Here is a 70189-nt window from a genome sequence, read left to right as displayed (position 1 = left end):
CAAATTATTCAATATTGACCATTTTCACCAGCGTTGGATCTAACCATATAAACCCTACAACCGTCTAACTGGGGACCAGGGAAATGCGTCACGGACTATTTTCGTTGCCGATGACCGAGCAAACATGAATACCGAATAGTTGCTGTCAGTGCGGATCCGAGAGGGGGATGGGGTGTGGGCTTTGAAAATTATAAAATTTTTGTGTGAAATGTCAGGCATACTCTATTGGATTACCTATTTTCGAAAATTTATCCTCTGTATTATTATATTTGCTAGAAAGAATATCAATATTCAATATATCTATTAAAATCAGAATCAAACAACGATTGAGACAAAGAAAAAGGGAGAAAAAAGGGACAAAATTGAAAGAATGAGATGGGGAGAGGAAGAGGGGGGGGGGGGGGAGAGAGCGGGGGGGGGGAGGGAGGAGGACCTGTGTTTGAAACGAGTTAAAGACTTTTGCATTATTAAGTGCTGTGAAATTTCTAGACAATTATGGGTACTTTTTTACCACCACGAGGGTAATTATGTGTCCAACCAATTTGGCGTAGTATTTTACCCAATGCGGGAAGCATATTATCCAGTAAGGTTAAAAAATAAGCAGCAATTACTTTAGAATGGGCAAAATTTTTACAACACTGGATAAATAGAAATGCCCAAAAGAAATGTCCAATGTTGGTTGGACACATAATTACCCTCATAGAGCACTTTCCCTTTAAGCTAAACGGATCTTGGCTCAATTTTTTTTTGCGATTGATAAAACTTGGAAGGAATAGATGGCGTACAGCCAAACTACATTGATCACTGCAACGCAAAATAAATCGCAAATCACTTTCTTTGATTCTTCCTTTAAACCACCAATCTTTTCATCCACCAATCCATCCATGTATCCATCTATCCATCCATCCATCTTTTCCTCCATCCATCCATTTACCCATCGTTCTATTCAGCAATCCATCCATCCACCGGTCATTCCATAGATCCATCAGTCCAACCATCCATTATTATATTCATCCATCTATCCATCCATTTATCTAACCATTCATCCATCCATCCATCAATTTTTCCTTCCATCCTTCCATACGTCTATCCATGCCACCGACCATTATAGAGTCACCCGTTGATCCGTTAGTCTCTTCATTTTCAATCCATTTATCAATCCATCCATCCACTAATTTATTCATTTCCAAATCTATCCATTCATCCTTCCATCCATCAACTTTAATCGACAGACCACCAATTAATCAGTTATCTAGTCAATCAATCAATCAATCCGACAATCAATCAATCTTGATGTCTAATAACTATAAATAACGTCAATTTGTTACGAATATCCCATTGTTTAAATACTCAATTTATTCAAAATTCAAAAAGATCAAAATGCAAATATATACAGCAAAATTAACAGATTAAGTTTCACAATGAGTCCGAATAAAAATGAATACAATGTTTGAGTATGTTTTGCAAGAAATAAGGACTGAGAGGACCATTAAATTACACTGTAGTGTAAATAGATCGCACTATATTTTGAAACAAAAATGTAGAAATAATGCGTTCAAATGTTATCATATTTCACTAAAAGCCATTGCTACACCAAAGTATAGACATGATAGCTGTGCATGATTTTGCCACAGGTCTTAATATCTCAATATCTTCATGAATTATAATTTTGACAGGTAAATGTTAAGGCATTTATCAATTTCACAAAGGTTCACTAAAATATGTTTTTCTACTAAGTCACACAATGAATTTATTTCTCTCCATTTATTATCGAATGCTACGCAGTCATACCGGATCTAGAACGTCCGAATCTTTTACGTAATTTAGAATGACATACCATCGACCGGTTCAAAAAAGGCTTTATCATATTACTTTTTTCGCAACACTACGCAGACTCCTTCTGGAACAAAGAAAATCTATTGTCAAATGACCTTCATGGAAAAAAAGTCTCCGTGGAAAATCGGTGAATCATAACAGCAGTGTCGTCCTGGACTCTGGACTAACGACATATATTTGGAATTGTTCGTCAGGTCCGAATCTTAGGACGATCTGCTGTCACGGTCCACCAACTATCGTCAAAAATATCTCAACTGGCCATTGTGATTTATCACGTTGCAGAAACCGTTCCCGTTGCAAAATCTCCCTTTGGTTACATAAAACATAATATTGCACTTTAGTCGTTGTACTATATGCTTTCAAAATCGAGAATACAATTTTTTCATCCTCTAGCTCAATTTTTAAGTTGAAATGACAAAGTACGTGAAGAGCATAAATTACGATTTCTCCATCATCAGTTGCTGTTCTTCATATCTTGCTAAAACGTAAGAGCGCCTTTGTCTGCGAAGAACAAAGAAAGCTCCTACGGCCACCACAGCAACCAGCCCCAAAACACCGAAAGCAATAGCAAGATTCCCGCCAACTTTTCTCCCGCTCCGGACAGGAATCGGTACTGCTGGGTTCATGAGGCCAGCGTTATTGGCAGCAGTGTCCGTATTTGTTTCGACTCCCGTTTCGACTTCGGCCATTTCGGTTAATCCGTCTGTCTCGGATGATTCAGCTGATACTTCGGATGATTCGGACGTTTCGGATGATTCGGACGTTTCGGATGATTCGACTGTTTCGGATGATTCGTCAGCCATGACTTGATTCATTGGGACATTCATGAGGGTTTGCTTCAGAGGCACATTGGCTATGTGGATTGCTACAGCCCCACGACTGGCCTCAGTCATTACACAGAAAACTGAAAATAAAATGAAAATGGGTTAGATTGAAATGAAAATGAAAGGCACAATCAGGCAATTAATAATAAAATCACACCACTGTCACCGCCACCATTTTCACAATGTCGCCCCCTATCGTCTTCATATTTCCTATCTTCTCCCCCCCCCCAAAAAAAAAAAAAAAAAATTATCCGCTTCTCCTTCTTTTTAAAGGAATAATCAACATGATCAAATGACTCATTAACGAATAATACCAAAAGTTGAAGAAGATTTCTTTGGGTAGCCTGGATATATTATTTATAAAGAACTACATTATAACTTTAAGGATAATTGGATATGTTATCTAAAAAGAACTATAACTTTAAGATGAATTATTATTATAATAATCAAACAGCCCACCTGAACTCCATGATATACTTTTAGATATTTATTATCAATATTTTAAATCAATATCTCACTAATCGAATTGATAGAACTCAATTTCGAGTTGACTCGTTTAAAAATTACACCAAATACCATTCTTTACACATAAAAAAATCCTAAAGGATAAAGCTGCAATATGCATAGAGATACATTTTTTAAAGGCGAAGACCACCAACTTAATATTAAATAAAGCAAGCGTACACTAAGCTAAGCAGGTGACATTATTAAAGAGTATCCGATCCAAGAATCTGCCGCTAATACATGTGGTTCTAGTGTTCTACCAAGTTTCAGCGTGGATGTTAATTCTATCTAAACTGTCCTAAGAATAATTTTACAATTCATATCATAGTTACGATGAAAATTAACTTACCAAGGAGAGGAGAGAGCAAACCAAAAAGTTTTCCAGAAGAACACATATTTATGGCGGGATGCTAAAATCCAAAGATTTCACGTAAAAAGAAAGGAGTTGGAGTATTCACCTGATTTTCTAGTGACTCTGCAATGAACCGGATTAAGGTATGAAAAATATGACTTTTCGCACCAATATTTATACATTTCCGATCAAACTAAAAATGACTAATAATGATTATAAAAAATATTCAGCTGGGACACATGTCAAAGTTGATATCTGTAACACAAGGGACTACTGACTATCAAAAGGTGAACTATACATTGGCACTGGTCTCCTTTAATTATTATTTTCAATTAAACATCGCTAAATTAACGAGGACATTATTAATAATGCTCGAATTCGGACGAAATTTTCCATCAAAGTTTTGTTGATTGCTTAAATAAACAAGCAATGATTATCAATGTCAAATTTTAGCACAAATTTGACCTTAAATTGATGAATCATTTTCCCGTCCCGTATGTGAATACTGGATTTCATTCTTCCACAGACAGGTATAGAACATCGAATACTATCAGTCACTTTGTTTCAATGTAGGTTCATCAAGCCATATCAATATGTCATAATTCATTAATTTGATTTTTTACCTATTGTTTTGATGTTGGCGAGTGTTTGATTAGCGGCGTTAGCTGGACTCTCAGCGACGCGGGCGAACGGCAAGCCCTTTTAAAATTTACTTTTATATTTCTTGATATCAAGAATTCAGAAATAGGAATAAATGTTAAAAAGGCTTACCATACCCCCTCGTCGCTTAAAGTCCCGTACGCCACTGAGCGAAAACTCGCTCTAATAAAGAAATAGGGAACGAAGGATATATGCATCCTCTCCGAAGGACTTTAAAACACATCGATTGGATGCCCTATTAGAAGAACATTTACTGATTTTTCTTCGCATTACATTTTTTAATGATTTTTTTATTTTGTTTTATTATATGCAAACATAATCAACCGCCAGTTTGGAAAATGTGCTGTCCCACCAAACTAGATTGAAAGTGCAAGGTAGGGTAATTATATCGTCGATGTCTAAAACTTTATATAAATAATGTTATTGGTATTGCAATTTATTCATCTATGTATCATTATGATTTCGACCTTTTTGTTCTTTCTCTTTTTTCTTTCCTGTATATATACGCATATATGAATAAGTCGACTATATTTTCTTCATTTCCAAGGGTGATCCACACTTTACAAGCTTTGCTTTTTAGTGGACCCCCCTCATTTCCATCTATGCTCAATACTGTTTTTGTTTTAAGAAGTAAGAATGCTCGTCTGTAAAATTGTACTTGATTTGCATTACTTTATATTACTTTGTATTATGTTTTGAATGGAAATGGAATAAAGAATTGAATTGAATTGAATTGAAAAATTATTATTGTTATCATATTAATTATAATCATTATTATTATTAGTAGTAGTATTATCATTATTATTATTATTATAAGTCATGTCTATCTATGCCAGTGACGCAAATAGTTTGTCTTGGTCATGATTTTTTTTTTGGTCCAGAGTTATGCAGTGCAGTTGGCTATTAGCATATTCTCAACAATTTTTCAAGGTTTTTGTTATAAGCAGGTGAATGCAATATTTAAGTAGCTTGGGCTTGGATAGGAATTCTTATATGGGAGGAACCCTAGTTAGAATTAATAGTTGTCACTTGAAGCTTAGGAATCTGAGAGGCAAGACCTCCGAGTTCTCTGTAAGAGCAGCCGCAGCGGCTATCCAGTTAGGGTTTGGTAGCATTAGCTAGCATGTTTAGGTTGTACATCTAGAAACAAGGCGTGGCAGTTTCTTATATTTTTCTAGCTATGTTGCACAAAATTTGTCTGTACTGGACATGGGCTGCCCCAGTCTTCCAAGCTTTGTCGCCAGTTAAACTATGGCGTTGACGTCGACAGTATTAAGGACGACGTTATCAGTGGCGTACCTAGGATTTTCCACAGGGGGGGGGGGGCAAAATTGGCCGCCAAAAAATTTGACAAGCAAAAAAAAAAAAAAAAAAAAGAAAAAGGTCTTCAATAAAAAAAATTAGGTTTTCGTACCCGAAAAAAATTTGACAAGCAAAAAAAAAAAAAAAAAAAAAAAAAAAGGTCTTCAGGCTCTTCAGGGGGGCATTAAAGGTCTTCAAGTTCGTCAGGGGGGGGGGGGCAAAAAAGGTCTTTTAAGCTCATCAGGGGGGGGCAGGTATATGTCTTTTGTATGGGTTGTGGCTCGTCAGGGGGGGGGGCAGAGTGCCCCCTCTGCCCCCCCCCCGTAGGTACGCTAGTGGACGTTATGATGTCCTTTGAATGAAGGCGTTTCTCGAGCATAGAGGTATAAACCCGATGTAAACTACAGTACGATGTAAAGTCTACGCTAGTCAAGTTTAGTCAGTCAAGGCGAACGTCGAAGGACTTCGACCATGTTAGACGGTCAACGAGTTGATTTCAATATTCCCAAGAACTTCTCCAGATCAGGTTCCATATTTTAAAGAAATGAAGCTATAGAAATAAAAGAACTTTTGGACTTTAAAGCAGTAATACAGTAAACTGTTTTGTTATATTTGGATACATCGATAATTCTTTCTAGTGAATTGATCAGGAATAATCAATGGTTGCAATACTGGATTGTATTGCTATGTAAGATTAATATATAAAATATTGAATATTGATCTCCGTTGATTTCGATAATTGATTTATATTGAATACTTTTCCATACTTTATGTTTTGAAGTGATGTAATTGTTCCGAGGAACACTTGAATTTGAAGATTGAAATTGAATTCAATTTCCTTTAAATATTGTCTCAATTGTTACTTTGTCTGAGTTCTGTATTTAAGAAGTTGCCACTGGACCAACAAGTCATCACACCCTCCCCATGGCTATGACAATCATCATCATCATCATTATTATTATAATTATAGGATACACCTATAATTCTTTACAGTGAATTGATCAGGAATAATTAAATGGTTGCATTACTGGATTGTATTGCAAGGTATGATTCATTTATAAAATATTGAATATTGATCTCCGTTGAATTCGATTTTAATTTGAATCAATACTTTTGGCATTTAAATCAGCGTAGATCGGTTTTGCCGTGCAAATTGTCATGAAATATTTTTTTATTTCAATATAGGATGTTTATTGAAGGTTTGTGTGTTCTTTTCATTTAATTTAGAAACGAGCCAGTTAGCATTCAAAATAGTCATTGAATATCGAAGCATCATTTCCAGCTTTTAAATTAGCGATTGGAATTCTTTTTTTTGTTGAAGGGATCATTCAAGTTAAGAATTCAGGGGAATAAATGTTACAAGTGTTTACAAATCTATTTAAATGTGCCGAAAAATGCCTGTTTGACGTTGTGATCTACTCTGTTATTTCATCTATTCGTTTTCAAGAACAAAGTATATGGGTCTATTCAGAATTCTAGCCGCTGAGAAGGAGAGTAATAAATGTACATTCTGCACAGACATGACATTGTCTATAGCATATTGAGTATAAGGTCACCTCTGTGTTACCCTCACTCAACTGCCCCCTTCGATGTACAGATTTGGAATGTAACAAGAATAATTAACATCTTAAGACCGAGATAACCTACACAGTTTCAGAATTTACAGAACACCAGTTCATTTCGACATGGCAGGACACGTAAGCTACCAGCGCATACCCAACGAAGATAGAGATATACTAATCGCTGCATTTGAAGGCCACCAAGCTGACTACCTTGAGTTAGCTGATGCACTGGGCATCAAACATTCAACAGCCACATCCAACGTAGCAACTTATCTCAGAACGGGCAGACGGCAAAAAGCTGGCGAGGGGAGGCGCCAAAAATCATAAGATCGATGAAGACATGAGAGCTCGCCGCCTTCAGGCCATAATTGATCTTAATCTGCTGGCCACTCTAGATCAGATGAAAAGAGACCTGGAAGCCAACAGTTTCCATTTCAACTATATCCAGGACTCTAGATGGAATGTTCATCACACTGAAGTTCGCTGAGGATGTGCCGGATGGAAGGAATTCACCAGTAAACGCTCGATCGTCGAATGGAGTATGCGCAATGGTTTCTCGCCGAAGGAGTTGTCGCCCACATTGACGAGACCGGCTGCAACATTTGGACCCGTCGTTCTTTTGGAAGGGCACAACGAGGTCAGCCTGTTAGGAGAGTTGTCCATGGTGACATGGTCAACGAGGCAAAAGGTGCAACGTCACTTATGTTGTTTCAGGAAAGAAAGGCTTGTTGCACCGCATGGTCTCTACCGAGACGATCACCAGAGAGATTTTCGAGGAATTCCTTGCGGAGACGGCACGACAGTGCTCCATTCGATTCCCGCAAGGAGAACCAATCAATCGTCCTGATATACGACAATGGCAGGCCACATGTAAGATCACAACTTCCACCCAATTTTCAGCAAGATATTCAGCTGAAGCTTTTGCCGCCATACTCACCTTTCCTAAATTTCTGTGAGAATGCTCATTCTGATGTCTTCAATGCTTCTGTCAAGAGGGACTTGGCACGCCCTGAGATGTAACAGGCTATAGGAGAACGAGAGGCTGCTCAACAGGGAAGGCTATGACTATGGAGCGTGGCGTGTCGACATCGTTTGTCGCATGGCCAGGAGAGACATCGACGCCAACACCCAGGAGAAGATTATGGGGTGGTATCGTACAATGCAGGCATACCTCCCACGATGTCTTGACCGACAGCAGATTGATGACTACAGACTCAGTTTAAGAGACTCTCGTCCCAAGCCCCAGTCACATTATGTAACCCCTTCCTCCCCCATGACCCACATGAATCACAAATATATATAGATCGAAGATAATTTTTGTTTCCTTTCATTTTGTATGCTGATGGAATAAATAAGATTAGATAAATTCTTAAGTTGAGCGTTATAATCTTGGTTGCTCATTGTCATGAAGGGCATTTGACAATATATTTTTTATGTTCTTGAAAGCGTTCTGCGTCTCGGCGAGAAAACTCCAAATTATTCAATATTGACCATTTTCACCAGCGTTGGATCTAACCATATAAACCCTACAACGGTCTAACTGGGGACCAGGGAAATGCGTCACGGACTATTTTCGTTGCCGATGACCGAGCAAACATGAATACCGAATAGTTGCGGTCAGTGCAGATCCGAGAGGGGGATGGGGTGTGGGCTTTGAAAATTATAAAATTTGTTGTGTGAAATGTCAGGCATACTCTATTGGATTACCTATTTTCGAAAATTTATCCTCTGTATTATTATATTTAGAAAGTCAAAAAGGGGCCTAAGCTTTCGATCCTAGCAGAATCTTCGTCGGAGGCGATTTTGCCTCCGACGAAGATTCTGCTAGGATCGAAAGCTTAGGCCCCTTTTTGACTTTCTAATTTACTCCATTGGCTCTCTTTTATTAGATAAGCAGTTTTCAGCAGCTTCTTTTTGCTATTATTATATTTGCTAGAAAGAATATCAATATTCAATATATCTACTAAAATCAGAATCAAACAACGATTGAGACAAAGAAAAGGGGAGAAAAACGAGACAAAATGAGAGAATGAGATGGGAGGGAAACATGGAGGGAGAGAAAGAGAGAGAGAGAGAAAGGGGGGGGGGGTGGTGGAGGGGGCTGTATTCGAAACGAGTTAAAGACTTTTTCATTATAAAGTGCTCTGGAAAATCTAAACAAATTATAACATGTGTTACTTTTAACCCAAACCCAAGGCTACATTGCTCCCTCCGAGGCAAAATCACATAACACCTTCTTCCTTTTAACCACCAATCTTTTTTATTCATCCACCAATCCATCCATCTAGTCATCAATCTATCCATCCCGAATCCTTCTATCCATCAATCAATCCATCCACCGGTCATTCCATCCATCAGTCCAACCATCCATCATTCTATTAATTAATCTATCCATTCATCCTTCTACTCATGAACATCATTAATCGACCAACCACCAATTAGTGAGTTATCCAATCAATCAATCAATCAATCAATCTCGATGTCTAATTACTATATAAATAACGTCAATTCGTTATTTAAATACTCAATTTATTCAAAATTCAATAAGATCAAAATGCAAATATGTACAGCAAAATTAAGTTTCACAATGAGTCAGAATAAAAATGAATACAATGTTTGAATATGTTTTGCAAGAAATAAAGACTGAGAGGATGATTAAGTTACACTGTATACTTAGTGTAAATACATCGCACTTTATTTTGAAAAAAAAAGTAGAAATAATGCGTTAAAATGTTATCATATTTTACTAAAAGCCATTGCTACACCAAAGTATAGACATAATAACTGTGCATGACTTTGCCACAGGTCTTAATATCTCAATATATTCATGAACTATAATTTCGACAGATAAATCTTGAGGCATTATCAATTTCACGAAGGTTACACATTTAAACAGTTTTGAGTATATAGTTACAGAATACAATTACTTCTCCCCCATACTATCGAATGCTATGCAGTCATACTGCTATGCCCGTGCTAACAAATTTCGACAAAGCCCTCCCAGATCTTCATGGTCATTAGACGGGTTTTTCCAATTAATGTTTTGTGCTCTTAAAAGCTTTTTGCGTCTCGGCATTTTGAAAAAAAGTAGAAATAATGCGTTAAAATGTTATCATATTTCACTAAAAGCCATTGCTACACAAGTATAGACATGATAACTGTGCATGATTTTGTCACAGGTCTTAATTTCTCAATATCTTCATGAACTATAATTTCGACAGGTAAATCTTAAGGCATTATCAATTTCACGAAGGTTACACATTTTGAGTAGTTACAAAATACAATTACTTCTCCCCCATACTATCGAATGCTATGCAGTCATACCAGATCTAAAACGTCCGAATCTTTTACGTGATTTAGAATGACATACCATCGACCGGTTTGAAGTAGGCTTCGTCGTATGACTCTTTTCGCAACCAGTACGCAGACGCCTTCTAGAACACAGAAAATATATTGTCAAAGGACCTTCATGACAAAGGAGTCTCTGTGGAAAATCGGTGAATAACAGCAGTGTCGTCCTGGACTCTGGACAAACCACAAATTTGCAATTTTTCGTCAGGTCCAAATCTAAGGACGATCTGCTGTCCCGGTCGACCAACCATTGGCAAAGACCTCTAAGCTGTTCACAGTGTTATGACGAGCATTTTCAATAGATTTACCATATTGTAGAATCCGTCCCCATTGCAATTGCAATATCCCTATGGTTACATAATACAGAGCAGTTTAGTCGTTGTACTATATGCGTTCAACATCAAGAATACATTTTTTTTCATCCTCTGACTCCATTGTTAAGTTGAGATGACCAAGTGAAGAGCATAAATTACGATTTCTCCATCATCAGTTGCTGTTCTTCATATCTTGCTAAAACGTAAGAGCGCCTTTGTCTGCGAAGAACAAAGAAAGCTCCTACGACTACCACAGCAACCAGCCCCAAAACACCGAAAACAATAGCAAGATTCCCGCCAACTTTGCTCCCGCTCCGGACAGGAATCGGTACTGCTGGGTTCATGAGGCCAGCGTTATTGGCAGCAGTGTCCGTATTTGTTTCGACTCCCGTTTCGACTTCGGCCATTTCGGTTAATCCGTCTGTCTCGGATGATTCGGCTGATACTTCGGATGATTCGGATGTTTCGGATGATTCGGACGTTTCGGATGATTCGACTGTTTCGGATGATTCGTCAGCCATGACTTGATTCATTGGGACATTCATGAGGGTTTGCTCCTGAGGCACATTGGCTATGTGGATTGCTACAGCCCCACGACTGGCCTCAGTCATTACACAGAAAACTGAAAATAAAAATGGGGTACTTTTAATGAAATGAAAATGAAAAGCATAATAAGGCAATTAATAATAAAATCACACCACCATCTTTTTTTGTTACTATGTCGCCCCTTATCGTTTTCCTATTTCCTATCTCCCCCCAAAACAAAACTGCTTCTCTTTCTTTTTACAGGAATAATCAACATGATCAAATGACTCATTAACGAATAATACCAAAAGTTAAAGAAGGCTTCTTTGGGTAACCTGTATATGTTATTTATAAAAAAATACAGTAGGCTATAACTTTAAGGTAAACTGGATATGTTATATAAAAGAACTATATTTAAGATGAATTAATATTCTCATAATCAAACAGCCCACTTGAACTCCATGATATACGTTTAGATATTTATTATCAATATTTTAAATCAATATCTCACTAATCGAATTGATAGAACTCAATTTCGAGTTGGCTCGTTTAAAAATTACACCAAATACCATTCTTTACACATACAAAATCCTAAAAGATGTAGCTGCAATATGCATAGAGATACATTTTTCTAAAGGCGAAGACCACCAACTTAATATCAAATAAAGCAAGTGTACACTAAGCTAAGCAGGTGACATTATTTCAGAGTATCTGATCCAAGATTCTGCCGCTAATACATGTGGTTCTACCAAGTTTCAGCGTGGATGTTAATTCTATCTAAACAGTCCTATGAAAAATTTTACAATTCATATCATAATTACAATGAAAATTAACTTACCAAGGAGAGGAAAGAACAAACCAAAAAGTTTTCCAGAAGAACACATATTTATGGCGGGATGCTAAAATCCGAAGATTTCACGTAAAAAGAAAGGAGTTGGAGTATTCACCTGATTTTCTAGTGACTCTGCAACGAACCGGATTAAGGTATGAAAAATATGGCTTTTCGCAGCAATATTTATACATTTCCGATCAAACTAAAACGACTAATAATGATAAAAAAATATTCAGCTAGGACAATTGTCAAAGTTGATATCTGTGACACAAGCGACTATGACTATCAAAAGGTGAACTATACATTGGCACTAGTCTCCTTTTATTATTATTTTCAATTAAACATCGCTAAATTAACGAGGACATTATTAATAATGCTCGAATTCGGACGAGATTTTCCATCAAAGTTTTTTGTTGATTGCTTAAATAAACAAGCAATGATTAGCAATGTCAAATTTTAGCACAAATTTGACCTCAAATTAATCATTTTCCTGTCCAGTATGTCGAATATTGGATTTCATTCCTTTCACAGACAGGCAAAGAACATCGAATACTATCAGTCACTTTGTTTCAATGTAGGTTCATCAAGCCATATCAATATGTCATTATTCATTAATTTGATTTTGTTTACCTATTGTTTTGATATTGGCGAGTGTTTGTTTAGCGGTGTAAGCCGGACTTGCAGCGACGCGGGTGAACGGCAAGCCCTTTTAACATTTACTTCCATATTTCTTGATATCAATAATTCAGAAATAGGAATAAATGTTAAAGGCCTTACCATACTCCCTCGGCGCTTAAAGTCCCGTACGCCACTGAGCGAAAACTCGCTCTGATAAAGAAATAAAGGGAACTAAGGATATACGCATCCTCTCCGAAGGACTTTAAAATACATCGATTAGATGCCCTATTAGAAGAACATTTACTGATTTTTCTTTGCATTACATTTTTAATGAAATTTTGATTTTCTAATTATATGCAAACATATATCTTACAACCGCATGGTTTGAAAAATCTGCTGTCCCATCAAACCAGATTGAAACCACACGGTAGGGTAATTATATCGTTAATGTCTAAATCTGTATATAAATAATTATATTGATATTGGAATTTATTCATCTATACGTCATCATCATTATTATCATCAGTATTATTATTATCATTATTACTATCATTATTAAAACTATCATTATTATTATGATTATTGATATTATTATTGCTTCTGCTGTTGTTGTAATTATTAATATTATCATGATCATTATCAATTTTATCATTAATATTATTATCCTAATTGTCATTATCGTTATTACTAGTACTATACAACTTCTACTATTAGGCCTATACTTCTTCTACTACTAGCAGAAGTAGTAATATTATAGTAGTAGTAATGGTAGTAGAAGTAGCAGTAGTAGTAGTAGTACTAGTAGTAGTAGTAGTAGTAGTAGTAGTAGTATAGTAGAAGTAGTAGTAGTAAGTAGAAGTAGAAGAAGAAGAAGTAGAAGAAGAAGAAGAAGAAGAAGAAGAAGAAGAAGAAGAAGAAAAGGAAGACGGAGACGAAGAAGCAGAATGAGAAGAATAGTAGAAGTAGGAGTAGAAGCAGTAGTAGTAGTAGTTGTACAAATAGTAGTAGTAGTAGTAGTAGGAGGAGGAGGAGTAGTAACAGTAACAGAGTAGTATCATATTTTTACCATCATTATATTAAAATCTTTCTTTCTCTCAATTCTATCAGAACGCTCTCTCCCATTGAGAAAAAAAATACAGATCACGTACGAAACGAAACCGAACAAAACCTGAACCCTTGCCAAGGTAAATTGCTCACCTCCACAAGACTGCTTTATTAGTACTGACAAGTGAATGAAATGTAATTCGTACATATGACATCACGAATGCATCATTGTTTAATGGAATATGAAAGAGATTGAAATAACTCCACTTAATCTTGTTGATTTGCCTTGAAAGAAAGAAAAAAAAAGAGTCGAATCTTGTCAAAATGTTCCTCATATTTTGTTATGACTTCAAAGCATCTAGTTCGGAAAACATTCGGCAATTATCGTTCTCTTTCATACTGAAGATTGGGTCTTGATACCTTTTCTAGGAAAAAAATATTTGTTTCGGTAAGTAAATATTACATGTAACAGTTAGTCGGTTGAAGATATATAAAAATGGTTTTGGACTAGGTTTTACTAGTTTACAGTGTTAAAGCTGAAGGAAAGTAGTTGCAGCAAACGATAAATGAAACTAGACCGAATGTGCTTAGCCCATGCGGTACGTATTAGACTGTCTATGATAGTAGGGTTGCTTAGGGTCAATTTTTTGGATTACCGTTAATGACTGGATAAAAACACAATTTTTGGCACAGAGCTTCCTTATGGACTAACATTTGAATTTAGAAGGGGAGCCACCAAAACCGAGTTCGTCTCTGGCTGTTACCATGGCAACGGATAAATATCACAAAAGTTGCATGTATGCGCTAGTAAATTGTGGACCAACCTTTGGTGGAAAGAACAGTGTCACACATAACAGTGTGATCACAGTGCGTTCACATAGTGGACTTTGTGAAAATATTATTCACACTGTTAAAATGCTCAAATTCAACAGTGTGAAGATATTTTTACACTGTGGACACCTCGACAGGGTGACTGTTCACAGCGTGTTCACATGGTCGACTATGTGAATATGTGATACACAGTGTTGAAATGCTCAAATTTAACAGTGTGAAGGTGATTTCACTTCGTGTTCCACACTGTGAACACACTGTGGGGGCACTGTGTTCTTTCTAATGTGGGGGGGGGGGGTAAATATAAACCATCCATTTTTTTCTTAAGAGTGTCCGAAACAAACATCTTCACATTCAACCGCCCACCCCCACCCCAAAAAAAAGAATAAAACAAAAAAGGTCTGCAAGAGATCACGTATTAGTTTTACAATCAAATAATGAATTTATTTAGAATTTTTTTTACACTAACGCACCAAAAAAGTGTTATTCTCATTTCGTGTATCTTACACAACAGAGTTCGGTAGAGACAACACATTCACATATTAAACTGAAAAAAAAGAATACTAATTAAATTCATCCCCTGACCAGCTCATAGAAATTGAATTCATCATGAAAAATCTGTATTCTTTATTTATAATGAATGTATCATAAAGAAAGCAAATCACAACGAAAACAATCAAAAACAACATTGATATTATACATTAACAGCGTCGTGGTTTAGCGGTTCTGACTCTCGCCTTGTAATTAGAAAGTTGTGAGTTCGAATCCCACCCGCCGCGGCCCTATAGTATCGTTTGGCAAGGCATCAATCTACTCTCCAACCCAGCTTTTCAATGGGTACCCGGCAGTACGCCAATGCCTATATGTAGTATGCCTAGCAAATAAGTCTTGGAACTCTTGTTGGAATGTTCCCCAGGGAGTGGAGAAGGATGTGCGGGTATGATTGGATCCAATGACTGGGATAATAATAATTACAATGTAAAGCGCCAAGAAACATTATAATTGTAAGCTTAATTGTTGAAATAACATATAACTGAACTGCATAAGCTTACTTTCATCGGATCACTGTGAAAAAAATACATTTAGTCTCAATATGATATTAAATTGGTCAAGATCAAAATAGTTTTTAAAAATTACAAATCTAAATTATTCCTTGATGATTGGTTTTAGGGGGGGGGTACATCTGAGAAAGGGCGCCATGAAAATATTTAACGACAACCTTAGTCCATATCACAAACGAAGCCCCCCCCCCCACAAAAATCCCCAAAACAAAAACAAGCCCGAAATCAAGATAAGATAACATAGTTATTAAGAATGAAATGAAATAAGTAAACAAGATAAATTATGAAATAAAAGGGAAAATGAATTAATGATACAAGGAGGTCAATATAGTAAAGTACACATTACATATGAATTAATGTACGTATTACATATTAATAAATTAATCAATCAATTACAAATAAATGTACATATTTCAATAATTTTCCGTAGAAACCGACTGGCTTTGGAACAATCTGTAATTGGGTCCATATTAATACCATCGATGTATTCCCATTAAATACGAACAAAGCTCGCGTTATTACTCCTTTGTTTTCTGATGATGAGGAAAGCAGCAGCTATTACCACAGTTAGCAGTCCGAGCAAACCGAGAGCGATTCCGACTCCACGAGCAGACGAACCGGTAGCCCTGCCGACGAGATGGTCGTGAACGCCAAAGAAATCACCCTCGTAGTCTCCTACGAGGTCCCCATCCTGCTCTCCTGCCATGACTCGCTGCCTAGTCCGTCCAGGAAACATTGGTCGTGTATTTCCGCTCACTCGATTCTCGTTTCCCGTAAAGACATAAGAAGGAGCACTTTGGACCTCGCCGTCATCCGTATCAGTATCGGATTCCTCCTCGGAAGAGTCGTCGTAGATGCTCGTAGACCCTCCTACGATGTTAGGCTGGATCGTACCTTGGTTGCCAGTGCTTGGTCTGGTCATCCTCGTGGTAGTTGGACTCTCAGGGCTTGGCGTGGTTTGATTATAGATACTGAACACGAAGTCGAACTGGTTTTGGGGAGGTGAAGCGGGCGGAGTTAGCTTCTTTGCAGGATCCGTACGAGTGTCGTTTTTGGCTTCGATCGTGAAGCAAAATGCTGTGCGAATGGAATAAAGAATGATAAAAGGTTAAGTTGGGAAATCTAAATTAACCCGATAGTGTCTTTAACGCATTAATTGTTCCATTCTGTCATATCTTCGATATTGAATTAAATATCTCGATTCAACATATTTAATCTATATCACAATTAGAAGTATAATCATTATGACTAGTGAAGTCACGAGTGAATAATGACTAGGTATGAGAATGCTTTGGAAGATAAGAACTTAATATAGGGGCAGCGGCACTAGGGGGCAGTGGAGGGTGTCCCTGGGGCGACGCCCCTTGACTTTTTTCAAGTAGTGGAAAAAGGGAGAAAATTTAATGAAAACGGTGGAGAGAAAGAAGAACGAAGAGAATAAAAAGGACAGGTCTGAACTCTGTAACCCTCTAAGATCTTAGTCTATTCTATTAAAAAATATATAATTATAATAATAATAATAATACTAATGATAAAGATAATGATGATGATGATAATAAAAATAACAATAAGAATAACGATAATAATAATGATAATTATAACTATTCTTAGTATTATTATCATTACAATGATTATTATTACATTATTATTATCATAATAATTATTTTATCATTATTATTATTCTTAAAGTTGTTATTTGTTTGGCGTCACCTGTTCCTGGGAGGCGAAAAGCGAGTAGAATCACTATAACGTCACCAGTAGGTCGTTGCCCCCCCCCCCATATCGAAATATCACTGAGTAGTCCCTTTTGCTAATACCATGGACCTACTACAACAGTTGTAGTAGGTCCATGCTAATACTATTTTCAAAAAAAAAGTATACTCACCAGCAAGAAGGCAAATAGCTTTTACAAAGACCGCCATCTTGTTCGTGGTCACTGTGTCTGCAGCAGCGGCGTAACAGGGGTCGGTGGCCAAGGGGGGCAAGAGCCAAAAATTTCCCGGTCATATCATGGTATGAGCAGGCGTAATGGTGTAATGAGGCGACTATTTTGAGAAGGCCAGATATTGCGTATCGGGCAGAATTTATCTTTAAAAACAGTTGCGAGCGAGCGAAGCGAGCGAGCAAAAATTTGGACCTTTTTAATACAAAAATCCAATTTTGTGATAGATTTTGACATGATATCCAGAAAATAATATATTTCACTCTTCTCTCTTTAGATTCCTTTTTTGTGGTCTGTACGCCACTGTGAACAGGATTCTTTGTGGAAGTAGCGTGAAGAGTAAAAAAAGAAGAAAAAAAACCAGGGGAGCAGTATAGCACATGTGCTAAAAAGCTGCTTACTATAAGTCCCGAGCGAGCGAAGCGAGCGAGAAAAAAATCACCTTTTCATGAGAATCTAACTTTGAGCTATTTTTTTACATTATATTCAGTAAATAAAATCATATCCTACACTTTTCCTTTGCTTTTCTTTCCTCTTTTTTATTCTTCTTGTTTGTAGAACTTTTGGGGGCCATGGCCCAACCCTTCAATACGCAGTGCTGTGTGGTTGGGGTCCGGGCGGAGCTCCCGGAACTTCTTGATATCAAAGCCATTTAAACCTCGCAGATTGCCGCTATTTTATTCAAATCGCGGTCATATACAGAATATAGCTTTTACACAACACATTTATTCAACCCGGTTGCATAGTGAACCAAATATTTTTAAGGGGCAAACCATAGCAATGTGGGAAAATTTGTAAAAAAAAGTCGCCAGCATGCAAAGCGGGCTGGAAAAAAAATTACCAATTGAAATTAAATTCTAATTATGTGATCGCTTTTTCCATTATATTCAGCAAATAACGCATTTCATTGTTTCCATTCATTTCATTATACGTTGTCTCCTACAATTTCTTTTATTTTCTCTTGGGTGTGGAACCAAGACCTCCCCCCCCCCCCGCGCGCCTGTATGCCAGTGATTGATTGTGATTGAACGGGGGCATTATAGAGCCATTTGAAGGTTATAAATGAAGAGCCCCTACTGCGTGGGGTCTGGGGCAAAGCCCCGGTAGCTTATTTGCATAAAATTTAGCAAGCTTATAGCACAATGTTGTATGCAGTCAATCTTTTTTCCCGCTCTTTATTTTCAATCATCGGCAGCCCGGTCGTGTTATTATTTTTTTTCCTTGTCCCTTTTCTTTTCCAATTTAGCTTTTGACTAACCCTCTCTAACTTCGTTTCCCGCTATTGGTTGCCATTTTGTCATCTTTTAATTCATTTCCCACCGTGCTATCGCATTACATAGGCCTATTTCGGAATGATTCGTTCTTTCTCAAATGTTCTTCTTTCGTACATTTTCCTGCTTTCCTTCCTTTTCCATTTAAAAAAAATTGTTTTTTCTTCGTTTTCTTTTCCCTTTCCTTTTCCTCCTTTCCTTTTCCTCTTTCCCTTTCTTTCTCTCTCCTTTTTTTCTTTTTCCCGTTTTTCTTTTATTTTCCCGGTGAAATCCGCCAGGGGGGGCAACTTGCCCCCCCTGCCCCCCCGCCTGTTACGCCACTGGTCTGCAGTTGTACAAGATATTCTGAAAGAAGATCTTATTGATGCTCGTGCAAACTCTCCCAGTGTCAGTGGCGAAGGTGACGAGCATTTCGATGTCATCGACTTTATATACTTTTCGATGAATGATACTCTACGACATACCCCATCCTGAAGAATTCCATCTCGTTAACAGAAGTCTTAACATTCTCCGAGACATGTCTTGGCACCGTGCATTTCATTCAGATGTCGTGTTAATAAACTTGATGGACCTATATAGTGAGATACTTTAGATGGAGTTCAATGATGTTGTGGGCTAAAGTTGGATGATAGTTTTGGTTTGTCGCATTGTAAATCAACAAGATAATCAAAGACGCGATTATTGTGACGTCTGGAATATGCATGCGTATCATTAAAATCGCTATTTTTTCTAAAAAGCTGACAAAATGATGTTGAAAGTTGAAAGGATGTTGATTTGATGTGTTTAACAACTTCTTCTTGTGTGTACTATGACTTAAATGTCGCCTATGTCGGGTCAAGTTCTCGCTTCCAAAAATTAAGATATTGTATATTACATATTGTCAATCAAGCAGAAAACAAAATGAAACAAAATATTTTACCAAATCGACACAAAATCAGACATATTTATACAAAGACAGGTCATTTGTTTGGTAGTGCTCGATTCTGACTTTTGCTTTCATATTGTACATTCATTTCATTTTGGTTTTAAATCTTACTTTCTGATTTCCATAAAAAAATAAAGTACTTTAATGGATAAATTAGCAATGGGATAGTTCCTGCATGGGATAGTTTATTGATTTTTATTTCTTTCTTTCATGAGTTTTCTTGTAAGCCGGTATCGATATAAAAAACAAGGCAAACGCCAAGCGTTGTCTCGCCTGCATATTGCAGTCATGAAGAGACTGCATGTCAAAACTACATGTATGCTATATTACTTAGATGGACCTCTGTTACGAGTTTTTGCGATCCCACCTCGAAGCTATAGAAAGTTATTGTGTGTACAACACAGCAGTGCCAGTCATGGAAAGTTCATTGACCTTTGACCTTAATCAAATTCAACTCACATTCGAACTTGACCTGCACCTTCAAGAGATGGACCTCTTGTTTGAATTTGGCAATCCTACCTCGAAGATATAAAAAGTTATTATGTGTACAACACAGCACAGTGCCAGTCATGGTAAGTTCATTGACCTTTGACCTTTGACGTTATTCAAATTCGGCTCACATTTGAATTTGACCTGCACCTTCAAGAGATGGACCTCTGTTATGAATTTGGCGATCTCACCTCGAAGCTATAGAAAGTTATTTTGTGTACAGCACAGCACAGTGCCAGTCATGGAAAGTTCATTGACCTTTGACCTTATTCAAATTCGGCTCACATTTGAAGTTGACCTGCACCTTCAAGAGATGGACCTCTGTTATGAATTTGGCGATCTCACCTCGAAGCTATAGAAAGTTATTGTGTGTACAACACAGCACAGTGCCAGCCATGGAAAGTTCATTGACCTTTGACCTTTGACCTTATTCAAATTCGACTCATATTCGAACTTGACCTGTACCTTCAGGAGATGGACCTCTGTTATGAATTTGGCGATCTCACCTCGAAGCTATAGAAAGTTACTGTATGTACAACACAGCACAGTGCCAGTCATGGAAAGTTCATTGACCTTTGACCTTATTCAAATTCGACTCATATTCGAACTTGACCTGTGCCTTTAGGAGATGGACCTCTGGTATGAATTTGGTGATCCCACCTCGAAGATATAGAAAGTTATTATGTTTACAACACAGCACAGTGCCAGTCATGGAAAGTTCATTGACCTTTGACCTTATTCAAATTCGATTCATATTCGAACTTGACCTGTGCCTTCAGGAGATGGACCTCTGGTATGAATTTGGTGATCCCACCTCGAAGCTAAAGAAAGTTATTGGGTGTACAACGTTATTATGTGTAGAACACAGCACAGTGCCAGTCATGGAAAGTTCATTGACCTTTGACCACTAGCGTACCTACGGGGGGGCAGGGGGGCACTCTGCCCCCCCTGACGAGTCAAAACCCATGCAAAAACGTATCTTTGCCCCCCCTGACGGGCTTGAAAAACCTTTTTTGCCCCCCCTGACGAGCTTTAAGACCTTCAATACCCCCCTGACGAGCTTGAAGACCTTTTTTTTTTTTTTTTTTTTTTTTTTTTTTTTTGCTTGTCAATTTTTTTCTGGTACGAAATCCTTTATTTGTGATCGAAGACCTGACTTTTTTTTTTTTTTTTTTTTTTTTTTTTTTGCTTGTCAAATTTTTTGGCGGACGGTTTTGCCCCCCCTGTGGAAAATCCTAGGTACGCCACTGCCTTTGACCTTATTCAAATTCGACTCATATTCGAACTTGACCTGTGCCTTTAGGAGATGGACCTCTGGTATGAATTTGGTGATCCCACCTCGAAGCTATAGAAAGTTATTGGGTGTACAACACAATTGTTGACGACGACGCCGACACCGGAAATAGTGATACCTATGTCTCGCTCCGCTACGCAGGCGAGACAAAAATGATGCTTTGCCGAAAATTGAATCCCTTCCTCGCCATTATTCAATGATTTAAATCATTTCTTGCATGAATTTAGCATAATTCATTAATTTAACTCTTTACCGATACTCGTTTTGTTTGTTAAGCAGAAAAGATTGAGAAACAAATATTATAATTTTATAATCAACCGACTTTGGTGTAATATCACACTCCCCTCGGTCATTATCGGGTAATAATTTGAATAAAAAAAACAAAAATTGATCTTTTATATGAAAGAAAGAATATACCTGTAAATGGCTTATCGATGGTCCTTTGCCACTTGCATGCATTATTCTACCCTTTCACAATGTACCAAAATCGTAATGAATGATGATTCCAGTGAAAAATAATTATAATGACGAATTTTAAGCACGAGTGAAAGCAAACTAGAATCACGAACGCTAATCACAATCACGAATTCAAATTCTACTCCGAAGGTGAATTTCAGTTAAGTTTCACCAAGGAGCGAAGCTCCTTGGTTTCACTCAAAATACGGTACGAATTTTACGTCTGAAAGGGTTAACCTCCTAAACATATTTTTGAGGGGCGGAGCTTACGTGACCTTTCAAGCACTTCCGTAGATAAAACGATTGTCATGCACTTATCGTAGTTTCTTTTTTGTGATGCAGTGCTTTGATTGGGTTTGACTGACACAATACCGCCTTCGCGTAGGAATTCGAATTCAAATAACAGTTTTCGAGTGAACGTGTAAATGGTGCCCAATGATTCTAAAGAGGAATTGCAATCATCATCACAATGATGATTCAAGATTCTCGTGTGAAAAGACCCCAAGTCATCTTTTGTATCCATGGCATCACAAAGAAATACAAGTGGAACGCCACTGGCAATTTCGCCTGCATTATGCGATTCAATATAGCAGCAGTGCTGACTTTGAAAACAGCTATTGCATAATCATTCACAAAAGAAAACATTCATTGACCCAAAATGACCTTTGACCATGATCATGTGACTTAAAACGTGTTCAAAGCAATCATTCATTCTCGATTACCCTTATGTGTACGTTTTATGAACTAGATTCATAAACTTTCTAAGTTATGATGCCAATTCAACAAATAGGCCTACCCCTAACACGGCCAAAGTTCATTGACCTTAAATGACGTTTGATCTTGGTCATTATTGTGTGACCTGAAACAAGCACAGGATATTTAGGGACACATGGTTGCTCTTAATGTCAAATTTTCATGAACTAGATCCATAAACTTTTAAAGTTATGATGACAATTCCATAAATACCGCCAACATTACCAAAGTTCATTGACCCTAAATGACATTTTACCTAGGTCATGTGACCTGAAACTCAGGCAGAATCTTTAGTAATACTTGATTACCATTATGTCTAAGTTTCATGAACTAGGTACACATACTTTTTAAGTTATGAGGCATTAAAAAAACTTGACCTTGGTTAAGATTTCAACGTTGACGACGCCGCAGCCGCCCGCAGCCACCTCCGTCCGAAAAGCGGCGCTTAGTGGGCCGGGGCGAAACAAAAGTGCGCCAAAAGTCATTTTGGGCATTTTCAGATTTTTAATTTTTGTCATGCCCAGCTGAAAGACAACAATTTGAAGAATACTTCAGCAAAATATTTCATTCGGGAATTTGCATAAATGTTGTTAATTTCCTACCTCAAATCGTAAAATGTGGCATTTTGCGAAATGCCGCGTATATATGACAACTTAGTTGAAATACAGGCCATTTCACATGAGGTTTTTACATGTAGGAATTTGAAATGGCTCCAACATAATCCTGCTTTATTCCTTTTTCGTGTGAAAGGGTTCAAAGTAGATAAAAGACACCTTTCAGGAGGTTTATAGTTATTCCTCGAAATAGGCTGATAATCCATGTTTTTTGCATCTACATTAGAAACGTTTGGATTTCCGTCTAAATTCTATCAGCATAATTTTCCCCGATGTCTAAGCTTTAAGTCGATACCAAATTTAGCTGTCCGTTTTCATGTGAGAATATTATTTACCTGCGTTACTGTTGTATAGCAGGTAAATGTTGTTTGTTTTGTTAATGTTCGTAAACTTTGCAGGAATGCATAGTCATTGGGGTTCGAAGCCTCCGTGGAATGTAATTACAAGTGCATTGGCATTGGAGCGCGGAAAGAACGGATAACGTGCGGTAAGGATACGTTGGGCGTATCATTCTAGCTTGTTCTCTTCGTTACGACAAATTTACAGAATTTAAAATTCGCAAAGTGAAAGTGTTCAAATTATTAAAGTTTATGATAATCTGATAAACAAATTCAGAGGGGGGGGGGTTGCAAAAGTCTTTCACAGTTTTTCCACAGTTTTTTGCTCATCGAGTTATATCTCTGGTTTTTTTTTCAACTGGTCTGACTTGTCGCATAATATAGGGTAAGATGTCGGTTCATGTGTCACTGTTACTCTACAATAAACGGTGTATGTAATGTCATTATATAGATTCCTAATATCTATCAAGAACAGAGATCTGCAAGTTTGATATTTGTTTTATCATTTATAATAAAAACGGTCGATCGGCTCCTAATCGTCGGACAAGCTATATCCATATGATATTTGCGGTTAGAAATAGTATCTTTTATGTGTTACTAAATGAATGAATGTAGGAGGTGTGAGGATTTTACAGAAATTATAGAACAGACCCGAATTTACTTGACACATCACCCCCAAAACGGTCATTTTTATACCGCGAAGTCATCGCAACGTACCGTGTGGGTGTACATCGCCGTTCATTTTTGCACGGCGAGGACGATTCCCCTTCCATGATGAAAATGACATGAATTCCGGGCATAATGTTAACAAAATGAAAGGTTGATAACGCATATAAGGGCTACCCACCCCTCTCCCAGAGATAAAAGTTACTTGAAATTTTCAGCCCAAAACCCTCCTCTTATCGTGGTGATAAAACACGGTTAATATTTTTCAGATTTCAAAAGTATTTTTTTTTTAATCCAATGATCATTTTGATGCCATAAAATTATTTCAGGATCTCATACACACTTTTAGGCATGTGAGAAGCATAAACCGACATTCACTCTGGTCAATCTTAAAGTAACACATAACACAAAAGTTTATATACTACACATTGTTTAGCGTAATTTGTCTTCTCACAGATAGGTTTTAAGTAGCCAATCAAAATTTGGTATCAAGGTGACGCCATGTCGGCTTTAAATTATGTTCAGTCGATTCTATGCCCAAAATCAACCTTAAACAACATGTTTAATTAAAATATAACTCGGAATATAATTTTGGCGCACTTTCAACTCATTCTGGCCCACTGTGAGGCGCCTATAGTCTCGCTCTGCTATGCAGGCGAGACAAACATCAGTCGCGCTTCTACATAGGGTAGGGGTCGACAGCCCCTAAAAGTTTTCAAACAGTGAAAAAGGTATAAGAAAAAAGAGGAAGAAAAGGGAAAAAAAGGGAAGAAGAACTGTCAAAAAAAGTGGAAAGGTTCGTATGACACATATTGAGTCAAACAATGGCGTCACCTCCAGGTCGTCATTTCTCTATGATCACGCTTTATTACCCCTGCTTGAATAATCATGATAATTAAAAGAAGGCAGATTGTCATTTCAGTCAAACAATCGATGATTCAAAATTATAAGGCGTGATGTTTATTTAACGAAATAAAGGTTTAATTATTATATGCATGTATAAATGGGGTCGTTTCTTTTTTTGTGGGGGGGGGGGTGGGCAAGATCATAACCTAAAGAAGAGTTTTTACGGAATTAAGATGAAGAAAATAGGGATATTGTATAGATATAATGGACAAAGCCATTTTTATTGCTTATTATCTTTACCCCCTCCTTCCTCCCCCTTTTTATATTTAATGTTATTTATTTATTTTATTCATTTTTTATTTTTTATTTTTTATTTTTTTGGGGGGAGGGGCTTTTGAAAAATCATAGAGCTCGCCTAGTACATCGATCTATTGCAGTACTTTAGACACTTTGAAGTCCGGGGATCGATTCCCGGGCAGGGCACCTATGCCCGACAGCTTGGCATTTAATCGACAGTGGCTTTTTGAGAATTCTTGGTAAATAATATGTGTGCACTCACTCAAATTGAGGCGCCCTTAAAACCAACTAATTATAATCGAGCCAATGCTCAGTTACACCAACGAAACCAACTCCAAACCGTCCTGGCGGGTGTTTCATAAAGCTTTTCGTAAGAAAGAGTGACTTTCTCGTGGTAAATGATGTCCACCATTAAATGTTCATTGGTGATTTTATTTAGCGCATAAGAAAGGATCACCAGTCGTTCTTAAAGTCGCTCTTATAACTTACGAACAGCTCTATGAAACGACCCCCTGGAATTAAAATAACGTTATATATATTATTCGATTTGGAGTCGCTTTCATTGATGTGACTTAACCAAAATGGTGGCTCAGTGACAGAGCGCCCGTCTCATGAACGGGAGGTCGCGGGTTCGATCTCCGTCCGAGCCATACCAAAGATTTAAAAATGGGACCTTCTGTCTATTTGTCAGGCGCTCGAAGTATGACAACGGAGAAGGGTGATGATAACATATTAAGTTATGCAGGGCCCATAGGAAGAACAACTTACAGCTGAGATTGGCTACCCTGGGTAAATAAGAGTTATTGTTATTATTTATTATCAATATTATCAAAGACGCGTTAAAATTTAATGATAAACTGTTACGATTCAGCACAGAGATGTTGTCAAAACATCTTTAGTGTAAAACGCAAAATTAATCATATAAAAGAAAATCAGAATGAAACTTCCCCCGAAAATCTGGTTTGATGAATATCCAACAAAAGGCAAGATAGTTTTAAATTTTTAATTTTTGTGGCGTCTTATGCGAGCACCTCCCCCATTTATATATATACAGTATTATACATTCACTAAATTCAATTTGTCATGGAACATGATGAATAAATATATATATATATTTTTCTATAAGGGGGTATGAAATGTGTCTGATGATAAATACCCCCGCACATGATGGTAAAGTTCATTTTCTGTAATTTCATTTTTTTTTTTTTGGGGGGGGGGGGGATTCTATATTACACGAAATGGCCGCTCGTCGGTGGCACCACGAAATAAAGTATGACAAAATCACAACTCCAGTATACCGTTTAACAGATTATCATCAAACTTTCAACACTTTTCTGTATCTTTTTTTAAATTTGAATCAACTTATATCGTCAGTGTATGTGGTCGCCCCTCTTTACTTTTCTCTCTGCCACACATTCTATCCCCTTCTTTATCGTTTGTGGCGTGCGCCTGTATTCCAAATTATGTGCGGGAAGTCACAAGTTGACGCAGAGGTTCGAACCCTGGTCATGACGTCTTTCGGATGGTATAACGTTTAAGGTCGGTCCCAGACGTAAATAACCATATCTGATTGATACACGCCTGAAAAAACCCTCAAATACACACAGGAACGTCAGAGCGAAGTTCCTCTTTAATCTTACTTTACAATCACAAAGATCCATGCAACCTATCCCACATTCCACTTAAACTGATAAAAATTATAAAAAATTGTTCACTTCAACATTTTCTTATACCGTCTTGTATCAATTTTATTGCACTAAATTTTCAATAAAATGACAATACAAAAATATATATCAAAGTTTGAGTTATTTATAAAACTATCTTGTAACACTTATTAGTAATAGGCCCAGTAGCCTATTCCACGCATTTGATAAGTCACGCAGCAGAATGTAATAACACAATATACACATAATATCATCTCTAACTTGTCTAGTAAGCAGAATTTTTTCTTCGACGTTCATGAACCTCAATAATCTATATTAATAGCATCATGAATTTATTCGAAGAATAACCGGCAGAATAGATAAGGTTTGATTGACGAAGAACATGGTCATTATCATGAGATTCGTTATCCTTATAACCGAGTTCAGAGATCAAACACGCACAATAACCGGGATGCTATGTCGGTATTTCCTGAGGGTGAACGCTGCAGCGGCTACGATGACGGTGAGAAGACCCAAGACAGCGAAGGCGATGCCGACACCACGGGCCGACGATCCAGACGTCCTGCTCAACAGAGAGTCCGCATTTCCGGCTTCAACTGCATCTCCGCGGTCATTGCTGAGGAAGGGCAGAAGGTTTCCATTCACCTGGTTACCGCCGACCATGACGGGTGCGTCGCCGGCGTCGACTTCATTGGCGTCGGTGTCCATATCAGCCATGTCGACGTCCATATCGAGGTCGGACTCTTCGGAAGACCCGGAATCCATGACGAAGACGCTGGACGCCCCGACGGACCCAGCACTGCCAGCGACCGGCACCGAATTGGTTTGATCGAAGGGAATGTCAAACATGGTCTGTTTCTGTGGTGCTCCTACAACGTGCCGCGTTTTCCTGATCTCGCCTGGTCTTCCAGCCTCTGTCACCACACAGAGTGCTGTTAATAGAAAGACAGAGAACACTGTAAATTATAAGGTGTTAAATCTGACACCAGTTGCTGTTATAGACTATGACCACATCCTGTGGTGTTAGAATTACTCCAATGATATTAGCGAGTGTAAAAGCAACAACCAAAGGTGTTGTAATAACAATAATAGGCGTTGAACTATCACACCAACAATCCAACACCGACTGTACACCGATCAACACAACATGATTTTCCTGATCCTGTGAACGTAGTGGAAACATATAATAGAAAAATAACACCTTTCTTTATAATGCTACAGTCACATTGTAGGTCTGGAGCATTTCTCGAGTGTTAATTTGGTGATCTCAAACCCTAGAGAATGATGAATGTTTTTGTAAATGTTTTTTATTCATTTATTTCTTTTCCATATTCGTTAGTACTATCATATAGTGTATCAAAAAGCTTGATAATTGAAATGGGAAAAGTCAAAAGAAAATCGTCGAAGGCTTAAAACCAATACATGGGTGCAGATATTTAATAGCAGAGAAGTAATTTATTTATAGATATTAAATGGGAAAGAGAAAACGTTGAGTCATCGAATTAAAAGTTCGGTAATATAGTCATGAACATGAAATATATGGGCTGAGGTTATGTCTCCAAATCCCTTTGTCTTATTCTAAGTACATGAAATCAAAGTTAGTTCATTAATTATTTTCATAAATTACAAAACCACGGCTGCTTAATCTCCTATACAGTAGTTCAATAGCCAATCCCATTGTTTACATTCTTGGAGGACAAAGTTTGAATAAACATAATTCCATACAGTAAATCAAAATAATAAGCAGGGACACATAATATCAGCTCACTCATTGCATATTCATGAGAAAATGCACAAGACTATTTCACTATACAGTTTCAAGCAAAATGTTTAATTTCCAGAACCTGATTTTTCCTGAACTCAATTTGTGATGATTGTTTTTTTTTTTAGTTAAGAGTATACTCTGATTTTACTCTTTCTGCTTGAATTACATATTTGTTAGCCTGGAGGAACTTTTTTTAATTTGTGACAAAAAATGAAAGTGCAACCATTGATAAATAACCAATAAAATAAGTTACATTACCTGCAATGAGAGCGAAGATGCAGAATAACATTCCGTTTGAAGCCATTTTTGAAGAGCTAGGTCCAATTAGGAGCAAGGGATAAAGTAATGTGAATTAGTTCTTCCACACCGGATCTGCCTTCTGAAATCTCGTCGCACTGTGCAGTGAATAATCCGACAGAAGGTCCTGTATTTATATATTTTACCCCCAGCAACAAAAAAGGTGGGCGGGGCTGTGCACCTTGCGGCTCAGTGTATCTTGATTACAGCCTACTTCATTTAAGATATTGTGACAATAAGGAGTTTGGACGCCTGTTACCTCCCATTTGGCATCGTTAAAGTTATTGAGTAATTCAACAAAGTTGAAGACTTTTTGTAGGATCCGCTGGATGACAGGCATCTGTCGGGTTTGCTTCCCTTCCATTGCAGTGTGACAATACTCGCAGGTATCACGGGATACAGGTTTGCATTTGACATGTGAATGGCTAGGTGGTGCAGGGAGCCAAGAAACTGAAGTATATCGTAATTGGGTTCGTCTTGAAAGCCAAGGAGTGACACAATCATCTGATCAGAAGAGAGAAAGAGATCTTTAACCCTTCTTTTGAAAGTTCGAGGCAACTATGTTCATGGCCGAGATTTTTATTTCATGGAAACAAAAACAAACTAAAGGGATTAGAAAATTACTAGAAAATGCAATGTACTGAACTTTGTGACACGCAAACTCATCAAGGAGTTAGTTCTATAAAATGGGATAAAAGTTGGGATTTTGATAATCATGTAGGCCTATATAATTCCGAAAAGTGAATGACATATATTTTCAAATCTAACTTAATAATCTTTATTTATCGATTGGACATATGTTTTTCTTGTTTATATCTAAAAGGATAATACTATCATCCAACATGTCAAATGGGAGGCTGGGGGGGGGGGGGGGGGGTGTCGCGGATGGAGAGAAAAACCAGACAAAGAAAAGCAGGTGCCGCGGAAGGGTTTTAAAAGTGGGGAGCTGAGCAAAAAGTGGGGGGATGAGGCAGGGGCCGGGGGGCCGGGGGGGGGGGCTTCAGCCCCCACTTTTTTCCAAAACCGTGTACAAAAACGTAAAAATGACCATACGATTGAGATTTTTAGCATGGTCAGCCCCCCCCCCCACTTTTGGCTCAGCCCCCCCACTTTGAAAACCGTTCCGCGGCCCCTGTGAGAGGCCGATCATGCTAAAAATATCAACCAGATGGTCCCTTTTTACGTTTCGTACACAGTTTCAGACCATAACTACCCCATATATAGTTGGTAAATTGATAAATTAGACCAATTTAAAGGGGGTATTCCGGGCTGAACATGATATAATTTGAAGGTATAATATCAGACAAACAAATCATTGCATGTGATCAAAATCGGACGAGGAATAACAAATTTACGACATTATAAAGATTTTCATCATTTCGGTGACACAGTTCGATCTATGCATGCCTTCATGAATATTCCCCATTGTTCTTTTATACATGGATTTTATTGTATGAAATTATTAGTTCAAATTTTGTCAAAAAATTATTAAGATTGGATTCACAACTGATTGAATGTTTTAGATATTAAATGCTGCAACTTATTTTATTTTAAGAGAGACATATCGTACAAACAAGTTTGAAGATATGAAATAGGCCTAATTATGATTTCATGTAAAAACATTAAAGACATTAAAAACAAAATTAAAGGAATAGCGGGGACACGACGTATAATCAGTTCACCAATAATGAATATTTCGATGACGTGCATATAACTGTTTTCGCAAATATTGTTAAACCTCAAATTCAATATTACTTAGTTATCAGATTATGGTGAAATTTTCAGCATTTTGCTCTGTGAATTTTAGTACATTAATTTTATTTAGAAATAACAATTTTCAGCCCTTTTCAGTTGGTTTTTAACATTTTTGAGAGTATAGCATGGTATAGGTTTACAATTTTATATCGTAATAGGTACTCGAAAATTAATATTGTTTTCTTTCTTATAAATCGTTGGTCTTCATGGGTTCATATGAAAAAACAATACTAGTATACTGTTGAGAGGTGATCGATGTCCACTTGTTTACCCTTCATTGCAAACTACCCCCCCCCCCCCAAAAAAAAAAAAAAAGTCAGGAAAGCTGAGTTTGGCCATTAATTTCTCCCAATTTTACACATTGCATATTTAATATCATTCAAAAGATTATTTAATTCTCTTTACAATGATACCATGCTTGTTATGATCATATGCCATCACGAAAAGAGCAGGATTCAAAAGCGTTGAATGAGGTCTAAATTGAAAAGCTGCAAAGCGATGTTTAGTTGTGATAAATGCAGTGATGGTTCCGTGAGATAACATGGTTTGAGTCGGGTTTTGAAACACTCATGCATGTTTGTTTATGTGTTTGCTTGCGCAGATGTGTGTTTGATTCCATGTTAATGTGCATGAAAACAAAAGAAACCGCTGAGAAACTCACTCAACAGCACGGAAATAATTAACAGTGACTTTCAATATTGTGTCATTTTGCAACTTTTGAATTTTGACCTTGCCCCACATTTCAAGTCACTGCACCCTCATGTGAACCATAATCATATCATGTAGGGTATCATTTTAAATAGAATTAAATTTTCTATTCATTGGTATCAATCACACATTAATATTCACTAAATCCGAGGAGGGATTATCGATCAAAGTCAGATTTCCAAACTTTTTTTGAGGAGTTTATATCCCTACTGGAAAGAACACAATGTCATCACAGTGTGTTCACATAGTGGACTATGTGAAATTTATTCACATTCTTGAAATACTCAAATTCAGCAGTGTGAAAATATTTTCACATTTTGGACACCTCAACAGTGTGACCGTTCACAGCATGTTCACATGGTCGACTATGTGTTGAAATACTAGGTCTGAAAATGGGGGTCTTTAATGCGGCACGTCCCTTACCACCAATATATGTAAGTGTCCCTCGCCCCCCGGTGCTACCTCTTTGCAGTTGTAGTAGGTTCATGCTCTTAGTCACGCACATTCTCTCTCTCTCTCTAAAAGTTCACCCCCTTTCCTCTTATACACTCATATTATGATTAAACTATTCAAATACTAACATTGGATACAGCTCTTCAGTGTTTTTTAAATGTCTTTTAACAATTTAATTACAGTAAACAAAGAAAACTGACATAAAGACAATTTTGTAAAAAAATACATCTTCAGAAGTTTCAACCCAAACAACTTAAAACTTCATAGTAATTATCAGCATACATGTACATATGTTATCAACTCCTGAATTTATGAAATGGCATGGAATGAACTGGTAAAAATATTACTTACATATCCAGTAGAGTTCTTGGCTTTGTCCTTCAAGATGGGGAATCTAACAACAAGTGCTCTGCAAACCTCTTTGTACTGTGAAGATGTGGGATATCTGTATGTTTTGTGTACCGATTTGACGCCTTGTCTCCGTTTGCGTGATTGGTTGATCACCGGCTAGCCACTTAGTCTATGTACGGTTACTTTCTTTACGGAGAATTATAACTTTTATGTTTCGTTTGCGTGGATTCACGTAGCAAATTAATTAATATTGATTATTTGGTAATTTAACTTCATTTTCTTTCAACAACCTTTGAATCAACTTACTTTTATAAGAGATACTGGCTGTAACATGTGAACAATATAATAATCGCTTTTCCGTAGGTTTCTGTACAGGACTAATAATCCATACAGAAAGGTTCAAAATTGAACCTTTCTGGAAATTGAACCCTGGTTCGTACAAAGTGAACCCGTACAGGTGGAATATTCAACCCTTGTCGAGATAGGGGTGCTAAACGCAAATTTGAATCCTAAACTGCACCTTTATTTCTTAGTGTGTACCCGGTAGGATGCCAATGCCTATAGGTAGTATGCCGAGCAAATAAGTCTTGGAACTCTTGTAGGAATGTTCCCAGGGAGTGGAGAAGGGCATACCTTATGTGCGGGCATGTCAGGATCCAATGACTGGGATAATAATAATTGCAATGTAAAGCCCTAAGAAACATTATGATTACTAAAATAACATTTAATTGAACTGAGCTTACTTTCATCGGATTGCTGTGAAAAAATACATTTAGTCTCAATACGACATTAAAATGGTCAAAACCAAAATAGTTTAAATGAATTACAAATCTAAATTATTCTTTGATGATTTGTGTGTGTGTGTGTGTGTGTGTGGGGGGGGGGGGGGTATATCTGAGAAAGGGCGCCATGAAAATATTTAACGACAACCTTTATCCATATCACAAACGAAGCCCCCCCCCCCAACAATAGATCCCCAAAACAAAAACAAGCCCGAAATCAAGAAAAGATAACATAGTTATTAAGAATGAAATCAAATAAATCAACAAAATATATGATGAAATAAAAGGGAAACTGGTTTAATTAATTTTTTAACAAGGAAGTCAATATAGAAATGTACATATTACATATGAATTAATAAATTAATCAATCACAAATAAATATACATATTTCAATAATGTTTCGTAGAAACCGACTGGCTGTGTAACAATCTGTAATTTGGTCCATACTAATACCATCGATGTATTCCCATTAAATACGAACAAAGCTTGCGTTATTACTCCTTTGTTTTCTGATGATGAGGAAAGCAGCAGCTATTACCACAGTTAGGAGTCCGAGCAAACCGAGAGCGATTCCGACTCCACGAGCAGACGAACCGGTAGCCCTGCCGACGAGATGGTCGTGAACGCCAAATAAACCACCCTCGTAGTCTCCTACGAGGTCCCCATCCCGCACTCCTGTCATGGCTCGCTGCCTAGTCCATCCAGCAGACATAGGTCGTGTATTTCCGCTCACTCGATTCCCGTTCTCCTTAAAGACATAAGAAGGAGCACTTTGGACCTCGCCGTCATCCGTATCAGTATCGGACTCCTCCTCGGAAGAGTCGTCGTAGATGCTCGTAGAGCCTCCTACGATGTTAGGCTGGATCGTAGCTTGGTTGCCAGTGCTTGGTCTGGTCATCCTCGTGGTAGTTTGACTCTCAGGGATTGGTGTGGTTTGGTTGTAGATACTGAACACGAAGTCGAACTGGTTTTGGGGAGGTGAAGCGGGCGGAGTTTGCTTCTTTGCAGGATCCGCACGAGTGTCGTTTTTGGCTTCGATCGTGAAGCAAAATGCTGTGAAAATGGAATAAAGAATGATCAAAGGTTGAGTTGGGAAATTTAAATTAATCCGATAGTCTCTTTAACGCATTAATTATTCCATTCTGTCATAAATTATCTTCGACATTGAAATGAACATCTCGATTCAATCTGTCACAATTACAAGTATAATCACTATGACTAGAGAAGTCACGAGTTAAACAAATGACTAGGTATGGGAATGCTTTGGAAGATATAAGCTTCATAAAGAGGCAGCGGCAAAAGGAGGCAGGGGTATTGTCCCTGGGGCGACGCCCCTTGACTTTTTTCAAGTAGTAAAAAAGGAGAAAATTAATGAAAAAGATGGAAAGATGAACAAAGTGAATAAAAAGGAGAGGACTGAACCTTGTAACCCTCTAAGATTTTAGTCTATTCTATTAATATATATAATAATGATAATAATAATGACCATTCGTACCATTTTTGTCATTATCATAATTATTATATTATTATCATTATTATCCTTATTATTATTATCATTATCATTACTATTCTTCTTCTTATTATTATTTGTTTGGCGTCACCTGTTGCTAGGAGGCGAAAAGCGAATAGAATCACTATAACGTCACCAGTACGTCAACCCCATATCGAAATATCACTGAGTAGCCCCTTCTGCTAATAAGCCTAGTATTTTCTATTTAAAAAAGTATACTCACCAGCAAGAAGGCAAATAGCTTTTACAAAGACCGCCATCTTGTTCGTGGTCACTGTGTCTGCAGTTGTACAAGATATTCTGAAGAAAAAAAAATCTTATTGATGTTTTTGCAAACTCTCCCAGTGTCAGTGGCAAAGGTGAGGAGCATTTCGATGTCATTGACTTTATATACTTTTCGATCAATGATACTCTACATCCTACCCCATCCTGAAGAATTCCATCTCGTTAAGGGAAGTAATGTCTTAACATTCTTCGAGACATGTCTTGGCACCATGCATTTCATTCAGATGTCGTGTTAATAAACTTGAAGGACCTATTATAGTGAGATAGTTTAGATGGAGTTCAATGATGTTGTGGGCTAAAGTTGGATGATAGTTTTGGTTTGTCGCATTGTAAATCAACTAGATAATCAAAGACGCGATAATTATGACGTCTGGAATATGTAGTGCATGCGTATCATTAAAAACGCTACTTTTTTTCTAAAAAGCTGGCAAAATGATTTTGAAAGTTGAAAGGATGTTGATGTGTTTAACAAATTCTTCTTTTGTGTACTATGGGACTATGACTTAAATGTCAGGTCAAGTTCTCGCTTTAAAAAATTAAGATATTGAATATTACGTATCGTCAATCAAGCATAAAACAGAATGAAACATAATATTTTACCAAATCGCCACAAAATCAGACATATTTATACAAAGACAGGTCATTTGTTTGGAAGTGCTCGAATCCGACTCTTGTTTTCATAGTGTCCATTCATTTCATTTTAGTTTTAAATCTTACTTTCTGATTTCCATACAAAATAAAGTACTTTTATGCATAAATTAGCATAGATTAGCAATGTGATAGTTCCTGCATGGGATAGTTCATTGATTTTCATCTCTTTCTTTCAAGAGTTTTCTTGTAACAAAAGCTAAATTAAGAAGGTATCGATATAAAAATGATGCTTTGGCGAAAATTGAATCCCTACCTCGCCAATATTCAATGATTTAAATAATTTCTTGCATGAATTTAGCATAAATCAGCACAATTCATTAATTTCGCTATTTACCTATACTCGTTTTGTTTGTTAAGCAGAAAAGATTGAGAAACAATATTGTGATTTTATAATCAACAGACTTTGGTGTAATATCACACTCCCCTGGGTCATTATCGGGTAATAATTTTAATTTAAAAAATGATCTTTTATATGAAAGAAAGAATATATCTGTAAATGGCTTATCGATGGTCCTCTGTCACTTGCATGCATTATTCCGCCCTTTCACACGGTACCAAAATCGTAATTTGAATGATGATTCCGGTGAAAAATATTTATAATGACGAATTTTTAGCACGTGTGAAACCAAACTAGAATCACGAACGCTAATCACAATCACGAATTCAAATTCTACTCCGGAGGTGAATTTCTTTTAAGTTTCACTCAAAATACGGTACGAATTTTACGTCTAATACCCTTTTTACACAGGATTTTCTTAGCCCCGGACTATCGCTAAACCCGTACTATTTTTTTCCCTTTTCACACATGCCAAATTGTTATTGCTAACCCCGGATAAGGAATGCTTGCTTTTCACACACGAAACTCGCTAACCCCGGACTAGTGGTAGCTCATTCACTCGTACCCTTTTTACACACGCTAACATTTCCTTAACCCCGTACTATAAATTGCCATTTAGCCCCACCTATAGTACGGGGTTAAGCTTAGCCCACTTTCGTTTTACACTAGCGATCTTAACCCTGTACTATCGCTCTTAGCACCGCAATTGCTGGGATAACCCTGCTTTTTTGCAGGGCCAAATAATCCCGTACTAAAGGTGGGGTTAGCCCACTTTGCAAAAATGCTGTGTAAAAAGAAAGTGGGCTAAGCTTAACCCCGTACTATAGGTGGGGCTAAATGGCAATTTAGCCCCACCTATAGTACGGGGTTAAGGAAATTTTAGCTTTTGTAAAAAGGGTATAAAAGGGTTAACCTCCAAAACATCTTTTGAGGGGCGGAGCTTACGTGACCTTTCAAGCACTTCCGTAGATAATACAATTGTCATGCACTGATCGTAGTTTCTTTATTTTGCGATGCAGTGCTTTGATTGGGTTTGATTGACAAGTCACCAAGGACACAATACCGCCTTCGCGCAGGAATTCGAATTCATATCACAGTTTTCAAGTGAACGTGACAATGATTCAAAGAGGAATTGCAATCATCACCACAATGATGATTCAAGATTCTCGTGTGAAAAGGCCCCAAGTCATCTTTTGTATCCATGGCATCACAAAGAAATACAAGTGGAACGCCTCGCCTCCATTACGCGATTCAATATGGCAGCAGTGCTGACTTTGAAAACAGCAATGGCATAATTATTCACAAAAGAAAACAATCATATGATAATAAAATACTATGTCCATTGACCCAAAATGACCTTTGACCATGATCATGTGACCTAAGACGTGTGCGAAACAATCATTCATTCTTGAGTACCCTTATGTCTACGTTTTATGAACTAGATTCATAAACTTTCTAAGTTATGACGCCAATTCAACATATATACGGCCAAACTTCATTGACCTTAAATGACCTTTAATCTTGGTCATGTGACCTGAAACATGCACAGGATATTCAGGGATATATGGTTGCTCATTATGTCCAGGATTCGTGAACTATAGATCCATAAACTTTCAATGTTATAATGACAATTCCATAAATACCCAAACATTTCCAAAGTTCGTTAACCCTAAATGACCTTTGAACTTGGTCATGTGACCTGTAACTCGCATAGAATGTTCAGGGATATTTGATTGCTCTTATGTCTAAGTTTTATGAACTAGATCCATACAATTTTCAAAGTTATGATGACAATTCCACAAATATCTCAGCATGGCAAAAGTTCGTAGACCCTAAGTGACCTTTGACCTTGCTCATGTGACCTGAAACTCAGGCAGGATCTTTAATGATAAACAATTATCCTTATGTTTAAGTTTCATGGACTTGGTTTATATACTTTCTAAGTTATGACGATACTTCAAAAAACTTAACCTTGGTTAAGATTTTGAAATATTGATTGCCCCAACATGGTATAAGTTAATTGACCCTAAATGACATTTGACCTCAATCATGTGACCTGAAACGCAGGCAGGATTTATATAGTAATACTTGATTACTCTTATGTCCAAGTTTCATGAACTAGGTACTTATACTTTCTAAGTTATGATACATTTTAAAAACTTGACCTTTGTTAAGATTTCAATGTTGACGACGCCGCGGCGCGCCGTCGGAAAAAAAAATCAGTTGCGATTTTACATAGGGTAGGGGTCGACAAACCCTAAAACTTTTCAAACAGTGAAAGAGTGAGAAAATTGTATTAAAAAAAAGAAGAGGAAGAAAGGGGAAAAAAAGAAGAATTGTCAAAAAGAGAGGCCAGGTTTGTATATGACCCCATATTGAGTCAAACAATGGCATCACCTACAGGTCGTCATTTCCATATCATCATTTTTAGTAAGTGTATAAGCAATAGTAGTAGTAGGCGTAGTAGGGTATATTTATATAGTGGCTGCGCTATACAAATTTATCGTATTATTATTATTATAACCTAAAGGTGAGTTGTCACGGAATTAAGATGAAGAAAATATTGTATAGATATAATGGACAAAGCCATTTTTATTGCTTATTACCGTCTACTCCCTCTCCCTCTTCTCCCCCCTTTTTTTTGGGGGGGGGGGGGGGCTCTTGAAAAATCATAGAGCTCGCCTATTGTATCGATATACTGCAGTACAGATGGTGCCTTGGCCGAGTGGTCTGACTTTCGACACTTGAAAGTCCGGGGTTCGATTCCCGGGCAGGCCACCTATGCCGGAGAGCAAGGCATATCGACGGTGCTCTTTTATCCTACATTCAAATAAATTCAAAGGCTATTGAGAATTCGTGGTATGTGTGCACTCACTAGTTAAGAAATTGAGGGGCCCTTAAAACCAAATAATTAAATCGAGGCAATGCTCAGTTACACCAACGGAACCTACTCCAAACCGTCCTGGCGGGTGTTTCATTAAGCTGTTTGTAAGATAAGAGTGACTTTATAAGAAAGACTGGTGGTAAATGATATACACCATTAAATGTTCATTGGTGATTATTTAGCGTATAAGAAATTAAGGATCACCAGTCGTTCTTAAAGTCGCTGTTAGCTTACGAACAACTTTATGAAACGGACCCCTGAAATTAAAATAACGTTATAGATATTATTCGATTTGGAGTCGCTTTCGTTGGTGTGAATTAACAAAATGATGGCTCAGTGACAAATCACAACTCAAGTATACCGTTTGACAGATTATCATCAAACTTTCATCGACACTTTTCTGTATCTGTTCTTTTATTCAAATCAACTTATCTTCAATGAATGTGTTCGCCCCTCTCTCCCACACATTCTATCTCCTTCTTTATCTCCCTCCCTCTTCCCCCCTTCTCTTTATCGTTTGTGGCGTGCGCCTGCAATCCAAATTATGTTCGGGAAGTCACAAATTGACTCAGAGGTTCGAACCCTGGTCATGACGTCTTTCGGATGGTATAACGTTTAAGGTCGGTCCCAGACGTAAATAACCATATCTGATTGATACATGTCTGAAAAAACCACACATCAAACACACGCACACACACGTACGCTAGGGCGAAGTTCCTCTTTAATCTTACTTTACAATCATTACTCTCCATCGATCATTCCTCCCACAAAGTTCCATGCAACCTATCCCACATTCCACTTAAACTGATAAAAATTATAAACAATAAATGTTCACCTCAACACTTTCGTATACCGTCTTGTATCAAATTTATTGCACAAAATTTTCAATAAATGACAATACAGAAATATATATTAAAGTTTGAGTTGTTTATAGAACTATTTTGTAACACTCATTAATAATAGGCCTATATTTGATAAGTCACGCAGCAGAATGTAATAACACAATACACACATAATATCATCTCTAACTTGAAAACAGAAGTTTTTCTTCGAAGTTCATGAACCTCAATAATCTATAGTAATAGCATCATGAATTTATTCGAAGAATAACCGGCAGAATAGATAAGGGTTTGATTGACGAAGAACGTGGTCATTATCATGAGATTCGTTATCCTTATAACCGAGTTCAGAGATCAAACACGCACAATAACCGGGATGCTATGTCGGTATTTCCTGAGGGTGAACGCTGCAGCGGCTACGATGACGGTGAGAAGACCCAAGACAGCGAAGGCGATGCCGACACCACGGGCCGACGATCCAGACGTCCTGCTCAACAGAGAGTCCGCATTTCCGGCTTCAACTGCATCTCCGCGGTCATTGCTGAGGAAGGGCAGAAGGTTTCCATTCACCTGGTTACCGCCGACCATGACGGGTGCGTCGCCGGCGTCGACTTCATTGGCGTCGGTGTCCATATCAGCCATGTCGACGTCCATATCGAGGTCGGACTCTTCGGAAGACCCGGAATCCATGACGAAGACGCTGGACGCCCCGACGGACCCAGCACTGCCAGCGACCGGCACCGAATTGGTTTGATCGAAGGGAATGTCAAACATGGTCTGTTTCTGTGGTGCTCCTACAACGTGCCGCGTTTTCCTGATCCCGCCTGGTCTTCCAGCCTCTGTCACCACACAGAGTGCTGTTAAAAGAAAGACAGAGAACACTGTAAATTTTAAGGTGTTAAATCTGACACCAGTTGCTGTTCCTAGACTATGACCACCCCCCCCCCCCCACAACATGTGGTGTTAGAATTACTCCATAGAGATTAGTGAGTGTAAAAGCAACAACCAAAGTTGTTGTAATAACAATAATAGGCGTTGAACTATTACACCAACAATCCAACACCGGCTGTACACCGATCAACACTACATGATTTCCCTGATCCTGTGAACGTAGTGGAAACATATAATAGAAAAATAACACCTTTCCTTATAATGCTACAGTCACATTGTAGGTCTGGAGCATTTCTCGAGTGTTAATTTGGTGATCTCAAACCCTAGAGAATGATAAATGTTTTTGTAAATGTTTTTTATTCATTTATTTCTTTTGCATATTCGTTAGTACTATCATATAATGTATATATCATAAAGCTTGATAATTGAAATGGGAAGTCAAAAGAAAATCGTCGAATGTTTAAAACCAATACATGGGTGCAGATATTTAATAGCAGAGAAGTAATTTATTTATAGATATTAAATGGGGGAAGAGAAAACGTTGAGTCATCGAATCAAAAGTTCGGTAATATAGTCATGAACATGAAATATATGGGCTGAGGTACGGTCTCCAAATCCCTTTGTCTTATTCTAAGTACATAGAATCAATGTTAGGTCATTAATTATTTTCATAAATTACAAAACCACGGCTTCTTAATCTCCTATACAGTAGTTCAATAGCCAATCCCATTGTTTACATTCTTGGAGGACAAAGTTTGAATAAACATAATTCCATACAGTAAAACACAAAATAATAAGCAGGGACACATAATATCAGCTCACTCATTGCATATTCATGAGGAAATGCACAAGACTATTTCACTACAGTTTAAAGCAAAATGTTGAATTTCCAGAACCTGATTTTTCCTGAACTCAATTTGTGATGATTGTTTTTTTTTAGTTAAGAGTATACTCTGATTTTACTATTTCTGCTTGAATGACATATTTGTTAGCCTGGAGGAACCCTTTTTTCAATTTGTGACAAAAATGAAAGTGCAACCATTGACAAATAACCGATAAAAAAAAATACATTATATACCTGCAATGAGAGCGCAGATGCAGAATAACATTCCGTTTGAAGCCATTTTTGAAGAGCTATGTCCAATTAGGAGCAAGGGATAAAGTAATGTGTTAGTTCTTCCACACCGGATCTGCCTTCTGAAATCTCGTCGCACTGTGCAGTGAATAATCCGACAGAAGGTCCTGTATTTATATATTTTACCCCCAGCAACAAAAAAGGTGGGCGGGGCTGTGCACCTTGCGGCTCAGTGTATCTTGATTACAGCCTACTTCATTTAAGATATTGTGACAATAAGGAGTTTGGACGCCTGTTACCTCCCATTTGGCATCGTTAAAGTTATTGAGTAATTCAACAAAGTTGAAGACTTTTTGTAGGATCCGCTGGATGACAGGCATCTGTCGGGTTTGCTTCCCTTCCATTGCAGTGTGACAATACTCGCAGGTATCACGGGATACAGGTTTGTATTTGACATGTGAATGGCTAGGTGGTGTAGGGAGCCAAGAAACTGAAGTATATCGTAATTGGGTTCGTCTTGAAAGCCAAGGAGTGACACAATCATCTGATCAGAAGAGAGAAAGAGAGCTTTAACCCTTCTTTTGAAAGTTCGAGGCAACTATGTTCATGGCTGAGATTTTTATTTCATGGAAACAAAAACAAACTAAAGGGATTAGAAAATTACTAGAAAATGCAATGTTTTTACTGAACTATGTGACACGCAAACTCATCAAGGAGTTAATTCTATAAAATGGGATAAAAGTTGGGATTTTGATAATCATGTAGGCCTATATAACTCCGAAAAGTGAATGACATATATTTTCAAATCTAACTTAATAATCTTTATATATCAATTGGACTTCTGTTTTTCTTGTTTATATCTAAAAGGATAATACTATCATCCAACATGTCAAATGGGAGGCCGGGGGGGGGGGGGGTCTCGGATGGAGAGAAAAACCAGACAAAGAAAAGCAGGTGCCGCGGAAGGGTTTTAAAAGTGGGAAGCTGAGCAAAAAATGGGGGGATGAGGGGCTGATCATGCTAAAAATATCAACCAGATGGTCCCTTTTTACGTTTCGTACACAGTTTTAGACCATAACTACCCCATATATAGTTGGTAAATTGATAAATTAGACCAATTTAAAGGGGGTATTCCAGGCTGAACATGATATCATTTGAAGATATAATATCAGACAAACAAATCATTGCATGTGATCAAAATCGGACGAGGAATAACAAATTGACGACATTATAACGATTTTCATTATTTCGGTGACACAGTTCGAGCTATGCATGCCTTCAAGAATATTCCCCATTGTTCTTTTATACATGGATTTTATTGTATGAAATTATTAGTTCAAATTTTGTCCAAGAATTAAGATTGGATTCACAACTGATTGAATGTAGTAGATATTAAATGCTGCAACTTATTTTGTTTTAAGAGAGACATACAAACAAGTTTGATGATCTATGATTTCATGTAAAAACATTAAAGACATTAAAAACAAAATTAAAGGAATAGCGGGAACACGACGTATAATCAGTTCACCTATACTGAATATTACGACGACGTGCATATAACCGTTTTTGAGCATTTTGCTCCGTGAATTTTAGTATTTAGATATAACAATTTTTGTCTCGCCTGCATAGCAATAAATCGTTGGTCTTCATGGGATCATATGAAAAAAACAATACTAGTATTGAGAGGTGATCGTTGTTCATCCTTCATTCCTAACTACCCCCCCCCCCCCAATAAAAAGTCAGGAAATCTGAGTTTGGCCATTAATTTCTCCCAATTTTACACATTGCATATTTAATATCATTCAAAAGATCATTTAATTCTCGTTAAAATGATACCATATGCTTGTTATGATCATATGCTATCACGAAAAGAGCAGGATTCAAAAGCGTTGAATGAGGTCTAAATTGAAAAGCTGAAAAGCGATGTTTAGTTGTGATAAATGCAGTGATGGTTCCGTGAGATCATGGTTTGAGTCGTGTTTTGAAACACTCATGCATGTTTGTTTATGTGTTTGCTTGCGCAGATGTGTGTTTGATTCCATGTTAATGTTAAGGTGCATGAAAACAAAAGAAACCGCTGAGAAACTCACTCATCAGTACGGAAATAATTAACGGTGACTTTCAATATTGTGTCATTTTGCAACTTTTGAATTTTGACCTTTCCCCACATTTCAAGGCACCGCACCTTCATGTGAACCATAATCATATCATGTAGGGTATCATTTTAAATAGAATTAAATTCTCTATTCATTGGTATCAATCACACGAGGAGGGATTATCGATCAAAGTCAGATTTCCAAACTTTTTTTGAGGAGTTTATATCCATACTGGAAAGAACACAATGTCATCACAGTGTGTTCACATAGTGGACTATGTGAAAATATTCACTGTTGAAATACTCAAATTCAACAGTGTGAAAATATTTTCACATTGTGGACACCTCAACAGTGTGACTGTTCACAGCATGTTCACATGGTCGACTATGTGTTGAAATACTAGGTCTGAAAATGTGGGTCATCAATGCGGCACGTGCCGTACCACCAAAATATGTAAGTGCCCCTCGCCCCCCGGCTGCTACCTCTTTGCAGTTGTAGTAGGTCCATGCTCTTAGTCACACAGACTCTCTCTCTCAAAAAGTTTACCCCCTTTCCTCTTATACACTCTTGATATAATTAACCTATTCAAATGCTAACATTGGATACAGCTCTTCCAGTTTTTTAAATGTCTTTTAACCATTTAATTACAGTATACAAAGAAAACTGACATAAAAGAAAATATTGTTTAAAAAATACATCGTTATAAATCCTTCAAGTTGATGAAAACCAATAAAACTACACAACCTGTTTTTGGAATACACAAAAAGTTCTTCCACGAATTTAGCTACAGGACTCCTTTTCTCTATGATATATCTTTATCAAAGAAGGCCAACATTGGAAAAAAAATAGTCAGACTTCAAAATTTGGTACTAAAACATGAAGGTTTATATGATCCACAGATCTCCATTCGGTCACTCATCACCCAAAAAAAAAACATTCAGAAACAATAGCGCCATTCAGATCTTTATACACAACAGCTATCCTGAATGCACACTGCAATAACTCCGGCGTTGATTTAACACCAGTCCGGAATCTATATATGTCCACACCAGAGAAGTATTGAAACAACACCAGTTTGGAATCAAACCGATGCTGTTTTAATACTAATTGGTGTTGTATAAATAACTATCTGGTGTTCTAGACCAAAAGGAAACTGGTGTTACTTCTCTGGTGTGGACATGTATAGATTCTGGGCTGGTGTTACATCACCTGAAACCTAAAACACCTGAGTTTTTGCAGTGCATGATTGAATTGAAGATTCTCTTCACAACCATTTTGCTGAACTGATTTTTGGTTGCACCAACTCTTGTATTAATTATAATGTTCTTTTACTTTTCTTTGTTTTGCATTTCAAGCAACTAAGGAATTCAACAACTTAAAGAACTGGAGAATGGGTGGAATGTATCCTCCTTGAATTTTGACATTTGTATAGCGATCAACTTATGGGAGTGGGTTATTCTATCAGCTCCCCCCCCCCCCAGCAATGACCAAAAAATTGAAAAATTGTGTCCTTTGCCATGGACAGGAAAGCTTCCCCTTTGCTGGCCATATGCAAGGTCATTATAAAAGTACACACATTTCACAAAACATATGGGACCTAGATGTTATACTGATGCGAGCAATGGAACACATTATCAAAAGTGAACCATAAGAAATGTGAAGTTAATTGTAGCCTGTCCAGGGTCCCGTAACACAAAGATTAGCGATGAATAGCAAATACCAGAGAACACTTCTGATTGGTTCCTGGTCAGTATTTTGCGCCACATGCGCATGGAATATTGATCTTGATTGGTCAGTTCATTTAGCGATTGATCGCTGATCTTTGTTTCGGAGCCCTGAACTGTGTGCGCCTCAGTGGTAAATGGCTGCCATACTCCCCAGAGAGTGGAGGATGTGCATACATTGTGTGCTGGAATGACTGATGAATCCAATGACAAGAGGTTATCACCTGAGGGGTGCCACTTCCATTGACGAGTGCATATCATGCGATTTCAAAGAAACACATAAAAATTGTCTCTTTTACATGATTGGGCATGTTACGTACATTATGTAATAAGGTGTCAAAAACACTAAAATACTGAAAAAGGGTACATTCCGCTAGGAATGCTACATGGTTACGGTTCAACTTGCGAGGGTATAACAACATGAAAATGCTTCATAAATGATGTACTTTTTGCGCAAGCACTACGTTTAGGGTCCGATGTGAGTGAGATGTGGGGAGGTACTAGAAAAAGGATTGCTGGGGCTGTTAAAATTTCTCTGTTCTTGTTTAGGGGGTCAACTTAAGGGAATACTTGTCAAGGGGACCATTTTGTTTCAAATAGTTGTTTGTTAAAGGGTGCATTTTCAGAACATGGAAAAGAATCGTTTAGGGTGCTTATTAAAAAAAAACCACAGATGCGCATGATATCCACTTGTCAATGGAGTTGGCCCCCGGGGGGCCACTTCCATTGACGAGTGGATACCATGCGCGACCACAGGGTTTTGAAAAGCACCCTAAACACGTATTTTCCATATTCTGAAAATGCACCCCTTAACAAGTATTGGCGTGTGAAACCCTACCCTTAACAAGTATTGGAAACAAATACTATTGGCAAGTATTCCCAGAACTGAGCCCCTGAACAAGTACAGCGATGTATTTTCCATATTCTGAAAATGCACCCCTTAACAAGTATTGGAAACAAAAACGATACTCTCAGCAAGTATTCCCTGAAATGAACCCCTAAACAAGTACAGATATTTTATTGTTATGTCACGCGTCCGTCGGTCGTCGGTTTTACCTTTAGACACCATTATTTTGGTTTAGTACGGCCCCACCTTTCACACCTCGTGCAAATTGGACTCTAAACATGTAGTGTTGGGGCAAAAAGGACATCCTTTGTAAAACATTTTGATTTTGTTTTATCATCCCCGCATATTTGACCCTAAACACGTATATTTTTCCGAGCGAAATAGATACCCTTTATTCAACATTTTTGTGTTTTTGACACCCTTATCACGTTACTTACGTAACGTGCCCTATCTTGAAAAAGACATCCTTTTTACGTGCTTTTTTGGTCGCGCATGGTATCCACTTGTCAATGTAAGTGGCCCCCCCCCCCCCGGGAGGTGGCCCCCTATATCTATGACTGCTTAGATACGTACAATGTATTCATATGGTTTTTGTCCCGAGTGTAAAAAGTAGATGGTAGTTGAGAACATTACTCCGTGAAAATGTCTTTTTGCAGAGTGAACATGCATGTGGCTTTTCTCCTGTGTAGGTTAGATGAGAGTTGGGAGTACTTTTGTTTTATTGTCTTTTCACAATGTGAACATTCACATAGCTTTTCTTTTTAATGGGTAAGGAGAAGTTAGTTTATAAAGTGACCTTTTAAGTGTAAATACATTTTTGCAGAGTGAATGCTCGTGTGGCCTTTCTCCTGTGTGTAAAAGGAGATGACTATTGAGAGAACTCTTCTATGAAAATGTTTTTTGCAATGAGAACATTCATGTGGCTTTTTTCATGTGTGTAAGTGCAGATGACAGTTGAGAGTGTTCTTCATTTAAAATGTCTTTTATGCAGTGTGAACATTCATATGGCTTTTCTCCTGAGATGAGTCCTTACATGCTTGTGTGTAGATGTCATTTTGCTCTGTGAAGACTCTTGTAGTATTTCTCCTGCATGTAATGGTAGATGATGGTTGAATATGGCCTTCCATGATAATGTCTTTTTGTGGTATGAACAGTCATATTGCTTTTCTCCTGTGTGATTTTGGAGATGCGTTGAGTTTTTTTTTTGTATATTTCGTTTCAGTGAAATTTGTTCGCTTGCCAAACATCGTAAAATTTACTATATCTTCAGAAATATAAATACTTCCATGACGAATTTGGTATCAAATGAAAGAGCATATTAAGCTCTTTCACATAATTGGGATTAAAGTATATTTCAGGTGGAATTTTATTTGAAGAAAAGAAAATTGTGCCAAATGTATTCTATTGTTTATTATATTTCAAACATTGTTTCATAGAAATATATAAATGTAAAATCTATGATTTATATTACATTTTCTATCATGATATGTCACCACTGAAATGTTTGTGTTAAGAAGTTTAATTGGCACAAATCTGAAATGTTTTTGTCAAGTTTTTATTTTCAATTTGTCTAAAATATGAAGATTTTTGGGGAAAAATTACACCTAAATATTTTTCAGTTCCTGATGACAAAGCAATGTGATGAAGGGGCATGACATAGGCCCTACTCATTTGTTTGAGATCAAATTCGTCATGATAGCATAAATATTTTATAACATACAGTAAATTTTATGTTTGGCAAGTGTTAACTTTTCTTTGATTTTCTGGGTGCATGTAAACTTCTGGCCTCAACTGTATATTATCTATTTCTTACGAGCCACTCTCTGTGGCCTCCCTAGGAAAACTGCTATATAAAACAAAATTGAAATGAATTATTTCTAAAATGAAATAATTTACACCTTACATGACATCACAACTTTCCGCAACTTTTGATATGACATGTACTTCAAAACTTCACAACTGCAAACTCAGTAGTTGCATATTTGGTTTCAAAAGTTGTGGAAGATCAGAAAGAAAAAGGCAGGAAACTGCAATTTTTTTGCACTCTGGACTTATTGCTTTAAGCATCAGGTGATATAGGATAAAGGACCCATTTAAGACAAAAAAGAAGAAAAAATACTGTGAGAGGGCCCAAGAAATCTGTAAATTCAAAGTATTCACAAGGACTCAACATCATATGAAAAAAAAAGATTTTCAACAGCTGCTAAGCTTTTGTAAGATACTAAAATATGATTTACACCATTAACCCTCATCAAAGGTTGTTTGAAATGTTTTTATTTCATGTGCTGTTCCCAGCTTTTAGCTAAAAGACAATTAATCTTAGTGATATAATGACTTCCTGACATAAAACAGACACTCTACTAAGTGTCAATTAAAATAAATTTGATGATTGGCCATCCTCATTTCCTTCTGTTAATAACACATTTTCATTCCTTTTCTTTCCTGAAATATCATTTTGTGACAAATTTAAGAGACCCCTTATTCTCTTCATTAAGGGGAAGTCCCCAACTAATATTGATTTTAATTAAAGGAGAAAGTTCAAACAAGCACAATGCTGATTGCATCAAAATTGGATGAAAAATAAGTTTATAACATTTTTAATTTTGATTAAATGTAAACATTTATATGCTCCACACAATGAAATGCAAATAAGAGAGTCCATGATTTCCTTTGCATTCTCTTGTATGGACTAGACAATATTTTAATTTTTGTAGATTCTTAATCAAATCTCAATAGGTTACAACAATGGAAATTTTATATTTCCAGGGAGAAATCAAACTATGTACTGCCATTGTGAGTAAAGATATTATAATTAATTAACACAAGTATTTGATATTTAATATACAATACAAATTTTAAGTGATGTTATCCTCATTTGCATACTGATCAGGATTGTTGTGAAATCAGTTGAAATTAGTTATAAAAGCTTCATAACTTCTTAAAAATCTTACACCCGATTTTTATTTTAGACTTTAAATTTTGATTTTTTTCTAATTATAAAATAAAAGTAACGTCTTAAGAATTTCTTGGTAATCTCAATCCTCTGAATGGGGATACATTTTTTCTCTTTTTTCAAGTGTATAGAAATTCATTCCTTTTTATTTGCAAACCCTTTATTACAGTGGATACAATCAAACAGTAATCCTCCAGTATGTGTAAGGAGATGAGAGCTAAGAGAATCCTTGCGTGTAAATTTCTTTTCGCAGTGTGAACATGCATAAGGTTTTTCCCCTGTGTGGCTTAAGAAATGAACACTTAGCCTACTCTTGGATTTATATTTCTTTTCACACTGCGAACAGGCATAATGTTTTTCTCCTGTGTGCGTCAGAAGATGCTTGTTCAGACTACTCTTGGATGTAAATTTCTTTTCACAGTATGAACATTCATAAGTCTTTTTTTCTGTGTGTGTGAGAACACGCTTGCTCAAATTGCCCTGGGGTTCATTTTTCTTTTCACAATGTGAACATTCATACTGTTTGGCTCCTGTGTATGTTAGAAGATGCTCATTCAGATTACTCATTTCTGAAACTTTCTTTATACAGTGTGAACATTCATAAGGTACTCCTCGTGTGTGCGTCAGAATATGCTTGTTCAGATTACCCTTATGAGAATATTTCTTTTCACAGTGTGAACATTCATAAGGTTTTTCTCTTGTGTGTGTCAGAAGATGCTTGTTCAGATCCCCCTTATGTGTAAATTTCTTTTCACAGTGAGAATCAGAAGAGTTTTTTCCTGTGTGTCCAAGGGAATCACTGCTTCTACTCATCTGTGAAAATTTTGCCTTACAGTGTGAACAGTCCTTTGCCCTTTGTCTAGCATGTGATATAAGATGAGAATTTAGGCTAGCTTTCCATGAAAATTTCCGGTTACAGTAAGAGCATACATATGGCTTCCCTCCCAAATGATTACCGAGATGAGACTTAAGATGAGATTTGAGATTGGACTATGTTGAATAACTCTTTTCACAAAGTAAACATTCATAAGATTTTCCATCACTGTGTATAGGAAGATGACCTTTGAGATGACTTTTCCTTGAAAACCCTTTATCACATACCGTACATTTATACGGTTTTTCTTCTCCTGTGTGTGTTCGGATGTGAGAATTCAGTTTGCTTATATGTGCAAATCCCTTATTACAGTGTGGACATTCATATGGCCATTTTCCATTGTGTTTAAGGAGATGAGAGTTCAGACTACTCTTGCGTGAAAATAGCTGTTTACAGTGTGAACATTCATATGGTTTTTCTCCTGTGTGCGTCAAGATATGAGTGTTTAAATGCGCCTTCTGTGAAGATTTTTGTTCACAGTATGTACATTTATGAGGCTTTTCATTTGTGTGTGTACGGATATGGAGATTCAGACCCCTTTTCATAGAAAATTCTTTCTCACAATAGCAGCATGCATGCAACTCTTTCATTTGGTGTGATTTCACTCGTGGGAGGGGACATAATCTCCTACTAGATCTTGAAGACTTGTTCAATTTTTCATCAGATTCTAGTGCAGGATGAGATTTGGTTCCACTTATGATTGCAGGAAACTTTCTTTCCTCTTTATCCACTATTTCTCCTGGTGGTAGAAGAAGAAAGCAAACATAAAAATCATGGTGTAAGGATATTAAGTGTTTAGAAATTTCAATTAATTTGATTGTTTTCTAAATAACTAACAATTTATATCATTTTCTCAATTGAATTGGTCCAAAATGAATTCGACCTTAACCCAGTGATCTTATGCCCAGGTTTCATGGTATAGTTCTATATAATTTTAAAGTTATGATGAATTTGAATTAAAAGACTTAACATTGGTTAAAATTTCAATGACAATGCTGCTCCATCGAAAAAGGGGCTCCTACGTTTCTACGCTTTTACCACACAGGCAATAAAAAGTGACGATTAAGCGCTCTCACCAATTGGTTGGTCTGCGAACCCAATTAAAAAAAAACAATAACTCATATTTCACCAAGAGTAGCCACTTCTATTCTATATTAAACTGTTCTCACAGTGGGCCCTGATAATGTTAACATTACCCTGGCTTCAGTGTGGCTGCCTCATCGTGTGCTAGGGCATTCAAGGAATTTCTTCCTATCGGGTACCCATCCACCTCACCAGGGTTGAGGGCAGCACAATAAGGATAAATTGCCTTACTACATGTAGGTGCTCTATGCATTTTAAAGGGCATGATGGCTCCATCAATTGCATGTCCACCACATCAACCGGAGGTCTTGGGTTCAATCCCTGGCCGAGTCGTAGCAAGTACTTTACAGAAGCAATGAACCCGAAGCCTTAATAGCGCCACCTCAAGTCCTTAACTACTCACAACTGCCCAACAATGCAATATTTTGAGCTGTGTCGTCTTGTAATATAGACCCACTAATTCACCACTCAATATCACACTTATAATGTTACCAAGTAGCCAAACGACTACTTTCCTCTCAAAATCATTTCAGTTTCTGTGTGAACATTACAGGCTCATTCATTCTCTGTATTATTATTGATGCTTATCTCAAAATGTATGGTAACACATATCTAATGAGAGACCACTCCATGTGTTCATCAGTCTGCGCCCCCGTTTAAAAGGGACCCTCTGCCTTAAAGCCAGGTGCTCAGCGTTTCAGAATGGAGACGAGTAATAATAACACATTATGTTACAACGGGCTCACTATGAGAACAGATTAGAGGTGAAGAGGCTAATGTGGGTCAATAAGTTCACTATTTTCATTATTATTATTAACATTCATGAGGCTTTTCTCATGTGTAGGTTTAAAATTATATTTTATAGTAATCTGGATTCAAATTTCTTTCGCAAAGTACATAATCAAGACTTTTCTTCTGTGAGGGATTGGAGATGACTTCTTATGCAGATTGCTGCCATTGGATGTGAATTTCTTTTCACAGAACGAACATTCATATGAACGCTTTTCTCCTGTGGGTGTGTGTGTGTGTTAGATGTTTGTTCAGGGTACTAGGCTTTCTTCTTGAATAAGGAGAAGACCGTTTAAAATACTCTCATGTGCCAAGTTTATTTCACATTGTGAACCTTCCTACGGGTTTTCTGTGTGTGGGCTATGAAATATTTTCTTAAATGACTGTACATTCATATGGCTTTTAGCGCGTGTGGGTAATGACTCTGTAGCTTATGCTTCAGAGAGAATGTTTTATTACAGATTGAACATTCATATGGCTTTTAGCCTGTGTGGGTTAGAAGATGACACCTTAAACTAGAGATGCTTGGCGGGTCGCGCAGCCGAGCATATGTATCCCCCGAACCCACTGGGTCATCCGTCATTGTGATATACAGAGCTCACACTGAAATTTGACAAATAAATTCAATTATCATGGCGACAATGACCTTAGCATCCCGGGGGGGCCACTTACATTGACGAGTGGATACCATGCGCGACCAAAAAAACACGTAAAAAGGATGTCTTTTTCACGATAAGGCACGTTACGTACGTAACGTGATAAGGGTGTCAAAAACACAAAAATAATGAAAAAAGGGTATCTATTTCGCTAGGAAAGTTACGTGTTTAGGGTCAAATTTGCGTGGATGATAAAACAAAATTAAAATGTTTTATAAAGGATGTCCTTTTTGCCCCAACACTACGTGTTTAGAGTCCGATTTGCGCGTGGTGTAGAAGGTAGGGTCGTACTTAACCAAATGATGTGTATAAAGGTAAAACCGACGACCGAAGGGCCCGTGACATAACAATAAAATATACTTGTTTAGGGGTTCATTTCAGGGAATACTTGCCAAGAGTATCGTTTTGTTTCCAATACTTGTTAAGGGTAGGATTTCACACGCCAATACTTGTTAAGGGGTGCATTTTCAGAATATGGAAATTACGTGTTTAGGGTGCTTTTCGAGACCCCATGGTCGCGCATGGTATCCACTCGTCAATGGAAGTGGCCCCCCCGGGCTTAGCATACAGGTACCCCAAGCCCATCTACCATCCAAGTGTGGTTGAAAAGTGACTTACGGTTGTGGAGAAAGAGAGTCTTGCATGTAAACTTTAACGTTGACCTGAAAATGACCTTTGACCTTACCATGTGACCTCCGATTGCAGCATGACAGGCAGGTGCCCCAAATCCATCTTCCATCCAAGTTTGGTTGAAAAGTGACTTACGGTTGCAGAGTTGGGTGTCATTAGAGCGTATTGCATGTAAACTTTAACGTTGACCTGAAAATGACCTTTGACCTTCCATGTGACCTCCGACTGCAGCATAACATGCAGGTACCCCAAAATCCATCTTCCATCCAAGTTTGGTTGAAGAGTGACTTACGGTTGCAGAGTTAGGTGTCATAAGAGTCTTGCATGTAAACTTTACCATGACCTGAAAATGACCTTTGACCTTACGATGTGACCTCCAACTGACTTACGGTTGTGGAGTTATGTGTCATAAGGTTTGTGACGGACGGACAATGTTTGGATCCCTCAGTCTCGACAAAAACTCTTGTTACCATGGCAACAATGTCTCCACCCACACCAAAATCAATAGGCGGCTTTGCTTTACCATAATGGACCTTCATGCCACATTAAAAGATGATCGGAGAAGAAATGCAGCTGGTAGAGCGCTCACAAGGACATCTCTGCTATTTCCACAAAAACTATTGTTGCCATGGCAACGATGTCTCCGCCCACACCAAAATCGATAAGCAGCTTTGCTATACCATACTCGACCTTCATGCCAAATTTGAAGATGATCGGAGAAGAAATGTAGCTGATAGAGCGCTCACAAGGAAATCTCTGCGGCGGCGGACGCGGCGCGACGAGGCCAAATCCATAGTATCCTCCGAACTCTGTTCGGGGGATACAATTACATCCTGATGGGAATTTCTTTCTGCAGCCTAAACATGCATATACATGTAGCTTTTCGCCTGTGCAGGTTAAGAGATGATTCTTTTGAGAACTATTGTCTGCATATTTCTTTATGCAGTATGAACATTCATATGGCTTTTCTCCTGAGTGGGTTCGGAGATGACACTTAAGATGGCTGTTCCGTGTAAATGTCTTTTTGCAGAGTGTACATTTATTTGGCTTTCCTCCTGTGTGTATTAGCAGATTACGGTTGAGATCAGTCGTCCGTGAAAATGCCTTTTGCATGGTGAACATTTATTTGGCTTTTCTCCTGTGTGTAAGAGCAAATGAGTGTTGAGATAAGTCTTTCGTAAAAATGTTTTTTAGAAGTGTGAACATTCATATGGCGTTTCTCCGGTGTGGTTTGACAGATGATACTTTAGATAACTATTTTGTGAAAATGTCTTTTTGCAGTGTGAACATTCATATGGCTTTTCTCCTGTGTGGGTTAACAGATGATACTTTAAATCAATCTTCTGTGAAAATGTCTTTTTGCAGTGTGAACATTCATATGGCTTTTCTCCCATGTGGGTTTGGAGATGACACTTTAGATGGCTGTTCTGTGTAAATGTCTTTTTGCAGTGTGAACATTCATGTGGCTTTTCTCCCGAGTGGGTTTGGAGATGACACTTTAGATGGCTGTTCTGTGTAAATGTTTTTTTGCAGTGTGAACATCCATGTGGCTTTTCTCCTGAGTGGGTTAGGAGATGAAACTTTAAATCAATCTTCTGTGAAAATGTCTTTTTGGAATGGTGAACATTCATGTGGCTTTTCTCCTGTGTGGGTTAGGAGATGACTCTTTAGATGGCTGTTCTATGTAAATCTCTTTTTGCAATGTGAACATTCATGTGGCTTTTCTCCTTTGTGCAAGAGCAGATGAGTGTTGAGACCGCTCTTCCATGAAAATGTTTTTTTTTGCAGTGTGAAAATTCATATGGCGATTCTCCCGAGTGGGTTAACAGATGATACTTTAGATTAATCTTCTGTGAAAATGCCTTTTTGCAGTGCGAACATTCATGTGGCTCTTCTCCTGTGTGTAAGAGCAGATGACGGTTGAGATCAGTCTTTCGTGAAAATGGTTTTTGGCAATGTGAACATTTATATGTGGCTTTTCTCCTATGTGTATTAGCAGATGACTCTTTAGATAACTCTTTTGTGAAAATGTCTTTTTGCAATGTGAATATTTATGTGGCTTTTCTCCTGTGTGGGTATGTCAGATTACTTTTCAGGTGACTCTGTCATGATTTTTTTTTTTGCAGTGTGTACATTCATATGGCCTTTCACCTGTATGTAAAAGCAGATGACGGTTGAGACAAGTCTTTCGTGAAAATGTCTTTTGGCAATGTGAACATTCATATGGTTTTTTCCCCGAGTGGGTTTGGAGATGACACTTTAGATGGCTTTTCTGTGAAAATGTCTGTTAGCCGTGTGACGTTCATGTTGCTTTTCTCCTGTGTGTAAGAGCAGATGACGGTTGAGATTAGACTTTTGTGAAAATGTCTTTTGGCAATGTGAACATTCATGTGGCTTTTCTCCTGTGTGCATTAGCAGATGACGGTTAAGAGCAGTCTTTCGTGAAAATGTCTTTTTGCAGTGTGAACATTCATATGGCTTTTCTCCCGAGTGGGTATGGAGATGACACTTTAGATGGCTTTTCTGTGAAAACGTCTTTTTGCCGTGTGAACATTCATGTGGCTTTTCTCCTGTGTGTATTAGCAGATGACGGTTGAGATCAGTCTTGTATGAAAATGACTTTTTGCAATGTGAACATTTATGTGGCTTTTCTCCTGTGTGTATTAGCAGATGACGGTTGAGATCAGTCTTGTATGAAAATGACTTTTTGCAATGTGAACATTTATGTGGCTTTTCTCCTGTGTGGGTTCGGAGATGACTCTTTAAATGGCTGTTTTGTGTAAATTTCTTATTGCAGTGTGAACATTCATATGGCTTTTCTCCTGTGTGTAAGAGCAGATGACGGTTGAGATCAGTCTTTTGTAAAAATGTTTTTTGGCAATGTGAACATTCATGTGGCTTTTCTCCTGTGTGTAAGAGCAGATGACGGTTGAGATGAGTCTTGTATGAAAATGACTTTTTGCAATGTGAACATTTATGTGGCTTTTCTCCTGTGTGGGTTCGGAGATGACTCTTTAGATGGCTGTTTTGTGTAAATTTCTTATTGCAGTGTGAACATTCATATGACTTTTCTCCTGTGTGTAAGAGCAGATGACGGTTGAGATCAGTCTTTTGTGAAAATGTTTTTTGGCAATGTGAACATTCATGTGGCTTTTCTCCTGTGTGTAAGAGCAGATGACGGTTGAGACGAGTCTTTCGTGAAAATGTTTTTTGGCAATGTGAACATTCATGTGGCTTTTCTCCTTTGTGTATTAGCAGATGACGGTTAAGATTAGTCTTGTATGAAAATGACTTTTTGCAATGTGAACATTTATGTGGCTTTCCTCCTGTGTGTATTAGCAGATGACGGTTGAGATCAGTCTTGTATGAAAATGACTTTTTGCAATGTGAACATTTATGTGGCTTTTCTCCTGTGTGGGTTTGGAGATGGCTCTTTAAATGGCTGTTTTGTGTAAATTTCTTATTGCAGTGTGAACATTCATATGGCTTTTCTCCTGTGTGTAAGAGCAGATGACGGTTGAGATCAGTCTTTTGTAAAAATGTTTTTTGGCAATGTGAACATTCATGTGGCTTTTCTCCTGTGTGTAAGAGCAGATGACGGTTGAGATGAGTCTTGTATGAAAATGACTTTTTGCAATGTGAACATTTATGTGGCTTTTCTCCTGTGTGGGTTCGGAGATGACTCTTTAACCCTAAAATGGCCGGGGGGGGGGGGGTTGAATCAACCCCCCCCCTCAACATTTTCTGTGATCATTCCGCCGCGCAAAATTTTTTGACCGCGCCACTCGCAGAGTTTATACTTTTAAGTCTCGCACATCTTTTGAGACCAAATTTACGACGCCCGGGTACGCGGTTCTGAAATTACGCAACATTTTGTAAGTGCATGTCAGACCAAAAATTGTTCCAAAACGTGATTTTGTGTACAAAGTCAATGCAAATTGAGTTTTCTCATCTTATTCATAAAGATATGATTATTTTTACTTTAAAAAGCTGAAAGCAATTGATTTTAGGATAATTATACTTCAAAAAGGTTGTGCAATAAATCTGATGAAAAAAACAAAGAAAAACAAAGAAAAACAAAAGGTTGAAAAACAAGGAAATACATAAGAAATTCATAAAACAATAAAATAAATAAGAAATTGATTTCCAAACGGAAGTTTTTTTCAATTGCCATTGTTAAGAATGCTACAAAGAATATTTTTACCAAAAATTAGCATTCTAGGAGCTTTATTTAGTGAATTAGAGCAGAAAGTATGATTTATGCATAAATTAGCATAATTAATTCATATAAAATAAAATCTCATTATTTTGGAAAATTTTACCATACAGCCTTGTAGATTACATCGCACACTACCAGCGTGCAAATTTTTGCGGCGCTCGCGCGATCGGCGGCCAAGATCTCAGGGGGGGGTTGAATCAACCCCCCCCCCAGCCACAGAACAGCCAAAAAAGCCCGGCCTAGTTAGGGTTAAATGGCTGTTTTGTGTAAATTTCTTATTGCAGTGTGAACATTCATATGGCTTTTCTCCTGTGTGTAAGAGCAGATGACGGTTGAGATCAGTCTTTTGTAAAAATGTTTTTGGCAATGTGAACATTCATGTGGCTTTTCTCCTGTGTGTAAGAGCAGATGACGGTTGAGATGAGTCTTTCGTGAAAATGTTTTTTGGCAATGTGAACATTCATGTGGCTTTTCTCCTTTGTGTATTAGCAGATGACGGTTAAGATTAGTCTTGTATGAAAATGACTTTTTGCAATGTGAACATTTATGTGGCTTTTCTCCAGTGTGGGTTCGGAGATGACTCTTTAAATGGCTGTTTTGTGTAAATTTCTTATTGCAGTGTGAACATTCATATGGCTTTTTTCCTGTGTGTAAGAGCAGATGACGGTTGAGATCAGTTTTTCGTGAAAATGTCTTTTTGCAATGTGAACATTCATATGGTTTTTCTCCTGTGTGGGTTGGGAGATGTCTCTTTCGATTAATCTTCTTTGAAAATGCCTTCTTGCAGTGTGAACATTCATATGGCTTTTCTCCTGTGTGCAATGGAAGATTGAGACTATTCTTAAGTGTAAACATATTTTTGCAAAGTGAACATTCATATGATTTTCCTTGGGCGTGGGTTTGTAGGAAACTCTTTGGAATACTCTTCTGAGAAAATTGAAGTGGCTTCTCTTCTGTGTGGGCAAGGAGGTGATAAGAAGCAGTCCTTGATAGTTCCTTTGCACAGAGGGAACATTCACACGGCTTTTCTTCTGAGTGGCTTGAGAGATGAATCTTTCCATTATCTCTAGCTGAAAATGTCTTTCTACTGAGTAAACATTCACAATGTTTTTCTCCTGTGTAGGTTAAGTCATGGTATTTGAGATCTCTGTTCTGGGGAAATCCATCAAGCTTTTCCGCTGTGAGTAAGTTTGCATTAGGGTGGGGCCATAGTCCTTTAGAGGATCTTGACAATTGATTTGAACTTTCTCGTAAGGGTAAATTACCATGAGATTTACCTTCACAACTGATTAACACAGAATGCTCTCCCAAGCCTTGTTCTTCGTCAGTGATACCCACTGGTGTAAAGAAAAGAAAAGAGAGAAAAAGTAATAAACTTAGAGTGTTGCACTGCATCATCATGCTTACAACAAGTTTTAACCATCTTATCCTTCCATTATATACACAACAAAAAAGTAAGGCCCCCTTAAACATCCATAATTTCTGAGCCATAAGGAGTATAAAAAATCTTTTTAATTTTATAAACTACCCTTTGAGTGTATATTACAGACATAAATACAACATCAAAAGTAAGTTCCTCCCTAAAAAACCCCATCAAATCTGCCAGTGTAACATATTATTCAATTTGAAACCAAGCATGGGATATAGCTAGGGTTGTTAGGAATCATACTTTCGAAAATATCTGTGACTTAACGGCTGAATGAGCACAGCACAAACAGAAAATGATGCAATTTCAAAAACAGCAAAATCTGTGCTTTATTGACTTGTGCATTATGAGACAGTATACTGACAGTTTAATAATGTGTGTAGCCACCACGTTTGTCAATGATTTCTTGGCACCGTCGTCTCATGGTGTTCACGAGTCTTGTGGCTCTTTGCTTAGGGATGGCATTCCATTCTTCTTCCAACATCTGGGCCAAGTCAGCAAGGTTGGTGTTGGCGTTAATGCGTGCAGATACAGCTAGCTTTAGCTTGTCCCAAAGATGTTCAAGTGGGTTAAGGTCAGGTGAGTTGGCGGGCCACACCATCCTTTGAATACCCTCATGTACCAGAACGCATCTACAACTCTTGCTTAATGTGGGCAGGCATTGTCATCCATCAGTTCAAAGTCATCACTAATGGCAGCGGCAACTGGTACGACATTATGGATGCAGGATTTCATCCACGTATCTGATGGCATTCAGGTGTCCATTGATCAGGATGAGCGGTGTCTTGGTCGTTGCAGCCATTCCGGCCCACACCATAACACTTCCACCACCAAACGCTGTGATTGGTTGCACACAGCACTCCTCATGTTGCTCGCCCCTTCATCTCCAAAGCATGCCTTTGAAAGAAAAGGGATGTGACAAGATGGCACATGGTGCAACCTTGGCAATGCTTTTAAACTGCATTCCACTTCATGTTTGATCACATTGAAAATGAACTGAAATGAATTTAAATCACTCTTGCGAATTCGAAAATTACTCATATTGTCTTTAATTTGTGATTCTTAAGACGTGAATGCAAGCATTACTGTAATTTTTACAAAACAAATCATTAATACGCAGATTTGCTGTTTTTGAAAAGTGTCATTTTTTTGTTCATGTTGTGCTCATTCAGTCGTTAAGTCAGGGATGTCGCTAATTTTCAACAAGTGGAACGCCTCTGGCAGTCTCGCCTGCATTACGCGATTTAATATAGCAGCAGTGCTAAATTTGAGAACTACTTTAAAATAATCATTCACAAAAACACCATTCATATAATGACATAATACCAAGTTCATTTACCATAAATTACATTTGAACGGTGACTTATATAAAGACTTGTCAACTATATGTACACCCATGTCCACATTTCATTCACTCTATCTATCAACTTTCAAAGTTCTGATGGCAATTCAACAAATACCCCAATATGGCCAAAGTTTATTGACCTTAACTGACCTTTGACCTTGGTTTTGTGACCTGAAACTCACAGGGGATGTTCAGTGATACTTGATTACTCTTACATTTCAAGTTTTATGAACTAGATCCATAAACTTTCAGAGTTAGGATGGTAATTTAACAAATACCCCCAACACGGCCAAAGTTCATTGACCTTAAATGACCATTGACAATGGTCATGTGACCTGAAACTCGCACCTGTAGGATATTCAGTGGTACTTGATTAAACTAATGTCCAAGTTTCATGAACTAGATCCATAAATTTTCAAAGTTATGATGGGAATTCAACAAATACCCCCAATTTGGCCAAAGTTCAATGACCTTGGTCATGTGACCTGAAACTCAAGCAGGATGTTCACTAATACTTGATTAACCTTATGCCTAAGTTTCATGAACTAGGTCCATATACTTTTTAAGTTATGATGTCATTTCAAAAACTTAACCTTAGGTTAAGATTTGATGTTTGACGCCGCCGCCGCCGTCGGAAAAGCGGCGCCTATAGTCTCGCTCTGCTATGCAGGTGAGACAAAAAAACACTTCCTAACAACCCTAGCTATATCCCATGCTTGGTTTCAACTTGAATGATTTGTTATACTGGACAATTTGATTGGATTCTTTAGGGGGGATCTTACTTTTGATAGTGTTTATTTTGTTCAAGTGAGCACTGCCAGAAGGCAAAATTGTAACTTTTTAAAACTCACAAGCCTAATATCATGACATTGTTTCCAGAATTTTGGAGCAAATTCCACCATCCTCTCAAATGCACAACTTATCAAGGTGAATAGGATTATGGTTGTGAAGATGGACTCATGAGTTTTATGTTTCAAGTCTCAACTACCAAATAAAATAAACAACCTACTCAGGTTAACAATTTTTGTAGGTCACAATGCATTGTTATGCCTTTCCGGGAAATGAATTAGATGAATTGAATTTCAGAGCACCGGAACATATGGGAGTCATAACCAAAGAAGAACAAGAGCATTTTTCAATCTTATATGCAACGGGTCAGGTGTCTAGCCATGTCTACTTGGGAACCCCAGTTAGAAACTACCACAAGAAACAGCCCCCAGATCGTACCTGTCTACATCCAACCATCATTTTTGAATTCTAGCTTTCAACGCATTTGAACGAGAGGTATACATACCTTCTTGTTTTTGTGGAATATCGGTTTCCTTCTGTTCATTTTCGGGTTCTGTCTTCATGGTGAACTGAAACGATGGAGGATGGGTGATACTATCCTCATTGGCAGAGGTTGGCATATTTGGTTCCTCTTCCTTGAGGATGAGTTTAATGGTGACCGATGAAAACGTTAGGTCATTCTCTACTTCTTGCTTGATATGCTGATTAGACTGAACATGGTTCTCTGAACTCATTTCATGCAGAATCCCGCTGCTTGCTTCTTCTTTGATGTGGCAGCCAGGAGGCAAAGGGACTCTTTCATCTGTACTCTGATCAGAAGCTGGAAAAGCTTCCTCGTCAACTTCTTGCTTGAATGCCACACTTTCCACTTCTTCCTTGACTTGTGGTTGGACATTTCCTAATTGCCCACGACTTGAGGACTGCATGGAGTTGGAACTCTTCACCTCTGCTTCTTGCTTAAGGCTTGTGTTTCCTGAAAAGATATTGGCAAGAGAATAATAGTGGTCGGTCAATCATTTTTTTGTCTCTAGATCTTTATTCTATTTCCTCGTAAAAACCAACACAGAAAAAAAATCATACCTAATTTCAGTATTCGTGATTAATTTGATATATCTAAATGTTATGTAATATTTCCTAGATCTGGCTGATAGTATACAAATTTACCAGGCTTTGAGTAAGTATAGCGGGAAGGTTGTGTTCGAGGTTGGACTGGCATTACTGTTTTCCCCCATCACTTAACTTGCCCGGTAGAGACACCTCACTCACCGCTACGTTCGAGAGATCACATGATCTGTGACATCAATGATGGTTAGTTAGTGCACTATTCTATCATTGACGTCACAGAATAGTTAATTTTTTTAATTGGGCGTTTTATTTCAACAGCATTGCTAGAATATCTTTGGTCATGTGATGCCATTTGATCCAATCATTATACAGGATTAATTTATGTAGGATATAAAAAAGAATATTAAAACCACAGTTCCTTTGTGTGTGATTGCAGTGTCCACTAAGACCTTTCTTCCCTTCACTGAATGCAGGATACAACCATCTACTTCATGCAACATGCTTTGTAGCAACATGAGCCTAGTGGAAGAACTTGGTCTCTAATATGTACCACACCAATCAAGCTGCTGGATGCATAAAAAAAAATTTCTATATCCCATTAACATTTAGTGTGGTAGCGAACATTCAGGAGGCGTAGTCTGACTGGATAAACCTTGACTTAATTATAACATTATTCTCAAAGAATTTGTGTTGCGATATCAAAAATAAACAAGAGTGTCGCTAAGGCATGGACATAATACGCCTGTCTGTAACGCGGAAAATTGAGCTATTGGTCAAGCAAGAAAAGTGGAAGATGGCGACTTCACCTTTGACCTTCTGACCTCAAAATCAAGAGAATTGTTAGGATCTATGCTAGTATCATACACACCAAATCATACATGTATGAGCCTAGGTTAAGTTCAACTAAAGTTATCGCATTTACAAGGACTTCAGAAGGGCAAGATGAAAACATGTCAGTGTGACCTTGACCTTTTGACCTCAAAATCGATAGGCTTCCTGGGATCAATGCTAGTATCATACACACACAATTATTTGAGCCTAGAATAAGATAAACTGAAGTTATCGCGTTTACAAGGAAAGTTAACGGACGGACACCGAGCGTGATACCACAATACGTCCCGTCGAGACGGGCGTATAAAAAGCTGTCAGGAAAATACATGGACATGTTACATGGCAAGCAGAGGACTCAGATGGAGAGACATGGGTTCTGTATGGGTGACACAACACTTGGTCGTGCGAGATTTGCTCCGGTCTTAACATCTCAGAGGGCAAGGGGTTCGAGTTAGGATTGTTATAGAGTTTTTGGGACAGAATAATTTAAAGATAAGGATCCGGGTTTATTTAGTGTTGGAGGTTAGATTTTGTGTCTTGCTTAACATGCAGATTTTCCTTCAGAGCAATTGTCGCCAGAGTAAATATCATGGAACCTCTGTATGACAAGCCTTTAGGACAAACTGAAAGGTCACCATTGACAGCCTTTATTCAAAAAGATGAACATGGAATGTTGTTGGTCATTAGATATTGTAGCATAATGAGTTATACCTTTAACATGTATTTCATAGTTTAATCGTAGAGGGCGATATTTTAGTTGTGATATGCTTTGCGATTATTTGAGAAGTACGTCAGTTCGCTGGGAGCTGCGGTGGCGTGCGGTTGTAAGATGTAAGCTCCGAATAAATCAAGTTGAACTGTATATTGAATATCTCCCAAGTTGCTTCATTTGCATGATTTAGGGTGAGTGAGCGGGTGATTTGGTGTATTTAAGAGGAATGAGAGAGTGTACCACGTTGCACAATAGACTTTTGTGAGCGAACCTGCCCAAAAGAGATATATAAGTGAGGAGAAGCGTGGACCGGGTTCTGGAGACTGCGAGACGGCAGAACGCTACCCCGACAGGGCCCGGTTACGCCACACTGGTGGCAGCGGTGGGATTGAACAACGTGGTATTGGAAGCTCAGACAACTTAGGCGCCTGTATTACAGGGAGCGCCACGTATATCTCCTATGAAGATCGCCAGGAGAGAGGGGTAAAGAGAGCCGAGGAAGGGTGCCTGGAGAGAGGCAAGAAGAGAGCGCCTATGCACGTTGGTGAATAGCACCACGAGTGCGTGTGTTGGCGACAGCGGGGATAGCACGGAGGAAGGGAGCCTGGAGAGAGGCAAGAAGAGAGCGCCTATGCACGTTGGTGAATAGCACCACGAGTGCGTGTGTTGGCGACAGCGTGGATAGCACGGAGGAAGGGAGCCTGGAGAGAGGCAAGAAGAGAGCGCCTATGCACGTTGGTGAATAGCACCACGAGTGCGTGTGTTGGCGACAGCGTGGATAGCACGGAGGAAGGGAGCCTGGAGAGAGGCAAGAAGAGAGCGCCGATGCACATGGTGAATAGCAACCGGAGTGTGTGTGTTGGCGACAGCGTGGATAGCGCAGAGGAAGGGAGCCTGGAGAGAGGCAAGAAGAGAGTGCCTACACACGTTGGTGAATAGCGCCCTGGATGTGTGTGGAGGAGATAGTGCCTACACACGTTGGTGAATAGCGCCCTGGATGTGTGTGGCGGAGATAGTGCCTACACACGTTGGTGAATAGCTCCCTGGATGTGTGTGGCGGAGATAGTGCCTACACACGTTGGTGAATAGCGCCCTGGGTGTGTGTGGCGGAGATAGTGCCTACACACGTTGGTGAATAGCGCCCTGGGTGTGTGCAGTGGCGGAGATAGTGCCTACACACGTTGGTGAATAGCGCCCTGGATGTGTGTGGCGGAGATAGTGCCTACACACGTTGGTGAATAGCTCCCTGGATGTGTGTGGCGGAGATAGTGCCTACACACGTTGGTGAATAGCGCCCTGGGTGTGTGTGGCGGAGATAGTGCCTACACACGTTGGTGAATAGCGCCTTGGGTGTGTGTGGCGGAGGTAGCGCCTATGCACGTTGGTGAAGAGCGCCTTGAGTTTGTGTGGCGGAGATGGCGCCTTGAGTGTGTGTGGCGGAGATAGCGCCTATACACGTGGGTGAATAGCGCCTATTGAGTCGGTGTGTAGACGACAGCGTGGATAGCGCCTATACATGTAAATGTATAGCGCTTACGACGAGTGGCTATGAAGAATGGATCTGAAATTCCTTGCAGGATAAGTGCAGCATGGAGATGGGGATCTCTGAACGTCGAAGAGAAGTACTTGTTGGATATGCAGATACTAGCAACGAGGGAACTGGAGCTGTCCTATGTTGGGAAGGAGCAAGTCATATCCTATGCTAGTGGGGTACTGCATTCAGAAAGCAGAGAAAAAACTACTATGGGGCTCAAAAGGAGTCATGGGCCATGGTAGTATTTCGGAGCTGCAACAGAACTTCTATGGGCGGAGATCAGGACGGATCATCGGGCACTTGGTTGGATCTTTTCAGAGGCAAGGGTGGTTGCCGTGGAACTTGACATATCAGCAATGAGCAGTTACCAACAGAAAGAACCTTCGATCAGGTAGATCTTGGAAGCAGAGCATCAGTCAGTCGACCGGCCCGATTGGTCAACGATGGCTTCAAAGTCTAGTGTGGAGAAGTCCTATTGGAGGATGCACAGCTAGAGATGAAGCAAGACATACTCTACAGGAAGTAGGAGTGTGACCAAGGTCGGAATGTAACCTGGCATGTGATGTTGTTCTTCAGATAGATAGTTCGAAGGAATTGCGTTGGATGCACATCCGCTGATTGTTACGACAGGGTAACGCCTTGGCCTCCAAAGAAGTCTTTATAGAGAGAGATCGAGATGATGAAAAGTAGTTCTAGACATGCGCTTTGAAGAAACCCCAAGAAGAAATCCTCTAGCACTTAGAAATCTGCAGAATAGATATTGGACATAACTTTCACTATAACTTTGTGCCAGAAACAGTAAAAGACTCTGATGCATTTGATTTTGTATTCAAAATGTTGTTTTATGCCTTGATGTATGCTTTATATTTTTGCTTCCATGTTTTCCTTTTCCTCTTTTCTAACCTTTCTTATGTCATTCTCATCTTGACATTTTCTGATCTCAATACAACTCTGTTTGCTCTTTCTATCTATTTCTGTATATAGATTGTTTTGGTTGTTAATGTAAGAACGGTACTCCCTTTATGTACTATGCCAATGTATATACCTGTATACTTTTAACGATGTTTTAATGTTTTATTTTCTTCTTTGGAAGAGCGAGATAACATTTGAAGAAATTCATTTTTATGTTTTGTTGTTAATATACCTGGTCCGAGGACAGCCCAGACTTGGGGAGGGGCTGTGTAGCATAATGAGTTATACCTTTAACATGTATTTCATAGTTTAATCGTAGAGGGCGATATTTTAGTTGTGATATGCTTTGCGATTATTTGAGAAGTACGTCAGTTCGCTGGGAGCTGCGGTGGCGTGCGGTTGTAAGATGTAAGCTCCGAATAAATCAAGTTGAACTGTATATTGAATATCTCCCAAGTTGCTTCATTTGCATGATTTAGGGTGAGTGAGCGGGTGATTTGGTGTATTTAAGAGGAATGAGAGAGTGTACCACGTTGCACAATAGACTTTTGTGAGCGAACCTGCCCAAAAGAGATATATAAGTGAGGAGAAGCGTGGACCGGGTTCTGGAGACTGCGAGACGGCAGAACGCTACCCCGACAGGGCCCGGTTACGCCACAATATCACAAAAGCTCTTGTCATACATGGTCCATTGTTCATCCAGCTCATGTTCGAAGGTTTACAAAATTCTTTCAAATTTCTTACTTTTATCTGGACACAAAAATTCTGGTTATCAACTAATTTACAACTTACTAAAGTCTACTATTTTTCTGAAAAGACATTGCTCCCCTCCAATTTTGGCACACAACTAAGAATTAGGCCATGGGCGGAAATCCCAGGGGGACACAATATCAAATGTCCCCCTACTCTTTGTGGTCTTTTATGATGGTAAGAAATACATCATTCAAATTCGAAATAAAACATGCATTTGAGGACGAGATGACCTTACTTTTTGGGTATAACCTTTTTTTCTTTTTTTTTGCTTGTCAAATTTTCCAGCCCCTTTATACCTTTTGAGAGAGATTTCCGCCCCTGAATTAGGCCAAACTTTTTGCTTAAGGCAACTATTTTATTCCATCTTTTATGCATCTTCTAGCACTGGGAGCAGCTATATACATACCTCCACAGCGAGACTTGAACTCTTTATATTCATCACAAGAGATCCCCTCCTCCGCCTCCTCTTCTTCTTTGCATTCTCGTTTGATCATCACCATGATGGTTCCATTCATGATCTGCTAAAAAGAAGGCATCGTAATCATGACCAATCTTTGAAATATTGTGCACATGATGTTATTTTTCATACATTTCATATTGCACCAAAACAAAGTACAATGGCGTTAGCACACTTTGTAAATGTTTGGCTGGAAAAGATTCCCAAAGGAAAATGACAATTAAAAGACTTTACTTTACCTTTTGAGTACCGGGGTAGATTGAGGGTCTAGAGGAAAATGTAAAATCAAGAAAACCTTGTATTTTTCTCAAGAAATAGACGCAGATGTTAAAATTGCTTTATAATATGTTAAAAGAAATAAAGAAGACCAGCAATTGTTAAGAAACACCCCCTTCTATTGGGGAAAAACAAGATGGCGGCGTAAACATTGGGCAAGTCTCTTCCGTCTTTTCATAATATTTTTCTCATTTTTTGATGAATTCTTGTTTAAAAAATAAAATCGATAGCTTAGAAATGTCGGAAATTAAGTTGTATCCCATGTACATGATTTAGGGCTAGATCTTTCAGAAGGAAAAAGAAATCTCGGGGGCAAAAGTTTCAGGTTTTGGGGTGGTGCGTGCAGACGAATGGGAAGGAATTTCTGGCTTTGTTGAGAGTAAGCATACGTTAGTAAATGATTTTTACTCTCTAGAAGCCTCCTGGCTAACCCCACGGCCAACACATATTTACTTATGAAATGGGGCACTGGTTGTCGCGTACCATGTGCTGCGGCTGATGATTTTACTTATAAATGCGTGATCATAATACAAGTATCAGGGAACAGTGATATCACTCATCCTACGAACGAGGTTATATAGCCAATATAGTGATGTTAAAACGTTATCCTCTCTAGTTCGAATATTTTTCTTTTATATAATATCTCATAGATCTTCGATCAACAACCCTATCGTTTTCGGAAAGTAATCCCCCTATTGTTTGCTGATATCTTATTCCTCAGTTTTGTTTTTTCATATGTATTTAAATGTTGTTTTTTTTTCCCTTTCTTTCATAGAAAAAAAAAGAATGAATATAAAAGAATAATAAAAAAAATATAAAAAATACTAAATGAAATTGTTACCCTAATATATTTTTCATACAGTGTGTGGCAAAAATAGTCAGGAGTCGACCATGCAAAACGAGGGAAACATGGGACTGGGGTAGATTGGGGTGGGGTCTCAATAGTAATCTTAATAAAATGTGGAAACAGAAATTATGCACTAAGTACGACAATATATACACAACAAAAAAAGTAAGTCCCCCTTAAACAAACATCCATAATTTCCTAACCAATGCGAGTTTTTAATATATTTTTACATGAGCGTGTAGGTAATTTTATAAGCTACCCCCTGAGTAAATGTCGTGGACGTATCTTATGTCATGCTTCAGTGAGCACCGCCAGAAGGCAAATTTGTCACTTTTCAAGTCACAAGCCAAATATCATGATTTTGATTCCACTTTATTGGAATGAATTCCACATTCTCATCATGAAAAATAGTCAGAAGGCTTGTAAAAGGTACTTTCTAATAGGCGATACAAGGTTTTTGCTAAATATCATGGTTGAATAAACACAAGTCAAAATTTTCTATAATTGGATTTTTTACACATTTCTATCGATAAAAATGATTGAATATGATGACAATTATTTTTGGGAAGAGTATCTTCAACAATATTCATCGTTTCACGGATCAATGAACATTTAATGAAAGCAAAAAATACGAATGTCAAATATCATAGGCAAGTATTGTTTCATTTTGGTAACTGAAATGATTTCCTCAACTTTTTTTGTTAAGTTCATGACCAATTAACATGCTTCAATGATTCAAATGCGTTTAATTAAACATTCATGCCTGAATGAACATGTGGAATGCGATTAGCTCTTTTATAGGTTATTGGAAAAAATGCAATTGCTAACTATGGATATTTGTCACAAACCTCCTTGCATCGTTCATTTGATTTGATTTTTATGAAAATCCCGATGTCTAATGCTTCAGTGAGCACACAATATTAGAAAATTATGCAAATGAGAAGAAAGTTTAAGGCATTGGCCCCACTCTGTGCCATATCAAATTATTATTTTGGTGTGCGCGCCTTTTGGATAGTGTTAATCTTAAGCTATGTGCGAAGTTTCATGAAAAAATTGTTGGCAGAAGTAAAAAAAAAACGTCCATGAAACAAACCCTCATTTAATTTTTGTTAAAATTTTGACTTCCTCTCTCATAGACATTGTGTACACTATGGGTGCATATGTTTAAGAATAAGTGACCCATTATTCAATATGGTGGAACTTTTTTTCAAGGCTTTCTTTAGCAATGTCATTTGGCAGTTATGTTTATCAACCTATGGGCAGAATTCTGTGTAAAAATGAAATCGATATGTTTATTGATCATGGATGAGTGAGCATGCATCAAAGTGGGAAAAGAGGCATTTTCAATGTCACAGACTCATTTTGAGGGGTAATAAAGTGAATAATGGGAGCAAATTCGGTTTCAGATGTGACTTAATTGCTGTTGTTTTTATCATCCATCAGTTTGATAACCACACACTTCCGAACTTTTTGCATTTTCATGGTTGAGCGAGCACATTAAAAAACCTGGGAATGAATACTCTTTATAATGCATAAACGCATCCTTTTCCTAACAATTTCTCACGATCAGTTGAATTTATGGACAAATCAGTGGTGGATCCAGATTCCAGAATTTGA

The 70189-nt window shown here is 38.0% G+C and overlaps 5 protein-coding genes across 5 annotated transcripts; all 5 read right to left on the bottom strand.

Moving 5' to 3' along the window:
• Positions 1-10860: 10860 nt before the first annotated feature.
• On the bottom strand, positions 10861-12114 carry LOC135154097 (uncharacterized). The gene is made up of 2 exons (XM_064099326.1): positions 12069-12114; positions 10861-11327 (listed from the first exon to the last, which is right to left on the bottom strand). The coding sequence occupies exons 1-2, from the start codon at positions 12112-12114 to the stop codon at positions 10861-10863; spliced, it is 513 nt and encodes a 170-aa protein (XP_063955396.1).
• A 15486-nt stretch (positions 12115-27600) lies between these two features.
• LOC129260528 (uncharacterized) lies at positions 27601-29322 on the bottom strand. Its single transcript, XM_054898495.2, has 2 exons — positions 29195-29322; positions 27601-28103 (listed from the first exon to the last, which is right to left on the bottom strand). Exons 1-2 carry the CDS (start codon positions 29238-29240, stop codon positions 27601-27603), a joined length of 549 nt encoding a protein of 182 aa, XP_054754470.2. The 5' UTR covers positions 29241-29322.
• A 2983-nt stretch (positions 29323-32305) lies between these two features.
• On the bottom strand, positions 32306-35153 carry LOC135154118 (uncharacterized). The gene is made up of 2 exons (XM_064099375.1): positions 35016-35153; positions 32306-34335 (listed from the first exon to the last, which is right to left on the bottom strand). The coding sequence occupies exons 1-2, from the start codon at positions 35050-35052 to the stop codon at positions 33752-33754; spliced, it is 621 nt and encodes a 206-aa protein (XP_063955445.1). The 5' UTR covers positions 35053-35153; the 3' UTR covers positions 32306-33751.
• Positions 35154-39800: 4647 nt separating this feature from the next.
• LOC129260527 (uncharacterized) lies at positions 39801-41895 on the bottom strand. Its single transcript, XM_054898494.2, has 2 exons — positions 41758-41895; positions 39801-40645 (listed from the first exon to the last, which is right to left on the bottom strand). Exons 1-2 carry the CDS (start codon positions 41801-41803, stop codon positions 40143-40145), a joined length of 549 nt encoding a protein of 182 aa, XP_054754469.2. The 5' UTR covers positions 41804-41895; the 3' UTR covers positions 39801-40142.
• Positions 41896-55665: 13770 nt separating this feature from the next.
• On the bottom strand, positions 55666-58686 carry LOC135154096 (zinc finger protein 239-like). Its single transcript, XM_064099325.1, has 3 exons — positions 58549-58686; positions 56699-56934; positions 55666-56176 (listed from the first exon to the last, which is right to left on the bottom strand). Exons 1-3 carry the CDS (start codon positions 58684-58686, stop codon positions 55666-55668), a joined length of 885 nt encoding a protein of 294 aa, XP_063955395.1.
• Between the last annotated feature and the right edge of the window lie 11503 nt (positions 58687-70189).

Source organism: Lytechinus pictus, chromosome 5 (assembly GCF_037042905.1).
Source record: "Lytechinus pictus isolate F3 Inbred chromosome 5, Lp3.0, whole genome shotgun sequence".
NCBI lineage: Eukaryota > Metazoa > Echinodermata > Echinoidea > Temnopleuroida > Toxopneustidae > Lytechinus > Lytechinus pictus.
The sequence above is the reverse complement of the archived record's forward strand: the minus strand, read 5'-3'. Positions and strand labels throughout refer to the sequence as shown.

What these genes read in the sequence shown, in the direction of transcription:
- LOC135154118 (XM_064099375.1), bottom strand. Translation starts at nt 35,052, where the DNA reads ATGGCGGTCTTTGTAAAAGCTATTTGCCTTCTTGCTG. An exon ending in AGCTATTTGCCTTCTTGCTG is followed by an intron (nt 34,336 to 35,015) that starts GTGAGTATACTT and finishes CCATTTTCACAG; the next exon opens with CATTTTGCTTCACGATCGAA.
- LOC129260528 (XM_054898495.2), bottom strand. Translation starts at nt 29,240, where the DNA reads ATGGCTTCAAACGGAATGTTATTCTGCATCTTCGCTCTCATTGCAG. An exon ending in CATCTTCGCTCTCATTGCAG is followed by an intron (nt 28,104 to 29,194) that starts GTAATGTAACTT and finishes TTCTATTAACAG; the next exon opens with CACTCTGTGTGGTGACAGAG.
- LOC135154096 (XM_064099325.1), bottom strand. Translation starts at nt 58,686, where the DNA reads ATGGAAAGATTCATCTCTCAAGCCACTCAGAAGAAAAGCCGTGTGAAT. An exon ending in ACTTCAATTTTCTCAGAAGA is followed by an intron (nt 56,935 to 58,548) that starts GTATTCCAAAGA and finishes TTTTTACAAAAG; the next exon opens with ACTGATCTCAACCGTCATCT. An exon ending in AAATGTTCACATTGCAAAAA is followed by an intron (nt 56,177 to 56,698) that starts GTCATTTTCATA and finishes TACACAAAACAG; the next exon opens with CCATTTAAAGAGTCATCTCC.
- LOC129260527 (XM_054898494.2), bottom strand. Translation starts at nt 41,803, where the DNA reads ATGGCTTCAAACGGAATGTTATTCTGCATCTGCGCTCTCATTGCAG. An exon ending in CATCTGCGCTCTCATTGCAG is followed by an intron (nt 40,646 to 41,757) that starts GTATATAATGTA and finishes TTCTTTTAACAG; the next exon opens with CACTCTGTGTGGTGACAGAG.
- LOC135154097 (XM_064099326.1), bottom strand. Translation starts at nt 12,114, where the DNA reads ATGTGTTCTTCTGGAAAACTTTTTGGTTTGTTCTTTCCTCTCCTTG. An exon ending in TTTGTTCTTTCCTCTCCTTG is followed by an intron (nt 11,328 to 12,068) that starts GTAAGTTAATTT and finishes TTTTATTTTCAG; the next exon opens with TTTTCTGTGTAATGACTGAG.